Consider the following 69,233-nt stretch of genomic DNA (forward strand, 5'->3'; position numbering starts at 1 on the left):
AATGCCATTCTGGGAAAACTCTAGCTTGTAATTCTTGGTCTTAAAGACCTGGAAGGAAAAGCTTCAGGTTCCATAAGGCTGCCCTATAGATAAGATTAATATCTGCAATGACAACCTCTGATCAGACATAGTATTGCATCTATTTTAAAAAACCCAATATAGTTTCACATAAAAAATGAAACAGAGATAATCCACTTGGGCATCAGCAAAAATTATGTTATGACACCATAAAGGAAAGTTTTAGTTATACTAGAAGAAAGTGGTGGGGATTACTAGAAGAATGATAAGACAGGCAAAAAAAAAAAAAAAAGGCTAAAAAGAGGAAAAATTAGATAATCACAAGTAGTCCTGAGAAATGAGGTATCCCACCAGAGTGTTTCTTAAACATATTGTTTAATATATTAGTCAACTTTAGCTTGAAACGAAATCCAAGTATACACATGTTGATAGCAAGCATTAGGATACATGGGGGGATCAAGATGCAGATACAACGTAGAAATAACTGTATGACAATGATTAATTCCCTAGTTACAAGAGAAAAAAGAATAAAATTCAGACTGAGGAACAACTAAAAATGATACAAGACAACAGTGTGATATGAACGAATGTCAAGTCAAACACAAATCTACGACAGGATAGAAAGAGCACTGAAGCTCTCAAACAGATTTCTATAAGGAGCAATGGGGCAAAATTAGCCCAGATCATCTTAAGACAGAAGGTTATATGTTGCCTAAAATAGGAGGAGATAGAGTGTGCTGAAAGATCCCTTTCAGATCCTATATATTCTTGGTTAAAAAGAACAACACACCTTGCCACTATTTCTAGAAATATGATCTACAAACACAATAACACGCATTCAACAACTTCCTATTAAAATTTATTTTCTTGTTCCAGTTCTTCATGTTGAGAAGCTATCATTGCAAAACCTTTAAAGCATTCATGAAAAGAGTTTGAATACAGAAATCCAGGTTGTGATAGAAAGTTTTTAACCTGATGAGACAACAGTCAAACCAGAATGAATATAGGAAAGAAACATGGGCTTTGCCTTTGTAGGGAGACCATAAAGACTGAAGGATTTAGTGAAGCACAAGGTCATAAAGATAATTATTCTATGCAAAATTCAAAGTAATTTATATAGGCTTACCTGAAAGTCCCTGTAGCAAACCAGTAAGGTTTAAACAAATTTTAATATCAGTGTCGAAAATACTGGAGTTTTGCTGGATATATAATTTTTCTGTTGGCAAATCAAACATTGCTCATTATAAAACTACAGAAATTGTGAATGTTGTGTATGGACTTCGTAACTTGGAAATTTTTCAAGAAATATGCCTAGAAACTGAAATTCAAAACCAAGTAAAAACAAGTTTCAACACTGTCACTTGTGCTCTTAAAGACAGAAAACTAGTAAAAGGGAAAATTCCTTCTCTGTGTTTACTGTACTTCAGGATTCTAGTTGTCTTCTGAAGTGCAAATTTCAAGTTTTTCAATTAAGGGGATATTTCAAGTCACTCCATAAGTTTGCATTTGTTTTTATCCAAGAAGAAAAATATAACAAGCTTTATTTAAAGCTTCCTCAGAAAGTTATACTTTTCTGTTTTTTTCAATTCTTTGCTAGTTGTTTGAAGGTAGTTTTTAGAGGTCATTGGAATTGAAGGCCTCAATTCAGTGAAGTATATTACAAATTCCAAATTTCTTTAGGGCCATGAATATCTCAATTGAATGCATGAAGGACTCTACATAACATCAATATTAAAATTAGACCTGGGTTTTAAACATATATGAGTCAATATTATAAAGTTTTTTGCCTTAAAATCTGCTCAAAATGCATTTGGTTTTGAATATGGTATTATCAATTAGCAATATATCAAGTATCTAAACATGGACCTAAAGAATTCTCTTTAAATTGTCTGAATCTGTCAGATACTACTTATACAGTTATTACATACCTTAACAAAAAATACTCTTTGTGAATAAATTCTTTGGCCATTTCTAAGATTCATCAGAGATATGAGACATAAGATGAAATTTATGCTCCTAGAAAATGTTGCTAATGTCCTAATTTTTTTTGTGAGACCCTTTGTTCTCAATGAGAATGCCAGTGATCCTCTCTAGACCACAAAGATTCATTGGCAAACCTCTATTATTATGTCCATTTTGTCCATAAATGTACTCTTTTATTTCATCTTGTGCTCTCTTTTCAGAACAACTATCCTCTTCTGCAAGAGGAAAACCCTAATAGCACTTTCCTCCAGTGAATTCCAGTAAAAGGGGGCAAGCAATAATAGAAGTATGGATTCACAGGCATTAAAATGAAACCATATGGAAACATGGGCAGAGGATTTGAGCAGGAAACTGTTTAAAAATTAGTTTTTATGTCTTAATGTGGATTGTTAGGAACACTGCAAAAGTTCTGAAAACTCTTGATTCAATGCTGCTACAAAGCCAATATTCTGAAAAAGCTAATACAACATTTATGTTATCAGACTAGCTCCTCTTAGAATGACAGCCTGGAAAATATACTTTGTGACCTAAATCTGAAATAACAAAAGACTCTGAAGAAGACTTATTGTATCTGTCATTTTAGTCACAATTTCTGTGATCACTGGCATGTACATGTGTACAAGGAATGTATTACCCTCTTGTAATATTACTACCCTTCACTTCTTATGAAGAAAATAGAAAATGAGAAAGAGGAAGGGTCTCCACTATCTCACATGGCAAGTAAAGTACAAAGAAAGAAATATGAGAACATAGTAGTATTTAGCCTGTTGTTTATGAGATGGGGGGGGGGGGAAATTAACTTAAATCAGAGTATTAGTTTTCTGTCTGTTTTTCCACTGCACCTCAATGGTGTAAAATGGAAAATATATGAGAAAAGTAGTCTAAAAGAAGAGGTTTTTCAATTACACTTTCAAAATTGACATGAAAAATACACAGACAACAGGGATCACAAGTATTTTTGATGAAATCTCTCTCATTTAAATTTGTTTCCACTTTCTTCATGGAATGAGATAATTTTTCTGAAATGAATTTTTAAAAAAAAAAACACTCAAAGAAAGGTAATTGCTAATGTAAGGCTTAGAGGCCAGAAAAAAAATGTGGGAAGAAAAGCAAGGAAAGGAATAATAAATAAATACATAAAATTAGAAAAGGACCCAGATGAGGTAATTTCACAAGCCAGTTAATCTACTGAACACTTAGCTGGTTCACTTTAGATCAGGAAGAGAAAAAGTAATGATCCTACAGCCATTTGTATGAAAGAGCCTTGCTTTCACAACACAAGGATGAGCTAGATCCTCTTCAATTTAATCAAGGCAAAAGTATGAATGACTTTGCTATTTTTATTAGTTAAAATTAAACTCACCAGGAACAATGAACTGTGGGGCGGAAAAGACTCATTTGTGTCTAAAAGATTTGTTTCAGATGAAATACGAATTTATTTCTGTGGTTTTTCCTTGTGTTGCAATACAACTATCTTCAGTGAAAACCAAATCTGATATTAAATTAAAACCACAACAATTTAGTCAAGAAAATGTCACAGAAAATGGAATAAAAAGTGACCCCAAATTAAAAAAGGATTACATAAACTATTTTCTATTACAATTATATGCTTAGGGGATTGTTTGAATTTAAATTATTTATTGCAAAGTAATAGTTCATTTTCATTTGACAGGCAATTAATGTCACACTTGCTTTGCCACTTTCCTGTTGGATGTAAGTCATCTGTTCCTCAGTATGACAGTAGCCTGTCCTGCAGCTCAGTGGCTGATAGCGGCAAGCGTACTAATATGCTAAGCCTTTTAGTGGCAAAATCCCATTCTCACCAGATGTTTAAACAGGCCTACAAAAATTTTATCATTTCACTTTAAGACGCTAGTGTTTGACTAGGTGACACATCAAGCTATACTCTTCAAAATCAAGACCATAACTATTTCTTCTAAGTAGAAATTTTGTGGCATTTGTAGTCCTAATTTTATTTAATTAGGTGATGCAAATTAGTGAAATTACTAATTTACAGCACTGTTCAGACTTGTCAAGACAAAATGTGGTATGCAATAGAAATTGCATGACTACCAGAATGATAAACTTGTAATTAACTGTATACACTACTAGCGACAAAACAGAGCTCAGGTCTTTAGAACAAATCTATGCAAGCAGGCAATCTTTTTCAGAACTTCATTTTTTGTGATTAGTTTTACACAGGGTATAGTATCATAGCAAGCAGAAAAATTATTTGCATCACTGGTGTCACTGTGATTTAAGCAGTCAAAAAGAGTTTACACAAAGCCACTTAGACAAGAAAAGAGAGAAATATCGTCATAAGCAATCAGGTGACTTAATTCATAAAAATAATAGCACATTTGGTCAAATTGTGGTGGGCAAGGTAAAGCTACCATTGCCAAACAGCTGTATAAAAAAAAAAAAATTCCTACAGTACATCACCTGACTGGGGATTATTTTAGGGAGGGTATACTGTTCCTTCTCCAGTGTACTGAGTAAAATCAGCACTTTCTTTAGCATATTCTCTGGAATATTTTTCTGGATATTTTCTAAATATTCTTTCTAGAAAATATTCTGCCAATATATATTTCGCTAACTTACTTCCATGGAAACAGAATCATTAATCCTTAAGGAATTCCACCAACTGCTTTGCAGAAATCATATTCTTTTCCTGGCGTCACAATCCTTTTTGCAGAAACTAATTGTATCACCAAAATCAACATTCCTGGTGCAGTTAACATAGTGATGGTCACAATCAAAATTTAAAGTACTGTATGGCATACTGCATTATAGTAGAAGATTTTTATGTCTTTCATCCAAATACAGAAGGTTCAGAAATATATATATGGTCTCTTCCAGATCCAGCATGCCTGTGCATAAGGCAGACAGATACAAAACTTGTACTTCTTATACAAAGTAGTCAGAGCCGAAGCAAGTATAACCCAGCTGGGTTGTTACCTTCCTTTTTGCAATCTCTTGATTTCAGATTCCAGTTGTTATATCTTTCATTTCTATATGGACAGTTACAGACACTGCAGACTTTTTGGCAGCTCTTGTGAATCTTAGACTCTCAAGCTGTGCACTTAAGAGAAAACTTAATTTTCATTTTACAGTGAAGATCCAAAATAATGTACATGGTTATGTAGGATAATTTGAATATGAAAAGTGAGTAAACCAGAAAGGCACAAATGTCTGGAGGGAACCTATCTTTTTACTTTTATTTAACAAACTCATTACATTTAAGGCCCACTTCTCATTTCTGAACAGACTGATTTTCAATGTTAGGTATGTGACAAATGCATCTATCCTCACACAAGGTATAGATAGCATGGTCAGTCTTTTGACCCAGGGATTTCCATGGCAGGGGGATCCCGAAGCTGCACAGCACTGAATATATAATGCCCTTTCCCAGATGATGTTAGACAGGGGAGCTGGATGGGATATGGTAGTAGCATGAAAGCCTGCACACCAGCATGCTTGGAGCTACATGTGAACTCCTGAGAACAGCACAAAGACAGTTAGCAGTAGTGCTTTCTTCAGTCTGGTCAAGAAAACAGGTGCACAAGAGCAAATCATATACAGATTGCTGCACCCAGAAGAAAAAGAAAGAGCACTCTTTAAAATATCTTGCAAACTTTACGGCACAGCAGCTTGATCCCCAGTCTTGTCTGTGGTTCTGAACTGCAGACCTCTGGGGTCCAATCCTTGCTTCAGTTTGTATGGTGTGGAAACAAGCATTTGGCCTTAAAAGTCTTGTCTATAGAAAAGAGAGGTGGGGCTTATTCAGGACTTAGGACAATAGTTTAAAAAAATCCCACACAACATCTAACCAGCTTGTGGTTTTCACTACCACAGAGTATTATCAAGCTCATTCAAACGTTGAAAGTACTCTTTTGAGTAGGAGAAACTTTAATATTCAAGGATATTACTTCAGATAAGAACTTCGGTGTGGAAGACTGAATGTCATCCTTGCCTCCAGTGTCCTCAGAAGCATCTTGTAGTGGTAACTATGCTTTCATGCTAACATGAAAGGACCTCAACCTGATCTAGCGTTGCACTATTAATATATTTCTGTTCTATATTTCAGTTTTCATAAGGCTAAAGCAAATTCTTTTCAAATATATTTTACGGGATTACACCGTTGCTTCACTAACATACATTTTTATTACATACTTTCAATAATTTCCTGCTAATCTCTCTCAAAAAAATTAAGAAGCCTCTTCCTTCAATGAAACTGGAGTCATTCAGTATGTACCTGTAGCTGATGCCATTCATGGACGGATAAGAGAAGTGATAAAATTTGAAGTGATAAAATTTCTCGTAAAGAGCAGTGGTACTCTGCACACTGCCTCTTATGAAAACTGACTACAGAATGAGTTTATGAATCCAAATGAAATTCAGATCAGTGAGAGAAGAGCTTCAAATTGCACAGAGCAAAGAAAAGAAAATAAAGTCACAAATCACACAAAAAATGTTGGTTTCAAGACAATTCTATACCTTTAAATAAATTAATAATTAACCAAGCAACATTTCTCGGAATTTATTTTCATAAATTTTTAAATGTGTATATTTATTTTAACTTACCGATGATTCCTGTTTTATAAGGAATTAGGATTCTTTACCTATAAATGTAAATCTTATAGATATATGGGATATATAGAGTATAAACAGATACAAAACTAGATAGAATACAGAACTACAGTAAGCATATAGAGAATACATATTCCATAGATATAAATAAATCACTACTTTTTAGTGATATATCAAGAAAAATTTCTTAATTTTGAATGAAAGGGAAATAGAGTTCAGAAAACTGGTACTTCTACTGCACTACATCCTATTATATAATATAGTGTTTCCAGCAATATTACAGAATGGTGATTTTAAATTCTTTTATTCCATTTTAACTAGTTTAGGTGTTTGGGTTTTTTTATCCTAACTACCATGCATTATTTCACAAATCTCCTAAAATCTCATCATTTGAATTTAGGATTCAAAAACTACGCAAAATGTCTGTTGTAGACTTCTATAATGGTTGGTGACAGAGAAGTCTTTTACTTTTTGCAGCACGAACTGTAAGGCCAAGGACCAGCTGAAGTCTTACTCTGTCAACACTGGAGGGAAACATTTCCTGAAATCTTAATTTCCCAGGAACCTCAGGAAAAGCTAAGAAAGAAGAATGTCTATCATTATCAATCAAGGAGTGTCTGACCTGAACAGCTTAAAGGACTAGAATCTCTAAGAACTGTTGTCCTTTTATTATTCTAAGACTCTTCCACTAAGAACAACCTAGGATCTTTCAAAAATCGTATGAGAAAGCAGATGGCTATAAAAATTCAAAGACTACAATCTGCTTTACCTCCAGATTTGGTTTGGTTTTTTTTTTTTTTTTTTTTTTTTTTTTCCAAAAAAGAGAGAAAGAAGACATAGAAATTACCCTACAGATGTTAATAATTGTCTGGGGTGGGAGTCGGGGAACAGGGAGGCTGGCTTCTAAGTAAACAATGCAAAAAAAGAAAAAGAGGTCCCTGCTGATGTACAACAATAAAAGCAGTTTTCTCAGCAGTGTCAGCTTAGCAAGCCTGAGGGTCTGTATTTTAAATCCCAGTGGCCTGACGTCACTCACCCTGATGGTGTATGTGGAGGAAGCTCTCTCCACAGTGACCGACCTGAAAAGTGTTTTCAAAGCCCAGTGGGCTAATGTCACTCACACCAACGGTAGACGGTGGGATCTCTCAGGGTGGCAGCCTGGGGGAAGTGAGCTGCAACACCAGCAGCCGACCATCACTCACTCTGATGGCAGGGGGTCAGCTGGGATTCTTTGGTGGCCTCCCGGGCAATAGTTAAAAAGAAGATTTTGGTTCACATGTCAATGTCTAACTTGAAAGCAGTGAGTATAAAAAGTGATTTTTTTTTTTTTTTTAAATTGTGTTTCACCAGTGGCAGTAATGCAGCCAGGAAGGGGAGTTTCCCTGTGAGGGCGTTTGATTGCATGTGAAGCTTACAATGGGGCTGACTATGCCTGGTTTTAATTTTTTTCTCCTGTATGAGCTGAGATATTTTCTTCCCCCGTACCAAAGGGGGGGTGAGGGGTGGAAATTAAATCCAGACAGCTCCAACTGCACTTTACATCTCATACGCAATCAAACAGACTTTGAGAATACCTTCAACTACCTTACCAACCTGCCTGCCATATAGAGAATGTAAATAAATACTAAAATCCCAAAACATCATGTTCTTATGCTAACTCATCTTTTAATGCAGAAACTTACATTTGAGGAAAATTCTGCGATTAAATTTACTCTGACTCCTAAAGCATGGTAAGGTTTGCAAAGGACTACATAGGTCTCTGTCCCACTGCAAATACTAAAAAAAAAAACCTGCAAGCATAAGTGCAGCTGATATTTCATCAGTAAAATAAATTATTTTAAACAGAATGAAGCCAAAAGAATCACTACTTACAGAGGAAGCTCTTTACAAAGATAAACTTTTCAAAATAAAATTTGCAAACCAAAACACAGTATTTTAAAAACTCAATTTCCGTCCTATGAGAGTTATTTAATGTGAATTACTTAGTGTATGCGAAGTTGTCATGCTTGAATGTCCGAACAGTCAGAACCTGAGAGATATTCAACACTGAAATCATAGTTTCTGTATGTAAAATCAATGCAACCAGCAAGCAAAATGGAACTGGGAATACATACAGCTATAGCCAGTATAATCAACTCTCTTGTATGTTGTATCCCTTTTCTACCAGTTCTTCACCGCATTAGACTGTTGAGATCTTTGAGAGTGATGCTATTGTTTCCTACATAGTTCCTCTATGCCACCCAGAAGAAAACAAACTAATTCAAAGCAACAATACATTAAGGAATAGCTCTCAAGTTCTGCTTTTCATTGTTAACCATAGTTCATTTGAGACTGTGAATTTATTTGTACCAGAACTGATTTGCTTGGGCATGGAGTAAAGCTATGCAACTTCAGTCCTGCAGGAAAAAAGTAAAAGGTTAAATTTTCTTCTCTAATTCTCACATATCTGAAGAAAGACTATGATTCTAACTCTGCATAGTTAAGCTAATAAATATTCTCATAGAGTGAGACAATAGGAACTGTGAGCATACTGTACAGCACAATAAGTGTTGGCACATGAACTATTTCAGTCTTGAGGGACAGTGTTTCACAGTATATCAGTGACAGAAGATCAGCTTGCAGCCAGAATTATGAATGAAAAGTTTAAGCCTCTGTGAAAGTATTGACTTGGAATGATACTTCTGCAGTCACCTCAAAAATTGATGCATTGAATTATTTCGGGGAATATGGCATTTAACACTTCATTTTCTAAAACTGCTGTGCACACAAATTCATTAGTTTAACCTAAGACATGATGATTAAAAAAGGTGTTGTATTATATGGGTGAATACATTTACACAAATTTAAGCCAATCAGATAAAACAGTATACATTCGGCCTATGCAGGAGTATTTTACAGGTCTTCTTATTAACTCCTGGAAGTAGTGGGGGACAGAAAAATTCATGTCTCTCCCTTTCTCAGGCACCAGACTGCAAGGGACTGTTGGTGCATATTAATTTCACGGTAAACTGTGTGCTTGGAATTGTCACAAATGCTGTCCCTGGAGAGCTACGGTTATTTGTCTCGTAATAGTCTCTCATGATTTTGTGACTACTATACAATAATACTTCATCAACAAATGCTACGGTTACTTTTAAATTAGTAAACAAACACCGTAAGGATCCTTTTGTATATCCCTGATGCAGCTCAGCTTACGTGGCACCGCGCACATCCGTGGAGCTAAAGTCTTTCTCCTCTTCTTCCCTACTCCAAAAAAAACAACCTAAAACCCAGAATGGCCTCATCCACACGGCTTATTAGGAACAGTCCCAGGCCCACGCTTGTTCCCAGACTGTGCTCAGACATTGTTCGGGATGGTGCTAATTGGTCAGGGTCAAAGCGGTTCCAGGGACTGTGCTAGCAATTAGCAGCACATTCACTTGCACATACTCGAGCCCATAAGCTGTGATCTAGCACAGGACCATCCCGTCTCTGCTGCCAAAGGCAGCTCCTGAATTTGGCACCGTCCTTTGACACATTCAGTTAATAAGGTGGCATCTTCAAATTCCAGCTGCCTGGGCTACCTCTGCGCTTCCCCCACCCAGATAAGAGGTAGCAGGGAGAGTAGAAGTTAAAAGAACTGGGTCATGTGAAATATAGGAGCCTTCACGTGCTGCCCAAACCACTGACACCATCTCTGACAATGGAAGACAGACAGAAAGCTGGATCTACCCAAAAGATCTTCAACTGAGCTACGATAACCTGCCAGCTGATACAAAGCAGAAAGACACAGACAATTTACCTCTGTTTACAATGGAGCCCTCAAGGGCAATGAGCTTCACTAAACCACTGGTGCCTTTGAACAGCTATAAACTGTTCCTCTGCTTCCAGAAATTTCTCCTTGCTAAAGCACCACAAAAGAGAAAAGTTTGGATTAGATTAGTAAATCTGAGTTGGTGTGAATACTGTCATCAGTCACCTATTGGACAAAGGCTTTAGACAAGAGAGAAAAAATAATGAATTTTGTGAGATGCAGATATTCTCACTATGTCTTATCTGCATGTGACTGAAGTTCTAGTGTCAGATAACATGCATCTGATAACCAATACAGCTGGAAAAAAAAAATCACAGAAAACTTTGAGAAACAGTTTTTCAACTGTTTCTCTCAAACTCCCTGGAGAAAAACTGGTAAATTCAAAAGTTTGGAGCATTTGCCACCTGCATTTAACAAAAGACACCCCAATCCCATATAAGCCGTTTCAATTCATCATTGCTACAAGATTACTCCTGTTGTCTGTCTTACTACAGCTGACTTTGAACATATTCACTAATGATTGAAAAATTAATTTTAAATGGTCCTGCCTGTAAAACCCACCAAATTTGTAAATCACTGTCATTATTGGGTCTCCGTATTATGCTGTCCAGAAAGATTTTTCCCTTTTCTTCTTTTTCTGCAGCATTGTTGTTGTTTTGAAAGGGAAAAGAAGTATATACTTTCATTTTCCCATAATTCAGAAATATTAAATGGGAAGAAAGCATAGAAAATTACATATATAGAGTGGAAAGTTTGAATAGGATGACTTGCAGTTACCTAATAAAAAGACTATGAAGTAATGGCTCTAGGTCTGGCATTTCACTAGAATTACATAATACAAGGCTGTTGTTTGTTTGTTCTCATTGGAAACTAATGCTCTGTTGATTTGATACTGTCGAAGACATTTGCTGAAAGTTTGTTTAGCATTTCATTAGAACTATTTTTCCATTTCCCTTTATTTAGGGCACGAAAATACTGAATTTACTTGCTTGTGCAGAATTTTTGTATCTGACCCTGTCAAACCGTTCTGTCAAAACTGAGCGCAAGACTTGCTTCTCCTGGAGGAACACATAAACAGTTAGTCAAAACCAACAGGGTTTTCCTCCAGTTGGAATGACATCACTTTTTATCCTTTCTTTAACAAACTTCTAAATATTTTTTCAGTTTTTCAGTAAAATTGAAGCCGAAAATGTATCTAAGCTTTTTTTTGAAAATGTCATCAGATTTTTAAGATAAAGAGAATTAGAGTAATTTTGGGGATACCATCTTTTTTCACCTCCAGAACCAAAACCTTTTCAGTACTTCACAATGTTGCAGATCCTACTGTAACATCATGTGTTTTTGGAAACTCCACTTGAGCTTTTGGCACTGAACATAATCATACTTGACTCTTGATTTATAGTAACCTCTCTTCTTTAACCATGTCCACAGCACTGTAATTCTTTCAGGGCCTAAGTACTGTTATTTACTTGCTGTTCATGGTTAATGCTGTCTACTCTTTTATATGGTTCCAAATCATGGGTCATCTACCGCCACCACCTGCGACTCCTAGAACGCTTCCATCAACGCTGCCTCTGAACAATCCTAAACATCCACTGGTCAGATTATGTGACCAATACATCTGTTCTAGAGCAAGCAGCAGTCACAAGTATTTAGGCCATGTTACTGAAAACACAGCTGCGCTGGGCAGGGCACATCTCCAGGATGAAGGACCACCGCCTCCCTAAGATCTTGCTTTATGGTGAATTTGCCACCAGCTGCTGCATGAGAGGAGCCCTGAAAAGATACAAGGACTCCCTGAAACAACATCTCAGCCTTGGCCATATTGATCACCATAACTGGTCTACTCTGGCCTCCAATCGGGAGGCCTGGAGACACACCATCTATAACGCTGCTGTCTCCTTTGAGAAAGCACGCAGGATCACTCTTGAGGAGAAAAGACAACGCAGAAAGAATCGTGTCTTGCAGAATATACCACCTAAGGAATCTTTCTGCTGTGCCTTTTGCAATCGGACATGTCTATCTCATATTGGCCTCTTTAGCCACCAGCATGCTTGTAACAAATGTGGATAGAGCCTTTCCCGAACCTTTGTTCGCGAAGCCTAGCCATGAACAGAACACATGATGGTTAATGTATTAAAAATACAACTCTAAGAGACATGGGGTGTTGCTAGCCTTCCTTGCTTGAATAAAGGAAATAAGGCCAGAATTGTTTTCAAAACAGAACAGAGCTCCTAAAAGTATCACAGTATGTTAGAGACTAAGAAGTATGTTAAAAACAGGTGCAAGATAATGTACCAGTGTTTCCATGTCTTTGTACAGAGTGCACCATTTTGTCTGTGAAAAATAATGGGAAAGAATGGGGTGAGAAATACTTGTCTCTGCATCCCTCCCCCCCCCGTTCCCAGGCAGGAGATCTCCAGGCACTGGGGACACCCGTGCCCAGGAGTCACCAGCCAGCCCAGGCATCTGCCCTCCCTTGGGCTTGTCCCCCGCCACTGAGAATCATAGAATGATAGAATTAATTATTAAGGGGTTGGAATGGATGCTAAAGATCATCTAGTCCCAATCCCCATAGGATGGGCAGGGACATCTCCCACTAGACCAGACTGCTCAAGGCTTTATCCAACCTGGTCTTGAACAGCACCAGGGTTGGGGCATCCACAACTTCCCTGGGCAACCTGTTCCAGTGTCTCACCACCCTCACAGTAAAGAGTTTCTTCCTAACGTCTAACCTAAATTTCCCGTCTTTCAGTGTGTACCCATAAAGAAGATGGTGTCACAACCAAAGCTGCCACAAAATGTTTCTCTCACAAACGTGTGGCTGAGGAAAAGCGGCGTCTCTGCCCAAAACACGTGAACGGTTCCTCCCAGGGGCTCAGGGTATCAGGTCTGCCCTCCCTCCGTGCCAGCAGCCCTCGTCGCTCCTGCTTCTGCCCAGCCCTCTCTCCATGTCTCCCAGTCCCTGTCCCCGTCCCCTTCCCCGTTCGCCCCTCCCACCGCCTCTTTCCGGCCTCGCCTTCGCGTTTCCTGCCGGGGCGGAAGAGGTTTGTCCCTGCGGCGCCGCCGTCGCGCAGCGGCTCTGCTCAGCGTCATGGCGCCGTCTCTCTCAATGTCATCGGCCCTGAGGCGCCTCCTCGCCTGGAGCGGTGCGGCCGCGGCCCGCCCGCCGCCGCCCAGGTAACGGCAACGCGGCCGCCCCGCCGCCCACATGGCAGGCACTGCGGCGCCCCAGTACCCGCGGGGGCCGGAGGAGCCCGTCCCCGGCCTGGGGCTGCGCCGCGGCCGTGCCGGGCCGGGGAGGCTGCGCAGGGCCGGGCCGCGGGCGGGGGGCGGCCGGGCGGGCGAGGGGCAGAGTCTTCCTACGTGTCTGTCCGTGTCTGGCTTTGCGTGTCTGGGTCTGGCCGTTAGTGTCCTTGCCGCTTGGCTAGCGGTGACCGCCCGCCCAGTGTCCTTGCGGCGCCCGGAGGTCGAAAGCTGGTGACAGGGCCTCATTGCCGAGGAGCCTCCCCTCGACAGCAGCCCTTCTCCAAGATTTGCACCTCACTGTCCTGTTCTCTACCCTGTAGCCTTTCCTCTTTACCCCCTCCTCCAAATACGTTACCTCTTTATAGGGGTGCATAGCTGTTTCTTCACTCATCTCCTAAAAATAATGCTGGAAATAGTTGTATAGTTTTTGGTGGCTCATTGTTGTTTGTTTCTTTAATGCAGAGGTGTGTGTTAAAAGGCCAGTACATGACCTATCGTGCAGTCGAAGATGCATGCATATGTTTCCTGCTGTGCATCTCAAAGGACTTAGACTTCTGTAAGACTCCCTTCTGGCAGTGAGAAATAAAGTAGTTCAATGCCATTAACTGTGATTTAGAGGTTTTGCTTTTCAGTGCTACTCGGATCTCTACATATAAACACAAGTTAGTTTCAGTGATTTTATTTAAATCTGTGGGGGTCTTTATACATGTATGTATGTGTGTGTATATATAAACACAGAGAAAGCTATATATGCACACATAGAGAAAAAAGAAGTATAACCATATTATTTTTTGACATTTTTGTGCTCTCATTGTCCCATTAATTCCTTCTAGCTTCTCCTTTTTAAAATGGCACCTGTTTTATGGCATTGAAAGTTAGGTCTCAGTCTCCTAAATATACTCTCGAATCTGTGAGTATGAATTTTGTAATTCCTCTATGCTAATGCAGAAACTTGCTGTTGGTGTTCGACTGCTTGTTTCTGCCCATCTCTGTGGTTTTGACAGAACTGCTGCCTGTGCCATGTGGTAAATTGGGTCAGTCAAGTGATTCAGGTTAAAAATAATTCTGTTTGTTTGTTTTAAAGTTTTACCGCTCTGTGTTGAAGTAGTTATTTCAGAAAAGATAGTAGGTTGTAGCAGGGGTGGGTATGAACAGCATGGAAACGTGAGGTAGGAACTCCTAAGTAGGGATTTCTTTTTTGAAACAGTGCCTTAGGTTCCTTCCTTGCCACAGAGGGAGTAGAAGAATTAGTGTCCCTTAGTGCTTTTAGGAAGAGGGATGTTGAAAATACTCCAGGCCTGAGAGGGACTGGAACTTATGCTTCACATTCCATAGGAGAGTGACCTTATCATGAATCAGGGGGTTTCTTGGAGAAGTGGGAGAGAAGAACATTATGAGTTTGTCTTACTTCAAGTTTTACACAGCTTTGCAGTCATTGCTTATTGGAAGAGGGAGAATAAAGTTTTTTGTGGATTGAGGAAAAACTATTTCAAAGTTTTGGCACTATGAAGGAATGGTGGCTGCTGTCAGTCATTGCATAATTTTTGTAAAGTAATTATTTTCTTGATTAAGTAGGCGTGAAACTTAACATCTTTCCTCTTGTCCATTACTGTTTTGTATGAAAAGAATTCTCAACCAGCCTCTGTAGTCTCCCTCCTTGGGAGTGAGAATCAGCGTACATAATCACAGAAAAGGATTTAGTGCTCTACGTTATAAATTCAAGATGTCTTCCTTTACTCACAGTGAGGTAATAAAATTAGATGGAAGTGCATGGGAGAAAGCGCATATCTTGCTTTTGTGCTTTGTCTTACTTCTTGTAAGCCAACGTTGGGTTTGTTTTCCTTTGTTAGATACCATAACCTTTCTTAGGGAGCATGTAATCGCTTGTATTTTACCAGAAATCTAGATAAATTTCAGTGTACAAATAGATGCCTCAAAGTTTGGCAGTTTATAAGTCCCATTTACAGCTTTAGTGTCTCACATCTCCCAACCTCACACAGTTGAATCTTACTCTACAAACTACTTATTTTCCAGTTATAATGATCAGCAAGTGTCCAGAAGCTAGTGGTTTGCAGCATATCTTGCAACTGGATATATGGATCCTGAAATACAGGTTTCCTTTCAGAAAAGTGTTTTGACAGATACACTTTGGTACAAGTAGCTTCTTTGTTTCAGAGTATATTTAAAGTATTTGTCTGTCTAATTTATTATTGGAGTAATCTATGTATTTGTCAAATATTGTAGAAAGAATGTACTATACCAGTATGCTAGATGTAGGTCTTAAAGAAAATAAAGTAAATGAAGGCATTAGAATTACTAACAGTAAAAATGGTTGCTGTTCTTAGGACATGACTGAAGAAGATGCTGGAATTGTCAACTGTGAGGGCATTTGAATGATTCTTACATCGCTTCAACAGTTTGCTTTTGTTTACTTAGATTCAGAGTAAGGTTTGGTTGGTAAAACTTTGTTAAGTTACAGTTGCATGTTGTTTGCCTAAATTAAGTTATGAGGGGAATATAGCTTATTGTTTGAACATTGTAGGATTAAATTTTAAACCTTCAAGATATAGTTTTATTTGCAGTGGGTTTTTTTTTTTCTGATTTTTGCATGTGAAACTTCTCATACTTCTCCAGTTTTCAGAACTTCAATTAAATAATAATATATCTTACCTCTGATTTTGAAAAGAATTCCCAAGATCACTTTTCAAGAGTTACAAGAGGAATTCCGTTCTGATTTTCATGAGCAATATTTGGTTCTTAGAAATTTTATGACATCTTCTAATACTGATTTTTCAGTACGTGTTTAAGCACTTTAACATATGCATGCCCAAGCTGCCTGCTGATTATAAACTGGTGACTGGTAACACAACATGGGAATAAGTGTTCGGTCCAAAGTTAAGAGAACGTGCAGCAACATTCCTTGTATTTTTATGAAGTTCTGAGTGCCTGTTTTAAATCAGTTGTGCAGTGGTTACTGAGCCCCTCATTTTATCTGGTGGTGAGCCAAGTAGACATCAGCAGCTGGCTTGAGCTCATTCAGAAAGCAGAAGTGCATCCCTAGCTTAAGTCACATTTTTAAACTTTCATGTTCTAAGATCTGTCAAGGTTTCAGGAGCTTGCAATTATGTTGAACACGCTCTCTGGAGTTTAACCTAAAAACTGCAGTGTTTTCTTGTATTAGAAAATACAGACAGGTGAAGCTGGGAAAAGAAACTTCAAACAAATTTCTGCTGTCCTGAGAATCAGATGTTTCTTTCAAAACCACCAGTAGGTCAGAGAAGCCCTTTATATCACAATATAAAGCCCTTTATATCTGCAATCAGAATATGGAGATATTAGTTTCTGTTCCAGAAGCAGAATATTTTGTGTGTGCAGGTGTAATACCTGACAACATGCTCTCTACGTTTCATGATAATGGATTTTTCATGTCATTTTTCAGATGGTTCTCTAAAATGTGTTACCTTCCTCTTGTAATTCTGTTTAAAGACTCTGAGTATAATAGCAAATGTTTTGCTAGTTTATCATAAATAGATACCTGAGGTTATGAAAGCAAGTAATTATGGACACTTATGTATACAAAGCCTGTTATTCAATTCATACTCAAGAAACTGAGGAAACCTGGAATGCCATATAAGTCTCAGTTTTCAGTTAATGTCTATTTAAGCAAACTACCCCTGCAGTAAAAAAAGAGGAAGATATTTTTGTGGCAAAATAAAGGACTTATAAGACATAGCAAAAAAATGTAATTTTTTATCTTGTCCTTTCCTGAAAAGTATAGACAATGTTTATTAACATTTTAAAAAAACTTACTTCAAGATAATTAGCTTACTCTTTCGTGTTATTGTTTGGTTTGTTTTTTTTTTCCTTTCCTCAAATAATGTTGAGGTTTTTGTTGCATATCCTTACCAAGTCATGCATTAAAACAGAGCTTAGTAGACTTCCAGAGCTAGATCTGCATAGTACAGAGAGCTGTATGAAGATGAACAAACCTCTCACTGAACCTGGTTAATAGAAGCACAATTTGGCCAGTGTTGGTGCTAGCCAGTGTGAGATGTTTGTCAAGTTTGGAATAAGTAGCATGTTGCAGCAGTTGTATTACTTATTACTTCATCCACCTGTAATGCGTGTCTCTTACTTACATTATTCCACACAGTATATGAGAGTGTGTGTGGTGATGTTAGGTTCAGAAGTTTCACATCAGAAGTTTCAGTTTTCATTAATAAAAACCATAGTTCTGTAGAATTGAATGTTGTTAAAATTATTTCCAGTGAGACGTATCATCTGCATAGAGTGCTTGGAATAAAATTTGAAGATAACACCAGGTGAAGAAGTTTTTTGCAGTCTTGCTTTTGCTGTGTAAGTGGTGTTTATAGATAGTTTCATTTTGGTTATTCACAGAGGAAAAAGACCTTTTAAAATACGTATTTGGCTGGAATTTTACCATTTTATCTTGAATATCTGTTTTCTTTTTATTATATATCAGAGAAGCTACAGTGAATCACACTAGCTTACAACACAATAGCACAACTGAAATCTGGAATGAAATCCCAGGGTGTTTTTTGGACATGAAATTGTGGTGAAATGGAGAGTTGGAGCAGGCTCAAGATGAAAGATGTGGAGAGACAAATGGACACAGACAAGCGGAGAAAAAGATGAAATCCACTGCAGTTTGTACACTTAACAGGCATCAGTTTAAAAAACAAGACTCTAGGCAGCACTGAGTGTTTGTCTGATCTTATAGACACCCTCAAGCAGTGGTTTGGGAGTAGGTGTTTCGTATGTCTAAGTGTTTAATTCGTTTAAAATCCATTCCCTTTGACTCTGTCCACATGGTTCAAATAGTTATTTTATGGTAAAGAGAGAGTCTAGGAGCCAAATCTTGCATGTTCACAGTGGCTGAAAGCAGCGTCATTGGTTATGTATTGCAGTCACAGGTCCTTTGATGACAACCTGGTGTCTGGCTATTGTGAAGAAAGGCCCTCTTTCCTTATCAATTTTGCGTACTTTGAGGGAGAGAAGAGGATATTTCTGACAAGTAGGATGATTTGAGCCCTCTTGCAGTCCTTTATGTAGGATCTCAAAGTTGCTAATCTACCATTACTTGAATAGTTGCAACAGGACAACATACTGTCTTATTCTGGGCTTTTGTGTTGTTCATGGATATTCACTGTTATTAGGATGTCAGAGTGACTCTGGTGAACTGGAATGGTATCTTAGGTATCTTAGATTTCCTGCTTTTGCCTTCTCTGTTTGGCATTATAGGAAGCGGGGTGTAGGAGTGCTCCTTTGAAATAGAAAAAACAAGCTTTGAAAGGCCCCCATGAAGTCACAAGAATGTTGGATGTAATGGAACGTGGGAACAATAGGATGTTGCTGTCAATGTGAATTCTGTCACAATGAAAAAGTGAAATACTACGTATCGTAGTTTAGTAGTGAGCTCAGATCAAGATCATTCTGGTTCTTAAAGCTGTGTGGGATTCCTGTAGTGTTTGTGAAAGTTGAACTACTTTCAGTATTGGTCTCTGTGTTGAAGAGGACAGGTAGAAAGCTGTGCAAGTAAGAGGGGCAGAAAGGGAAAAGGATGGGACAGCCGAAGATTGAGAATGGGGGCAAGGAAGAGGTGCTGGGGGCAAGGAAGAGGTGCATTGTTCTGGAGATTGCCGTTTTTCTAATGTAATTATAGAGAAGTAAGTGGAGCAGGCATCATGACAGCAAGATGTTCCTGATAAAGCTTCTTAAATTGCTGTTAGTTACTGGGCATATAACTTTGAGTGCGTTATTTTAATTACATTCAGTTCCTTTACTTTTGGGATTAGAAACCCGAAGAGGGAGGAGTTACGGTCTTCAGCAAGTGAAGGTTTAACAGAGACAAACAGACAGATATTTAAGGTATATTTGTGTTGAAAGATAACAAGCAGTGGGCTTGCTTCTCCACTGAAACAGCTGTAAGTTCTTCTAACCAGCTCTGCGGCAACTAGTCATTGTGGGCTCAGAACTGTAGGTTGCTTACCTAAAGTTTGGCATACCTTTAAAAAGGCATTATTACATGCGATAACAATTCTTTTCAAAAATATACTGATTTGAGAACCTAATAATCTTCATTGTCCTTTGAAGATTTGAAGGGGAGTGGAGGTACAAATAAAACCCCAAAACTGCACCAAAACAAAAAACAAACAAAACCCAAAAAAAGCTATGGAGGGTAGTGGTGAAGTTTATTGCCAGTAGTATCCTAAAACAGGAGGACATAATACTTTCCTTCAGGGACTAAACTGTTTAAAATAGATTCTGATACTGCGTTTGAAAATGACACTTTGTTTTCAAGACAATCCACCAAACATTCTTTATGGAAAAGGCTTTCATGTTGGTATTTCCTAATGCCAAATATTTGATATCTTGAAGTTTGAGAAATATACTTGTAGAACTTGCTGCAGTGAGTCGAAGCACATTTTTTGTCAAATAAATAATTTAATAGTAAGGTTGTGAAATGTCACGTGAATACATGGGGAAGGGGAATTCAAATACCAGCTGTCAATAGATAGAATTTTAAATCTATGTTAGCAAAATAATAAAATTTGCTTTAGTGATGGAGGTTTAATATATACTGTTCGGCGGGTTTAACTCATCTGTATTTGACGAAAATTACTGTTTTAAGAGACTGAATTACTGAGAGGCTTATATAGTTAGCAGGGAAGCATGAGCCTGCTCCCAAATAGTTTTTAAGAAAAAACAAGTTTAAAACAAAGTCTTCTTTTATACTAATAATTTCAGTAATTTGTATAATCCTTAAGAGCTTAACGTTTTATATGTTTTACCCATGTTTTTGTCCTCATGGCGATACACTGGATTTGGATAAGCTTTTAAAATTATTTTGTAAGCATTTGATTATGAGCATGTTAAAAAGTATACCTCCAAACTGTCTTAAGATCACATCCTTTATTATTTGTCATAAAAGATACTGCTAAGCTAGCAAGAGGCAAGCTGAACAGTTAACATTGCCTTCTTTATAATGCGTATTTCCATATTTCCTAAGAAAGGAATGGTGTTATTTCTGCCTGACTTACAAAGTGTAGTTGTTCTCTCCTAGCAGTGTAACAGTGTATTTATGTACCATTTTGTCATTAGCCACTTCCTAACTGCAGTAGTTTCTGTGTGAATCTTCCCTTGACCCATGGATGATGTTGAGAAAGTAAATTAACTTTTGACTCAATAAGACAGACTGTAGGCAGCTCCAGAATGTGTGTGGGCAAACAATTCTTGCAGCTGCTTATTTTTGGAGTATTAACATGAAAGATTTCATAAACAGGTCCTATTCAGTTTTTTTTAAATCAGATTTCATGTATTTTTGGTAAGATATTTGAAGACCTGTCTTTTCTGAATTTATTCTATATGTGAATACTTCTGATAATGTCATTTGTAATAAGTCTATTGAAGCAATCGTCTACTAAATGTTAGCAATGCTATTTGTCTTGAAGTCCAGATTAAAATTTTGCTGCAGAGGATGGCTGTTTAATTTTTCATCTTTTCTATATCTTTCAGTAGTTTCAAAGGAAAAAAACAAGAAAGCTCTTCATGCAGTAGCTCTGATTGTTCTGTCACGCACTCGAAGAGTATTTGTATGTGCTGTGTAAGTTATAGGAAGGAAAATTCTGCAGCAGTGATGTTTTGTCATATGTCAGTGTTTGTGCCTACCAGAGAGAGAGAGAAATAATCTGAATGTTGTTGTCTGAACTGGAATTCAAGAATAACGTTTACATTTGAAACACCAGTGTTGTCTTAAGGGTTTACTCCACTTTAAAAAAGGGTGAGTAATACCAAGACTAGCAGTCTCCTTTCAGAGAGCTAACAGGTGCTTAGTAGTAAGAGTATTAAAAGAAAGAAAGAAAGAATAGAACTAGTGGAGGAGAGGATCAGTGTCTAGGTAAGAATACAAGGGAACACACAAATAGGATAGCTAATGAGGTTATTTTAATTCTCAAAGGTGAGTTCTCAAAAATGCTTTTAAGATGTGTTTACATTAATAAATAATGGTAAATGGAAAGAAAAGTTATTATTGAAAAACAGGGCACTCAAGTTTCTTTGAAAGTAGACTTAATTTATGTAACTTGGTAGTTTCATTATATTACTCTTGTAACACAAAATAATTTGTCCTTCAACAATTTAAAAAATTGTTGTCCTAAAATTGCAGATGCAGATACACTATGCAAAAGAAAGGACTTCTTTTTTTTAGCTGGTGCCACGTAGTTGTTGCTTGCACTTGTATGTAGAGTAGAAGTTAAAGTTTTGGTGTGATAATTTTTTTAAAAACTTCTGTTGGAAACACTTACATGGGTTGCTTACATTTCAGCCAACTATTTGTTTTCATCTCAAGATAGATGCATATTGTAGAAGGTATTTAACCACACTGGCACCCACAACTAAAAACCTGTGTAGTTAGTATGTTTTTAAAGTAAGATTTAAAATTAGTCATTATAGAGAGACTAGACAGAAATTAAGTCCTTTGCTTTGGTTGCAAAGTAACGAGGCTGAAAAACAAGTGCACCTTGCAATATTATATACACTGGGAAAAAAATCTGTATTTGATAGGAATTAATGTAGCAAAGTGTCAGGGAGCAGCAAGGGGTGTCTGCTCCTGCAGGTAAGGCAAGCTGGGAGCTGAAGGTGACCACAGCAAGGACAGTGCCCTTACTAACGAGCATAAGAGCCAGAGCCAGGCCTGCAGGTGGGTGCACTAATGATGTCACTTAGGCAAGGGCTGAAGACCCGAGGTGAGCTTTTAAATGGAACTCCAGGGCCAAAGACTGGGATCATGGAGGTCTGGTGTGAGGTCCTGTGTGAGGCCGGTCATGGCCATTGACACCTGTTAATGCCCTTAGGATCGTGATACATGGTCTGACAGAGTGTATCTTCAGGCTGCTAATGTTACAGCACTTGAAAACTCAAATTATGTTCTTGCACCTAAGGTGGCATGTAACTCTGGAGTCAAAAATGTATTGAAATGTCATGGGGGTTGTTTCCCTCAAGGGTGTGTGAAAAGGAAGTTGGAAATATGTCAGCAAAAGAGCAATGTGAACAGACTGGTCAAGTGATGTGATTAAGGTGTGTGGCATAATGGAGAGTAGCTAAGGTATGTGATAACTGCGGAATGGCAACGGTTCAAAGGGGAATTGAGGACGAAAGCCTGATGTCAGAAAGGAAGTTGAAGAGTAAGGTGGCTGAGACAAGGCGAAGTTCACAAATCAAGTGTGAAATAAAATCATACACAATAATATTAGCTACATTGTCCTATCCTCATCCAGAACAACTGGAGAGAGCATACAGTTCTGAAAAGTGACCCTCTGTATGTCGCGTTCCATTTGTGAACATTTGACTGTCTCTAAGTGGCTTGTACTACAAACATAAATTAATATATATCTCTTAAAACAGTTTGTCATAGCTGCCCAACAGCTGAGGCCTACTAACCAAACAGCTTATTTGACTTTTGTGAACCATTATAAACAAAGATGTAGTTTTCCAGTAACACTTTAAATGATTCTTTTTTGTGCTGTAGTTTACAGCTCAAATGTTTGAAAGCATTAAATAAGAAAGAAGTTGCCTTTGTATATATGCCATATTTTACAGACTTTGTATTATTAGAATAAGAATTAATTAAGCTTGTAAGTGCAGTCAAATGGAAAGGCTAAATCAGTAGGAAAGGATAGGGATGAAATACAGGAGGACCATGCTATGCCAGAAATCAGTTGGCAAACACAGAGGAATCTTTACTTTTTTTTTTGTTAATTTTACATGATTCAAAGGCTCTTTTTCAAAATGCACAAACTAAGACAGAGGTGGATTGTGGAACATTAGTTTCATTCCTCACAGTTTTGAAATTAAACCCTTTGACTTCTGTTGTTCTTTTTTATAAAGAGCACATTTTTTAGTTTTGTCAAGTTATATGGATGCCTGAATGTGTATTTGTGGGGAGTTTGACATTTAGAAAGCACAAACAGAGCAAATGTGTCACCTGTGTATTTTATCTTTAATCCCTATATAACTTTTCTCTCTTCCTTTTAACTTTATTAGGCTTTCTAACTAGAGAATGTAAAATTCAGTTGATAGTTGATATGGGCTGTGCAACATTTCTAGCATTATTTGTCTTCTGACTGACTTGTCTGTAAGAGGCTTCTGGTTCTTGGGGAGCCTGCTGCTCTCAGGTTGTGAACTGAGGTTAATTCCTAAGATTAGGTCTTCTGGTTTGGAGAGTAGCATGTAATGAAATGGTTTATCAGCAACTGTACAGATGGCAGTAGTTGAGAGCTCCTGTTACCTGAGAGCAGTTGGACAGCTTAGAAATTATGTATTCTATTGCTGTAAAAGTAGTACATCACATTTCCTTTCATAATGAGTTTTATGATTTCTACAAAAAAGCCCCACTTAAATTATTTTGGGTAATTTTATTCTTAACACTTTAAGGCCCTCTCTCAAAAGCATTTCTTGTCTGTTTGCTGTTATCTGTCAGAGGCCACTGGCATACTCGGAGTCAGGTGCATATGAGGGTCTAGGAGCATGACTTTTTCCAGATGTTTAGTTGTAAATAATGACTCAGTTTGTGTCCAAGCACATTGAGAAATGCTTTAATATCAGCCAGAGATTTGCAGAGAACTGTTTCAGGATGTGCAGCTGTCGCCACTGTGCTGACTTGAGCCCAAGCTAGCTCTGTGAGTTTTTGCCTGAACCGTTCCTCAGCTCAAACTGTTTTCATTGTGTGAATGCTTATACTCAAAGGCATGGTGGAGACACCTGTATAACTCTGCAGGAGTAGGTTGAGCCTGCCTTTGTGTACTGTCTGCCTGATGTGGAGCCTTCTGAAGGGCTGGTCTTTGTTGTGTGCTCAGTGGTGTCTGCTCAGTTAACTGGCTACTCAAATGGGCCCTGTCTGAGCTGGGGACAGTGCGGACTTGGTACTAAGCTAACCTTTCTTATTACTTCTTGACTGCAAGAAAGGTGGTTAAATGAGGAAAACCGATGGTGGGCAACTCAAGTCATGTCTTAACAAAGCTGACTTGTGTCCTGGGGGCTTAACTGGAGTTCAGAAGTGGCTACAGTGCTCTGGTCCTGCAGTAGTTCTGGAAGAACTATGTCTGTCTTTGCGTTGTAGCAGTGGGTCAGCTGATACCTTGTTTGAATATAGATAGGTCAGTAGCATTTTCCCAACTGTGGGATAATTGAAGTAGAATCTAAAATAACTAAAATTTGATTGTTTGCTACATAATGAAGGATTTACTAGTTGGAAATTTAACTAATTTCAAAGAAGCATAGAATATCCTGAGTTGGAAAAGACCCACAAGGATCCAGCTCCTGGCCCTGCACTGGACAACCCTAAGAATCCCACTATGTGCCTGAGGGCATTGTCCAAACACTTTTTGAACTCTGTCAGGCTTAGTGCTGTGACCACTTCCCTGGGGAGCCTGTTCCAGTACCCAACCACCCTCTGGGTGGTCTGAACCTCCCCTGACACAGTGTCAGGCCATTCCCTCAGGTCCTATCACTGGTCACCATCAACCCCTCATGAGGAAGTTGTAGACTGCAATGAGGTCTCCCCTCAGTCTTCTCCAAGTGGAACAGCTGCTCCACATACAGCTTCTCCTCCAGACCCTTCATCATCCTTGTTGCCCTCCTTTGGACACTCTCTAGTAGCTTAACGTCTTTTTTATATTGTGGTGCCCCAAACTGCACACAATATTCAAGGTGAGGCCGCACCGGCGCAGAGCAGAGCAGGACAATCCCCTCCCTCAACCGGCTGGCAATGCTATGCCTGATGCCCCCCAGGACACAGTTAGCCCTCGTGGCTGCCAGGGCACTGCTGACTCATATTCAACTTGCCATCGACCAGGATCCCCAGTTTCCTTTCTGCAGTGCTGCTCTTCAGCCTCTTCTTCATCAGTCTGTTTGTACATCCAGCGTTGCCCCTTCTAGGTGCAGAATCCAGCACTTGCCCTTGTTAAACTTCATTTGGTTGGTGATTGCCCATCCCTCTGTTTGTCAGGATCTCTTGGTGCAGCCTCTCTGTCTTTGAGGGAGTCAGCAGCTCCTCCCAGTTTAGTATCATTGTCAAACTTGCTTAGTACCCCTTCCAGTCCTGCATCCAGGTCATTTATGAAGATGTTGAAGAGCACAGAGCCTAAGATGGAGCCCTATGGAACCCCACTAGTGACAGGTCACCAGTCTGATGTCACTCCATTCACTATCACCCTCTGTGCCTGACCCATGAACCAGTTGCTCACCCACCACATGATGTGTTCATCCAGCTGTGTGCTGGACATTTTGTCCAGAAGGATCCTGTGAGAGACAGTATCAAAAGTTTTACTGAAATGCAAAAAGATTACATCAACTGGCTTCTCTTTATCAGCTGGTTAACTAGAGTTACCTGCCATAGAAGGAAATTGAGAAGCAGGACTGTTCCATTGTGAAGACGTGCTGGCTGTGACTGATGGCTGTGTTGTTGTTCAGGTGTTTTTCAGTAACTCTCAGAATAATCTTCTCCATAGTTTTACCAGGCACTAAAGTGAGACAGGCCTGTAGTTTAATGTTTATAAAGGCAGGTGAACTTAACATTTAGCTTTGAAGATGCACACTGTAAGTTCCAAATGAAAAGTCAAATGCTTATTTTCATGCTTATTCAGTACATTTATATAAGCATTGCTTCTTTTCAGAAGGCATGCCTAACAGAAAAGCATAGTCAGTTGTTGCCCTGTTTTCCAAACACACACCTGGGAAATAGGAAAAAAAAAATATTTCATATGAACTTTTTAGCAAGTAGAAGCAGTGTTTATATATTTGTATTTCCATTTTGGTCATTTTTACCACTTAAGACAGAAATGTTAGTAGTTTAGCTTAAATGGTATTGCTTTTATCCATTCAGAAACATAATTTACTGTGTTTATAATTTAACATTTTATAGACAAAGGAAAAAGTATGATTAGCCAATATTGTCAGAGTATGAAAGTATTTATTAATGAGGAACTTACTTTTCCTCCAACCACAAAAGTTACTCATGCAGTTCCAACTACAATATAGAACTACATGGTCTCCACAGGCAGTATTTGGCATTATATTCCAAATTTTGCTTCTGTTGGGATGTAGTAAGACTAGTAAATGAATCTGGGTAAAAATAAAATACTGTGGACTCTAAGTCATTATCACTTGAATTACGATAGTGAATTTAATACCAAGGAGGCATTATCCCACTGTATTTGAATTCATCTCTCACAAGTTCTACTTTACAAGCTGTTTTTATAAAAATGTATTATATTGGGATTGAATACTGTGATCTATCCTGTATTCAACATTGTATAACAGGCAGTCATTGATGCCTGTGTTTTGTGTGCAAGAACTTTATACTGATCTGGTTTTAGTCTGTTTAATCTCAGTGTATGACTAGATTGGAGGCTGTGGAAGTTGAGCAGGTAGTTTCTGTGTTCCTTTTGTTCAGAATTTAATGGTTTTAGGGTGGCTGTACATTGTGGAGCTTACATTATTCTTTATGAATGCAATAGTGTTAAAAAAGGCTGGTTTCATAAGAATTAATGTCTATTCAATGTATTGAATGATTCATCATGGCTTCTGTTTCTGGATATATGTATATTCACACCTCCTGGTCATTTAGTATCAGAATACTTAAAACACCATATAGTCACTTCTCAGTGACTATCTTGATCTTTCATGTGGCACATGGGGTTTTCTTCAAGACTTTGTTTCACCTATATGTTGTGATCTGATTACCTGTTTTGTGATACCTGTTTTTCTTTAACATATCTCCTACAGTTGACCAAAAGGGGGTGCTAATAGATCAAACAGTCAGATTTGTTGCATAAAGAGGTTAAGGAGATGTTTTTGTGCAATGGATCAAGTCCCAGCTACTGAATTATATCAGGTAAATACCAGTTTTCACATCTGGGTGTTGTGTTACATTCCGATCACAGCATTGCTCTCCATGGAAGGGAAATTCATGCCGTGTAAATATGGCAGCTTCTTACCATGTAGGGGTTAAGCATGGGTTACTTAGCAGATATTTAAGATGTTCAAATTTGTTGAATTTTAGAGATTGAATACAGGTACATAGAACTACCAGGTTATATGTTCAACTCAGATGCCTTAATATCCTTTATCCTGATATCACAAAAGACATCTGCTGTCCATTTTTTTATTGTTTGATTTCTCCTGTTCTACAGAACTGGTTAATGGCATCAGCAGAGCTGGAGCCTCTAAGGTAAGCAGGAAAAAGGAGACCTAAGTAGGTTTCCTGCAACGAGGAACTCTGTGTCCTTATCCCACTGTGGGAAAGGTGGTTGAGAGACCTGATACTGGTATGGATAGTTTAGTTCTCTTGCAGACTGGAGAACTTCCAGTGGTTTCTCACAGAACCTCTTCATTTGTGTAGCAGAGATGTAGAACCTGTTTGTGACTTGGCTGGAACAGCAGATGATGGCGGAAAGGGAGTACACACTCCTCGTGGAAGACGTGGTTAGGTGATCACAGCCATTTGTTTTTCCAGGACACATGATACCTACAGAAAGTTTTGAACTCTACAAATACCCATTTTCACTGGTAGTCCTCATTAATTCATTTCATGTTACTGAGCTGATGTAAGACTTTACAAGTATTTAATAAGAAGACTATGTAGTGTAGTCTTCGCCAAATTTCTATTCCTGTCTTCTCTACACAGTATAAAAGACATTTAAATTTATTGTGAGACTCTAAAATAACAAATGGCAACTGTAACTCATTCTAGATGCAACGTTCAGTTCTTTTATGCCACTATAAAGAACATTTTGGAAGAAAAAGTTACTTTAACCTTTTTAAAATTCCTAACTCTAAACCACAGAAATATTAAAGTATATTGTTTTGTAGCACATATAAAAACAGAGTTCATGCTGAACTGATCAGATTGATGGTAAAGACAAAATTTTGTTATACAACATTACTGTTTAAGTGAACTTTAAAAATTAGCATAATTAAATAATAATCTATGGAAAATATTAACTTATAATAGTATAAAATAATGGCACAGGATCATATAGATCAAGTTTAAGGAATTTATATGCCCGATACAGTAGCATGGGGTGGGCAGAAAATACTTTTGTAAGTACAAACTAAATGACAATTTGAATGATGGTCTCAGAAGGCAAAGGAGCTGCTATACTTTGGGAAAGTATATGCAAAATCATAAAGGACACAGGTGACTTCTTTTTGTAAACCCTTATTTTACTTTTGTCTTCTGTAATTTTCAAGGGTTCTTATTTTAAAAGGCTAGCTGTTCTAATAAACCCCGGCTTTTAAAATTAAAAGCTTGTTTGTTCATCACTAATGAGCTTGCTATCAGGAAAACATTTGGGCAGATCAACAACAGAGCTGTGGCCAGCTTAGTTTATTAGATAGTAACTATGAAAGAAGTTTGTTTGATATGTGTTTTGAATAGGGTATTAATGGGCCTAGAAGGTAGCAGTGTTTATTGTTGCTAGCTACATGTAAAACTCTCTTTATGGTTTCTGAATTTTAGAATTATTTTACCCCTCTATTTATGAATATTTGAAGTATTCTGTGTACAGTAATTTTAAATGAGAGTTGGATTAGTCTTTGAAGAGGGTAGAAATGGAAATTCCTGGTCTTAAGGCTTCATCACAAGATATTTCATCAGGGGGAAAAAAAAGGCATAAGCAGTCAAAAAGAGGCAAAATGGGGTAATGCGTACTCATGTTGCTTACAAAGAGAAAGGAAGAAAATAGCTTACCTTTCCAGAGGTCAGTAGCAGAAAAAAAGCAGTAGAACTTCATGAGAATGGAACTGTCAAATTGTGTTTTATACTTCTGCAAGTTTATCCATCACAAAAGGTATCTAAAAGTTGGCCTGAATTTGGGCAGAAGCAAATATTAATGGGAAATTTTGTGAGAATTACTGTATTGTTCAGGACATAATAAAAGGCTTAAATTGAGTTGTACTTTAATGATTTAGATTGCATATTCATTTAATTTGAAGGTAGAATAGGTGTTGTAAAGTTTATACAATTTCTAAGGGGAAACTTGAGCAATGAAATGATACTTGCCATTGTGGGAGTTTGAGATGAGAAGATTGTGTGAAAAAGGTCTGTTTCCTGGTTCTCTCCTCAGTTAAGTGCCTCACATTAGGGACAAACTTGAAATGAAACCTGCTGAAAATTAAACATTCTGGGAATCAAGAAACTCTTTCTAGTGACTTCCAAATAGTAGTATTTCAGTTAACATGGTATTTCAGAGATGCTGGTATTTTCTAAGCTCCAGATTACTTTCCTGTGGGAGATGCAACAAATGGAAGAATCAACAGCCTGTCATCTTTAAAGCAAAACTGGTATTTAATGTATTTTCACATGGGGGTCTCTCTTTCACTGACTTAAGATTCGCTTTCCTAGTCTAGTCCAAAAGCCAATTTTCAATCACTTTTCAATTAAGAAGTCCTGAAAGAAAATACGTGCTGTCCAACTCACTGCAGTCCAGGGATGGACAGAAGGCAACACATGTAAGAAATGTACAAGGTTTCAAATTCTGGCAACAATTGGGCATGTTCCAGAACCACGTAGTCAAGAGAAATGGCTTTGAAAGGTGATGAAGAGGAGTAGAAGATGACTTAGGTTAGTAAGCTGTCCATCTGTTTTTGAAGAAGAGCTGAAACATCATGGGGAGCTGCAAGGTGTGATGCCTTGCAAATTACCCTGGTTGACAGAGACACCTTGTGCAAAAAAATCAGCTACTCCTGTATAAAATGTGGAGGCATCTCAGAAAGAACTTCTGCCAACCTTTAATCTGGTGGGGGGTTTGCCCTGCTCTTCCCTATTAACTATAAAGGTGCTAGTAAAAACAATGTCAAATGACATAATGCTGAGTGGAAATAATTTTGGAAGGGCATGGCATTTATACTTCTCAAAGCTTTTCCAATTTAAAACAAAACAAGCAACCCCCCCCCCAACCATATTCAAACTGATGTGTGCTAAATTTTGTTCCAAATTGAACTTATATTACAAGAAAAAGTATGATTATGATCAACCTTATTACAATCCTTGTGTACCCAAATCTTTACATATTGATCAGACCTCTTCACAGAGCAAGGGTCAGAGAACTTCTTGATTCATAGTCTAGATTACTTTACAGAAGGGATTAATTAAATTGCATAATCCAATGTTGTTCTTTGGACGTATGTTAAGTAGTGTTGTGAACACTGTATCACGTAAAGTTCCAGAATACCTGCAGAATACTACTTTGATACTAAAGCTACTGAAGCAGGAAAGAAACTGATTTTCCTATTGCAATGTTTTTTTGCCTTATTTAAGATTGGACATTTTGTGGCTTCAGCTACTTAGGACTGGAACACAAGTGTAATGCTGTTCAGAATGCTCTTAGGATAACTTCTGTCTTGGTGTGTTATTGAATAAGAACCATATAACAAGCTTTTATCCTAGAACTCTGGTATCTGTCTATTCTGTTTTTATGCTATATTATTTTACATGTACAAATTAAAAAATAGTAGCTCTGTTGAGCCAGAAGCTCTCTGGTACAGAGGTTTTTGAGGTAATGGAGTAGATACCTTTGATATTTATTAAATTGTTTTCCTTCCTTGCACTTGAAAACTTCTGGTTCTTCAAACAAAGTAATCTTCCAAACAGATTTTGTCACTCTAAATTGTAATAGATGTGTCTGTCCATGTCAGAGTTGGTGATTCTATAAACGTTGTGCTTTGGAGAATTTTCAAATTCCATTGAATCCATTTGAATTTCCATTGGCACATGAAAGGTAAGTTAGTAGAGTGTAATCTGCATTAGAAGTAGAGTTGCAATATTACTGAACTTTGTTCAGTTGCTTAGCTTTGTAAGATTCTTCTGTTGTATAGACAACTCACTTCTTGCATTTTGCTTTCTCATTTGTTTAAGATGACCTTAATTAGATATGAAGCACACTATTGTCTACTTGGATTTCTCCAAGGATTTTGATATGGTTTCTCACAGCCTCCTTCCAGAAAAGTGGATGTGTTACAATCTAACAAAGTGGCCCTTGCAGTGGGTGGGGAACTGGTTGACAGGCAGCACCCAGAGGGTGGTGGAACAACGCTCCCTTTCATGCTGGCAACCTGTCACAAGTGGGGTCCCCAGGGATTAATACTGGGCCCAGCACTTTTTGATATCATCATAAGTGATTGGTGAGATCAAGTGTACCCTGATAAAGTCTGCTGATGATACCAAACTGAGTGGGGAAGTAGTCACTTTGTAAAGGAGACTCACCTTGCAGGAAGACCTAGAAGGCTGGAAGAGTGGGCTAACTTACGAAGTTCCACAAGGCCAAGTTGTTGTCCTTGCAGCCTGGGAAATCATAATCCAGGAGTGCAGAATAGTCTGGGTTCTGCGTGGCTGGGGACCAGCTCTGGGGAAAGGGACCTGGTGGTCCAGGAGGAAGGCAAGCTCCGTAGGAGTGATCTTTGCTACTCAGCAAAGAAAGGCAACAGACTGCGGGGTTGCATCAACGAGGGCATCACCACCCAGAGATGAAGAAATTATTATCCCACTCTTTTCAACACTTGTCAGGCCACACCTGGAATACTGTATGGACAGGCTAGAGAGGTCCAGAGAAGGGCCAGAAAGCTGACCAAAGGACCAGGAATCCTGCTGTATAGGGAAATGCTGAGAGAACTGAGTTTGTTCAGTCTTGAGAAGAGAAGGCTTACAGCAGACCTTGTCATCATGTTCCACTATTTAAAAGATCGTTACACAGAAGGTGGAGACTCCCTTTTTACAGGGAGTCATATGGAAAGGAAATTAATGATACAAGTTACTCCTGGGGAGATTTCGGTTAGACACAAGAGGAGAATTTTTTACAATGTAGTTGTAAACTACAGCCATTGGAACAGTCTCCCCAGGGAAGTGGTGGGTTCCCCAGTGTTGGACAGTTCAAAGATTCAGCTGGAGAGGGTGCTGGGCCATCTTGTCTAGACTGTGATTTTGCCAAGAAAGGTTGGAACAGATGGTCTTTGAGGTCCCCTTCCAACCTGGTATTCTATGATTAGCTCAGAGAATTAGGCTGCTTGGCTTGGTTCACCTGCTGTGACATTATTTTGCCAAAAGATGATTGGTACTCCAAGGGCTGAACCCTCATGTTAGTGACATAATGCAAGTTAAGGTCAGCTTTTACTCGTTAATTCAGTGATGTGGAATTGGGTTCTGTGTTTCCATGTGTACCCTACAGATTTAGCAATTATACAAGAAGATTAACCATATTTCTTGGAAATTAATAAGCTGACCCAAAATGATTTAGAAAGTAATAGTTGTGAGTTTTGCCCACTCAAAACCAGAAAATTGTGTTTGCAGTATCAGCTTAGGGTTTGTTTAGTAATTTTTTGTTTGGGTTTGGTTTTGTTTTTTTTTAATTGGTAATGTTCTGCTGTTAAAGGGTAGAATTGGAGCTTTACCATTACAAATAGATTTAGGATTTTTTTTCCTGTGATGCCATCATTTTCAGGATCAGAGTTCCAGAATGCTTGCAGCAGCCGTGTGTTTTTCTGTCTGTTCGTGACAAACCAGCTACTGTACATTCATATAGAGCAGTACAGTCCTTGCCACTGGCAGTCTCTCTGTGACAGAGAGCCTGTAGGCTGACATAAAGTGCAGCCTGTTGTGAACTACTAAGTGGGAGTCTGCCAAAAACTCAGCAGACAGAACTAATTGGGGAGAAAAAGGATTTTTGTGCCCTCATCTCTCCCTCTTCAATTTTTTTTACAAGACGGATATTGTTAAAGTAACTTGTTTATGTAAGATTTGTCTGCCTCTATTTTCTCATTGCATGAATCATTTTTTAACTTCAAGTCTTGCACCGCAGGTCACTGAGCACTTCCACATGGCGGCTGGCGCGGGACCAAACTCAAGACACGCAACTCATCACAGTTGATGAAAAATTGGTAAGAGTTTTCTACTGAATACTGCTATGATACAGCCTTCAGGGTTATTTCTGCACAATATGCATTCAGTATGGTATTCCGCGTTCTTCTAGGAAAACCATATAAATGTGAACTACAAAGCAACAGTCCCTCATACATTTTTAAAAGGGTAACATCAGTAAAACATAAGTATGTGATTGCTTAACACTTTGAATGCCATATTTCAATGTAAAATGATCAGTACGCCACTTATTATTTTTTATATTTTGGTCGAGGACCAGCGTGAGCTGTAATTAATAATTTATTCTTTTTGAAATTTGCATATATTTTCTGTGTAGTGAAATTACACAGAATTTTGCCAGCTTCCTAATATTTTCTTCATTAGGACTCATATTACTGAAGATACTGTGTAAGGAAACATCATGGAAGATTATTGTTACTATGCAATATACACTGTAGCTTTTGAATATGCATGAAGGTTAGATTACAGCTAGAAACAAATGCATAACATTCTTCTGCTAATCAGTAGCAGATCAGAAATTTGGCAGTCTTTTCTTGTAAGTTCTTCCATAATGTGTGGTCTGTTACTCTAGATGCAACCTGACACTTATGTTTACATTATTCAATAGTATAATTTTTGTAAGACTTCTGGGGGGAATGCATCACAGCAGAAGCATGCTTTTCATTGGGTTTCATATCACTTTTGAATCTTCAGGAAAAAAACATTCCTTTGTATGTTCCAGGCAGTTCACATTGTATGTACTTTTTTGTATTCCCTTAACTACTTAAGAAATATTTGGAATTTGTATTTATAAATTGTACATTTGCAGTGATAACTAGAAGTTGAGACAGCTGAAGTTTAACAGGCTACTGGAAAAACCCCCCACACCTACTTTAACAACTCTTTAGTACTTTTTTCTTGTATGTTTTATATATAGATGTAACAATAATAATCTACATACAGGTAAAAAAAGTTATTTCATAAACTTTCTGAATTTAAGAAGTAACAGTATAATTTTAGGTTCAGAAATTAAGGAAAAAATTAGTACTTAATTCTAGCAAACATGATTATCTTGCTAATCTAGTTGCATAACTAGGAATTCAGGAACTTTGTACAGAGTTCATGAGTCACTGTGTAAATAAGATTCAACAGACCGCATTTTCCTAAATGAATTTTAGATGCAGTGTTCTTTAACAGTACAAAAAAATGTATATCTAAACAGAGGTTTTATAGTGCCTGAATTTGCAGTATTGCATTTCCCTATTGTGGCCTCAGGTGATGGATGCATAGATCTGAAAGAGACAACAGCACAGACACACAAGATAAATTCTCTTCTGTCTTCCATTTTGTGTTTAAATGTACATTATCCAAAGTTAGGGTTGTACTATCTACAGCTATGAGAGTTTATGCTTCCAGTTGAGTAAAAGTGAAACTAATTTGAAATACAACTATTCACTTGCCGTAGTGTTATTGTAAAATGAATGTGAGTGAAGTGCTTATTTCTAGTGTAATTGTATGTTGTCATCAAGTTGAAGACTCTCTTATTATAGTTGCTGTGATTTTTTTGCAATCTCATAGTTGCAGCTTTTGAATATTTTTATTTTTATATATATAATTTATAGAAAGTATTACTTTATCTTTAGTTGTATGGAGTACTAGGTTAAATGTCTGACTGAATAGTATTTTCCTACAGTGCTGTGCATGTAGGTCCACATTCTAAATGCACAAACCTTTTTTTTCCAGATTATTGTAGGACCTGAAACAAAATGACAGAAAATAAGCATAATTTGTAGATTTAGTTAAATTTTTGGAGTAGTTTCCATAATGTCATAAAGTAACCAATAATTCATATTCTGTTAACTGGCAAAAATTATGTCCTGTTAACGGGTTTGATGTGGTTTTCAACTCTTTCAAGATTAGGAGAAGTTCTTTAGACATTTGTTAAACTTTATGGAAAAGTAGAATACCTTTTTAACTTATTGTAGGTTGCTGCAGTATTTTTCCTAATTTTAAGTAGGATTAATTAGAACCCATTAAAGCTAATTTAAGAATCTACATAAATTTTCTTTAATTAATGTTGCAAAGCATAACAAAACCATTATTTCCTTGCAAATTGTAATTAAACTGTATTCTGAAAGTTGATACTTAGTGTTTAATTTCAAAAGACCCCTTCTTTCATTTTACTGATTGTTAGAAATCCTTAAATCATATTTTGATGGATTTGTCATCCTGGTCATATATATTTATTTATTTCTTTATTTATTTTAAAGCTGAACATCACCTTATAGGTGCTTTTACATGCACATCAGAAGACAGAGCAAGAACAGGTGGAAAGTAAGGATATGGTTGTGCTTTTTTGCCTTGCTCCTCTTGAAGCTTATTTTGAAACTGAACTCTTCTGTGACTTGAGGTTTACAAGGCTAGTAGAGTAACGCTGTGGTTGTGGAAAACTTTCAACTGCATATTGTAGTGTAATTAATCTATTTCCAATGCTTTTGTAGACCTTGTGTTCATATATGTACATCCATATGCTAGACCTTGTCCAGCAGGAATTCCTTTGAATTACCTAGAGTCTGATTGGATTCTCTTTGTGTTGGCAAAAACAAATAGAAGGCGGATGAGCATCCTGACACTGAATAATTAAGTGGTAGTTGGTCACCTGCTTACTGCAGCCTAGAATGTGTTGAATACAATAGAAAAATGAGTTGTAATGAAATAGTAGAAAAAACAGTAGTTTAGACCACATTCATTTCACACTAGAAAAAAATCAGGACTCTTAAATGGGAAAGGATTTAAGTGCTCAGCTTGCATAGAACACATCCAAGAAATTATATCTTTGTCTCAGTTATCAGCTGTTTTCTGTGAATACTGAATAAAATAACTTTTAATGAACAGTAAAATTTGAAGAAAATAACATACAAAATTAACAAAGCTCAGCGGAAATACAGTTCTTGCATGACATTTTGAATCTCTGGCCACCAATTAGATTGTATTCCAAGAGTTTGGACAAATAGCTATGTGAAAAGTAGACTCTCAAGACCCTGCTTGCGTTAGGAAATTTGGGCTGTAGAGGGCAAAGGCCATCGGCAGCAAATCTCACGTAGTGTTCCAAATTATTTAACTGTTCGTGTGTATGTTATAACATAGCTTCCATCATTATTATAAAAAGTTGAAGTGGTTTTGCCTGAAATGGAGGCTTGAACTGTCCTAATTCCTGCAGTTTGTTCCAGTTATTGAGAGTAGGGTGCATCAATACTGTTTGTTGTAGCTAAGTGTCTTCCAGTTGAGCGTGAATGCTTTTGCAGACTTCCCAGACAGTGCTGGTAATGCTGCATTTTGAGTGTCTAGCTGGAGTTGGGCACTTTGGTGAGGGTTGCACCCTGCAGTTGAAAGGTATCAATAAAAGGACCTTTATGTTGGTTAAATGGTAACAGTATTTAAGATCCAAATTTCAAAATTAGAACTACTGCCAGAAATTATCCTTTGCATTGCTAAAGCAGAATATTCCACTGACAATATATATGCTGTAGCTCAAAGCAAAAATTATTGCAAGAGCAGTTATAGGAATCGGTCACTGGGGAGACACTAGAAGAGTTGTGGAACTGTGGTTAAGGATCAGTTGTAGTCATCTCACAGATGTTTTTATTCTGTACCAGACCAAGATAAAATAGGAGTTGCTACACAGAGTTAAGCATTCCAGACCAGTGCTATCAAGTGCAGTTGAAATGGTACTGAATTAGTTTTTGCAGCATTGTGCAAACATCTAGGGACAGACTTTATTATGAGTATGACAGGCTAAGTAGAATGATGGCATTTTGTCACCCGTCGTTTTGTTTGGTCTATAGTGTTAGCTAACCTTTTTTCAGTAGTGGTTCAGCAGTCTCAGTACTGAACCTCAGCAGAGGGCCATTTTCCTTTAGATCGTAGAGAAACTCTACGTAACTCACTGAAAGTGACTTATATACGCCAAACTGGGCACAGAAAATCTGAATCTTTATTTGAGGATGAGCAGTTCATACTTTTCGAAAGACATTAGAGATGAGCAGTAAATACCATATACTGCAGCAGCCTAGGCCAAAGCATGTAAGTAAATGCACATAGCAGATGAAGGAAAGGCCTACCTGGGCTTTAGTAAATGCTTTCCCGCAGCTTTCTCCTGGAAAAACTGCCTGCTCATGGCCTGGATGGGTGTACTTTTCACTCCTTGAAAGACTGTATGACTGGAAGGCCAAGCCCAAAGAGTAGTGTGAATGTAGTTAAATCCAGCTGACAGCTGGTGTTCCCCAGGGCTCAGTATCAGAGCCAGCCCTGTTTAATATCGTGATTGATGATCTGGGCAAGGGGATTGAGTGCACCCTCAGTCAGTTCACAAACGCTTCCAGTTTGAGCAGGAGGATCTGCTGGAGGACAGGAAGGTTCTGCAGAGAGGACGGGTTGGATCAGTGGGCTGGGGCCAGTGGTATGAGGTTCAATAAGACCCAGTTCTGGGTCCTGCCCTTGGATCACAACAACCTGGAGCAGTGCTGCAGGCTTGGGGCAGAGTGGCTGGAAAGCTGCCTGGTGGAAAAGGACTTGGGGGTTCTGGTTGACAGAAGCTGAACATGATCCAGCATGTGCCCAGGTGGCCAAGAAGGCCAGTGGCATCCTGGCTGGAACAGCTGTAGTGGGGGCAGCAGGACCAGGGCAGCCTGTACTGGCACAGGTGAGGCCAAACCTCAAATCCTGTGTCCAGTTCTGGGTGCCTCACTAGAAGAAAGAAAATGAGGAGCTGGAAGGTGTCCAGAGAAGGGTAACAGGGCTGGTGAAGAGTCTGGAGCGCAACTGTTACAAGGAGTGACTGAGGGAACTCAATCTGTTTAGCCTGGAGAAAAGGAGGTTCAGAACAGACTTTATCATTCCCTTCCAGTACTTGAAAGGAGGTTGTATCCAGGTGGGGGTCTTCTCCCAAGTCGCAAGTGATAGGACAAAAGGAAATGCTTTCAATATTAGGAAAAATTTCTTCATAGGAAGGATTCTCAAGCTTTAAAATAGGCTACCTGGGGAAGTGGTTGGGTTGCCATCCGTAGAGGTGCATAAAAGATGTGTAGATGTGGCACTTGAGGACATGTTTTAGTGGTGGATTTGGCCATGCTGGATTAACATTTGGACTTAAATGATCTTATGGGGCTTTCCAATTATTTCCTAAATGATTCTATGATTCTAATAACTATTCTAAAATCTGTGTCAAGAATCTCAGCAGCTACCTCTTGGCTGTCTAGAAGTAGAATTTAGTGTCTATTTTAAGTGTTTACTACTAGATAATCCTGGAGTAACAGTGTATTAATAGGATTCTCGGAATGTGAACCTTTTCAGCAAAAAAGTTGTGGAAGCATTCCAGGCCATTTTTTCTAGAAGACTGTGGTGTTAGCAAACATCAGTCGGTGTTTTCAGAATTAAGTCATAGTTTGTTCACTATTCAAACCCCAATTTTGGCTAGGATTAGAAATTACTGAAATTGTATAATCTTTGTTTGATTAAAGAAGCATAGACTTTACTGTAATAAGCAGTGATAATACTGCAGCTCAAAGTAAAATATACAAACAAGTGAAAAATAGTCTGGAATGATGAAACTTCTTCAAATGTCAATCTGATAGTCTATAGTGCTGTGAAACAAAGGTCACAGCAAATCAAGCTTTAACATGCATTTTAAAGTGTGATCATTGCTTCCCTAAAAACCGAGAGTATGTAGTATACTTTACTCTAAAAACAAAAGCAGTAAAATGTCATAAAGTTATGTGTGAGACAGTGTGACGTATTTGAAAATTGTGTAGAGGAGCTGTTTTTGCAACTCCGTGAAGAGAAACATTTGGCAAAGTATGCTTTTATTAAGGACAGGTTTACTAGATTTCCTTTTATTGAAGCTACTATTCAGCCACGAATTCTCTAAGCATTACCACTGTGTTAGATAATAAGGATATAGTGGATGTTCTGTGTTTTGGTTTTTCAAAATGCTGTTAACCCATTGTGGGTTATTACTTGATCGTGAGTTCAAGCCATTCCTAAAGTAACTTAATGGAATAAAAGAATTTGGAATAATCTTTTCTTCGTTTAATCTACTCTAGCTGCAATATTTATTCAAGTGGCTACCGTGAAGGATTCAATTCAGGACAGCGTTACTCTTTAGATGAGGAATGTAACTTAAAAGTTTTTCTGTGCTTTATATGTATGACTCTGTGATAGGGATTTGTCATATTCAGAGGGTACATGGTACCAGGATGGAAATCTTTTTGTGGGTTCAGACAGTTACCTATTCCTTCCCCTTAGCCTCGAATTTCCCTCTTGTGGGTTGTCTTCTTTGTATTTATTTTTTTCCGTAAGTTGGATCGGTGGCTTACATTTTGCTTCAGGATAGTGAAAAATGAATAAAAATTAATAAAGATGTTATGTAAAATGAGGTCTATAAAAGGTTTTCTCCCATCCTTTACTTGGCATATATGTTTTGAGAAACAGCTTCTAGCTTTGACCAAAGGGGCCTATATGTGAAGCCTGTGATTTGGAGAAGTACTTTCTTTGATCGCAGTTGTGTCAAGTAAGCTAGTGATCAGCTCGTTTGAACTGTGTTGTACTTGTGATTCAACCTTAAAACAAAGTTGTTTGCTGTTGATTTATAAAATATTTAATACAATGTGTCTTGGCTTCTCATTTTACCTCATATGCAACACTTTGTGTGGTGTTTGCATTTGGTCATCTGCAGTTGTGATGTTTGACTGCTCTGATGTTTGAATGATACTAGAGGCTGATTAAGGTGTAAAATCACATTCTAGAAGTGTTTCAAAATTAATTTAATTATTTTAATAAAAGTAAAGCATTCAGAAGAGAAGACTGTTAGCATGTAAAAATACTATGTATTTTTACAAATACATCTGCTTTAACCAAAGTGTCTAATTTAAGAGTGGATTTGTATAAAGTTAAATACTTAAAGGCCTTTACCCTGTGGTCACTAATAGTATATTTGTGAAATTGCTTTTTTACTGCAAAACATAATCTATTAAAAAGTTCTTTTTCTATTTCTTTGTTTTATCCTGCCCTCCACCCCCCAGGTGAAGATTAAGAAATAATGTTTTGGAGAGGAAAAAACCTTCTTGGATAACTTCAACAACCAGATAATGTGAAATTTAATATTTAAAGGTTTTAATAATTCTGGAGATGGTGATAATCTTTTTCTCTTAGGTACACCATGCTGGTCTGCCAGAGCATATATTTATTTCTAAACAGTGATTTTATTTTTTTGTTTTTAATTGAAATAATTTGACAGTTTCTTCTTCATAGTTATAGCTGATTGTTGCATTTAGTCTTAATTAAAGTACAAGCTCAGGTGTAGTTACCAGTTTATCAAATTACGTACACATTTTTCAGTACCGCAAGTTCACTATATTTTGCTGTTTGGCAGTTAAATCCCTCTTCAGTTGGAATATCCTGGCTCAATTCAGCCTATGGTACTTGCTACAACTTGTCATGAGCAGTTGTAGTTTGATGAAGCTTGCGGTGGTTTAGAAAACCCAGTTGGCTGATAAAGAGCTTTCTGTAAGAATGTCTGCAGGCAACAAGTTGCAACAAGTTTAGAAAACTGTGCATTTTGCAAGTAGCCCAGAACCTTGTATAAAGTGATGGATTGTTGTATCCAGAGAGCAATTGCCTTCTTATCCCTGTGTGGGTTTATTTTGTAGGCTGGGGTAAAGGATTTGGATTTCTTTGTCTGAGAATCTTTTTTTGGTGCATGGTAGTGCTATCTCTGCTGGATATTGGAAGGAGGAGTGTCTGTGATTGAGGTTATGCAACCTTCTAACATCTGAAGTGCCTGTTCATCTGGGCTTCCTTCATGCAGCATTCTTGTGCAAAAATTTCAAGGCTTCAGTCTGGAGCACTGGGTCAAAGAATGTCTCTTTGAAGGGTATGCAGGCAATTTTTTTTTTCATTTCATTCCACAGTGTTTAATTTTCTATCCAAGAATAAATGTTTTGAAGAGCTTGCTGTGATGGCTGCTCAGAACAAATTAAAGGAGTATCATTGTACCATGTTTAGTTTTTCTGGATTCCAGAGGGTTGTTCAGCATGCAAATACTTCCTTGGTTTTGGGGGTCTAAATATGCAAGCCATGTTTCTAATCTGCTAGAAAAAATAAAGTCATTAATACAGTCGAGGAATCAATAGGAATAAGAAGTAACTTCATTCTTTGAAGCTGTTTTGTTCAATAGTTTTGGTTTTTAAAGACCGGATAGTATTTTCATGTTCTCATTAAATGGTACCATTATCTGAACCTTTTTTAGAACACCTAAGGTAGTATCCCACATTACAAAGTATTTCTGTAGATGACATGAATTCTTTTTGTCTTGTCAGTGAATAAACAATTCCCTGTAGAGAGCTCGCTTTTCCATCCATTCAAATGTGTCTGTCTGCATTTCTGTAGTATATCTAAGTTGTAGATTTAAACTGCAAATCATAGCCTAACTAACAGAGTTCTGTGTACAGACTTGAAAGCTGTTTCTAGTTATGAAGTTCTATCTGAATTGTTTTATCAGTTCAGAAAGGAAAAGCTTTCCTTGTTTGGAAAGCCCAGTAATCTCATGGGAATCCTTGAACATCTTGGTCATGCTGCAGGAGAGCCTGGTGCTTCTTCAGTATTTCCTCTTTTTACTCAGATCATCAGTGATGAAATGGAATCAGATGCTTTTCAAGTTCTTGGTGGCATGTTTGTGAGGTATCTTTGAACTCCTTTCATAACTGTTTTCTCAAACTTGCAGAGTTAACGTGTGTTAAGCGGGGACAGGGACCATGGAGGGAGCAGCTGATGTTCAGATCCAGAGTTTTATATGCAATTTAGTTCTTGCATTCTGAAGCATAAACTGTAGGGAAATTGCTTAGTCTCTTATATATCTTTCTGGCATACTCAGTTCTACCCACTTGATAAAAAGTCCATTGACTTACTTTTTAGTGCAGAAGAAAGTCTGCTTGATGAGAAAATAACCTTTATCCTATTACCTCTTAGCCTGAAAACTGGGTTAAAAAGTAAGAAGAAGCTGAACTATAAGGAATTTCTATAAAGTGCTGATAAGACGTACCAAATGCGGTACTTTTTAAAGATGTTTTAATTGTGTTGCAGATGTTTTAAAAAAATTAAGACTACGGTTAGTAATTCTGATTAGAATTTCTGAAAAAGTTGATAGTTTTTCTTTACCAGTTCCTTTCCTAGATGTGTGTATAAATTCATATATAAAAATAAGTAACCATTTTTTTGTGTAGACCGACGTCAGTATAAATCATGTATTTTAAAGTTTTCACTGAGTAGCATGTTATCCAACCAGAAACTGTTTTAAGATAAATATTGTAATTTGCACTAGTATTTTATTTTTTAGTCTTCTGGCTTGTATTTTTTCTTAGGTGCATTTTCTTAGAACCAGATTTTGTTGCCATGTCAACTCTGTTTGGAAGCATTTTTGGGTCAGCTCATTCTGGTTCTCTAAGTCAGAAGTTGAATATCTTCTCTGTAATGTGTGGTTTCAATACAAATTCTTACTTTTCTATTGTCATTTAGTAAACATAATTGTATGTTGTAGTCTCCTTTGATTTTTTTCCCCACAGTGATAGAAACTGAAAGGAAACGTGTAGTGTATCAAGTTGAATTACTGAATTTAATTGATGATGGATTTCTCTCTATTGTGTTAGAAAGTATAAGACCATGATTTCTGTCCTATAAATAACCTTACAGGCCAAGCATATAAAGGCCAAAGCATTAATGACAGGAATGGACTTCTAGATAGACCAAGCTAAAACCAGTTTGTGAAGTAACACCACATTTTAGTTATGATTCAGCATTTTTAGAGAGAGATTTTTGAAACCATTTTAACTAATCATAAAGATAAATGTGAAGAAACCAGTGTTGTCCAATTGTATTAAGATGTGTATTGATAATGTTAAAACAGTCAAAGCCCCATCAACCCTTCCCATGCCCACCAGGGAGTACCACTGTGGTACTGTTAGAAAAGAACTTTCTAAAATGCATTTAAGGCTTAAAAGCTATATGCACTAATTAACTAAATGCAGTGAACATTTAAGCTGTTAATAGCCCCAACATCCCTGATGCATAAACCTTCAATATGCTAACACTGCATAACAGTTCTCTTTTGTGCATCTCTTTAATGAGGGTAACTGTGTCAGTTCTTTTCTTGCTTCACTACCTGCTGTGTATGGAAATTATGTACACTATTTAGCACTTTCTTTCAACCTTTAAAGTGCATGCATATTACATAGAAGCATTACATTTTAGGGTAAGGGACAGCTTTTAACAGGTCTGACTTCCTTATAGTTTCTTAAGTGCAACTTTTCTTCCTTTAAAAAGCACTCACCAACAGGAATTTTGCTCTAAATTTGCATTTCTTGATTGGGGATTTGCTTCTGTTTTTCTCACCGCTTGTAACTGTATGGGCAAAGTTCTGTTACAGCAATCACTTTCTCTATAAAGGACATGTGAAGAATAGAGAACATGCATGACAATGAAGGCAGACATTGGTTGGATTTCTTGATACTGTTCTTAGTAGCAGACCATACACTAGTGTGACAGTATTGTCAGGCTACACTTTAAACGGCTTTTTGCCGTTTTTTTTTTTTTTTAGCCTCACCTTTGATGGATGCCTTTTTTAATAAATAAAAGCCTTAAAAGTTTGTTAATTTTTAACCCTTAAAGTTAAATGCTGTTCCATAGCTACCATTCAGTTGGGAATTAATTACTTGGAAGTTGCAAGGTAAAAGGAAAAGAACACTAGACTACTTGATAATAGAATTTAAACTTTAGTATTCTTTGCTCTAAATTGCCAGCCCAGAGACATTGTTCGTTAGTTAAAACTGAATTCAGAATTAATGCTTCATACAATGTAGACATAATCAGTCTTATGATTTCATCACAGGAAATCTTACCAAAGCTATTGATTTTTAAGACTTTGCTGTACATCCAAATTTGTACTCAACAGCTCAGACTTTATTTGCTGTCCAGATTAGATTAGGAATTGGCCAAGGTGTTCCTGCTTCACAGCAGAAATTCCACTGCCTGTGTGTACGTAGTGTCCCAGTTCACTGCCAGGCTCTAAGTGTTTGCTCCCTTGGATGTTTTGCAGCTTGAATGGATAAGGGAGCTTTGAGAAAATGCACCTCAGCCACATATTTAACATCAATTGGACCCCTTTCCCTGCAAAGACTGAAGATTATGAAACAAGTGATACTCAAATTTGGGAACTCTACCTGGCTTTATTTGGAAAGCTTCTTAATTGGTACTTCAGAGGAAGCTTTGTAAGGTTTTCAGATGGACATAAAGCAGATCATAGCTTCCGATTTTCTTGTTCCTGACAGAATTCCTTAAAAACAGTAACTTTACAAAATTCACTTAAGTCATATGCTTATGGTTTATTTTGTAAATACACATAACTTTTAATGAATGTTAAAAGTAAGGACTTCATTAAAATTGCATCAGAAACACACAAAAAATACAGAGATTATTCCCAGTGCATAAGAATAGCCTGAATTTTGGCTTTCATTAAAGATACGAAGACCACATTCTGAACTGCTGATTAAGGCTTTGGGTATCTGTGATCAAAACTACATTTTATAGACTGTAAGCTCAAGAGTCATCAGTAATGATTAGCTCACCAAGGTATTACTGAAATACCATGTTAAGCTTTACAAGACAATCTGCTATTGTGACTTATGCTGGGAGTATAGTATAAATATCAGAACTGAAAAATTAATAAATTGTGTTTGAAAAATATACCACCATTGAACTACAATATACTGTTTATTTAATAGTATATACAAAATTGCCTAATTAGGGGAATTGGTACAAAGCTGTCTATTCTAGGTAGGCTCTAGCTGCTAGTACTTCTGTCTGTTTTCATTTAAAGCTCTTTTCTGATGGTTTTGTTTTCAAGCTAAGAAATAGTGTCTGTGAGAACAGTTGCTTATGGTAGTAAAGCAGTGAAGTGTTACCTTAACTGTAAATTATTCTAAGAGAAATAATATTTTTTCAGTTGTTTGGTTATCCTCTTTGTTTTTCTAAATTCAGGTAAACTAAAGCGGCCTCTTCTTTGATTTGGAAGTTTATAGGCTAAAAACATTGCTGTAGTCTTATTGATAACTAACTGATTTTCTTGCACATTCTTTAATCTGAGGATTGTGGAGTTCTTGTAGAGAGCTTGAAAGTTGTGCACTGTAGGAAACTGTATATTTAAAAAGCCTCAAAGAAGACCCAGCCACTGTGTGTGTGCAAGCAAAAGATTTGCTTACATATGCTTTGGATGAGTTCTAGAAAGTACACTTTCTCCAAATATTGTTGTGTTACAAGAAGAAGTAGTTTACAAGATCTGCTGTAGTTTATAAGATTGCTGTAATTCAGACTTTTTTTCCCACCTTAAGGTAAGCATGCTGTTTGTCATTTCTTCAATTAGAAGAATGTCACAACCACACTGAAGTATCTGATGAGTACTAGTAGCAACATCAATCTACTTTTATGAAATATATTCTTTGCCCCTGACTGCTCCAGCTTTCCTCTGTTTAATAATGGTTTCCTTATTTCAGTCATGTGGAGAAAAGTGTAAATCCAGATACTTGATATACTTGATTTCCCTTCTCTTTAACTTCATGCTATTTACCTAGACAAGATTGACATAATTAAGACATACCATTACAGAAAAAAAAGACAACACCAGTATTAATAAATAATAATTTTTTGTTGCTTTTGATTACTTCTTGGCAGAAAACCAATACTGAACATGAAATATTTATTTGTTGTGAAAGTGGACTTAGGTGTTTTGAATGTTTCATTGTTAAATTTCTGAAATGTCATTTACTTCTCCATCAGAATGCAGGCTAAATTATAGGGGGTTTTTTCACATGTACCAAGAAAAATGGCTCTCTGTTTTGAGGCTTGTCAGGGCAGTGAGAGATGCAAAATCAGAAGCTTTTGCCACAACTTGCCATTAATCACTTTTATAAATAGCATATTTATATGACTTTTGTAGGAGACAAAATCTGAGTACAAAATTTGGGGATGTAATGCAGACTTTAAGTAAAGTATCTTAAGGATATGAAAGAAGGGCTGCTATGGAGAAGGTTTTCTACTGACTAGTGTGGAGTCATGTTCCAATTGGTAGAGAGCAACTGGGATTTTTAGAATTCAAATTCTTATTCTTGTTTGCTCTTGTGTTTTCTCTGAACAAATCCAAATGACATTGGTTTAATGGTGTGTGGAATGTGTTGTACCATTACATTTGTAGTATCTTATGGAAGGAAAGCATGGAATAATACTAGGCATGTGAAATATTGGGAAAGTGGAGTGAACCTTTGCAGCAGGACAACAGGGAAGTTCTCAAGGAGTTTTTGCAACCACAGTGAATGCTCATCCATCATGATTGTTAGAGTACTATTTCCTCAGCTGTGAAATACAAACTGATGAATAGAGTTTGCTGAAGCTACCAGCGCTTGCAAGTGTTGGACTGTTTTGGATGGTGACATTTCCTCTGCATAATGGCAGTTGGCAGTCTAGAAAGTATTATAGTCGAATTAGGTTGATTCCAGTAATGTGATGGTTTCTGTTTCTGCTAGAGCCACTTTTTTTCATTTTCATTTTCTCTTTAGTTTTTTACCGTATGGAAAGATGTTTTCTTTAAATGGAAGCTTTCACAAAATCTTTATTATTGTCAAATCCTCTTTAAATGTTTGGTTTTCTTTATAAAAATATGATTATTTCACTGTTTTTTTCAACTTCTTTATTAATCATTCCGCTGGATGATTAGTTTGGGAGAACACATTATGGGTAACATCATGTTGTTCACAGTTTACTGTGATAACGCAGAATGATTGTGCAGCCTGAAAGAAAACTGTATCCTGTGTGATACAGAGTCTCCTAAGGGCAAATATGCTTTTTCCCCTTGTTTTGTCTGTGGCTGTTAGATAGATGTTGTCTGACCACATTTAGTTCATTCTGCTCCATTTTTCTACTTGCAATTTGCATAGTAGATTCTGTTCTCTTACATTTCCTTCAAAAATACTGTATTGAAATGTAGAAACATGTTCTCATCCTGACTTACAGTCTAAGCAGCTGAGCACATTAAATAAAAAACTCCTTTCACAGCAGCTATTTTGTGGGTATTATGCAAGATGTTCTGTGCTTTGATGCAACAACTTCTAAATAAAGTGAATTGCAACATGAATTTATAGCAAAACTTAATGCACTTAGTAAAACATGTTGGAGGTGGGGAAGAGAGCAAGCTGTTGTAAACTCCTATAAAGTACAGAAAACTTCTACTTTCCCTCCATTCTAACAAGTGTAAAACTATTGAGGTTAAGTAGGTGGGGCAACCGGAAGTAATTGCTAAGGCCAGTGGCATTTTTGTGGTTTAATAAAGGCAGAAGCTAATTATTCAGTTTTTATTTAAGTGAAATGATGCCAAAAAGGAGGTTCCTGCAGAGCAGCTGCACTCCTTCAATGTTACCCTAATTTACCACAGACACAACTGTCACAAACAGAACTTTTAAATTTGATATATAGCCACGAAAGTAAGGAGCCCTTTGTCTGGAATGCATGCAGAAGAACTCCTTTATACAAATCAACCGGCAGATGACGGACAATGATGAAAATTTGATTCTTTGAAGTCATAATGGTCATTGAAATGTGTGAAATTCTGGTATTGAAAAGAGAGCAGCTAGCAAGACTCTAAATCCTGGGTGGTTGCTGGAAGCTTGCTGGGAGGTTTTTCTGTGTTTTGACATCAACTTCCCATTGCTTGTTCCCTGTTTCCTTTATTAAAAAAAAAAAAAAAGAGGGGGGTGCTAAACTGTAGATAGTTAATAGTGGGTATGTACAGTTTCTGTCTATGTGGTGAAAGAAATGCCATAGAACAAACATGACACCTTTATGCACACCTCACCCATCTATTCAAAAAAACTTGTTTCAGAGATACTTTCCATCATTTTGTCTCTTTTCCGTTAATTAGAGAGTTCCATTTCTTTTCCCCTTTGGAATTTGTGCTATTAGTGGAGTACTTAAAAGAAGGAAATTCTCATTTCCTTTAAAAGTCATCTTCATGCTGAATAGTGCTTTCATTGACACTGCCTCTGTGAATCAGTTTTTCTCTCTGCTGTGTAGCACACTTATCATTTCTTATTACCCTTTTCAGATCAGTTTTAGCAGGCTTTCCACCGTGACAAATATTCTTAAATAGTGTAAGTTATAATAAACACAAACCCACCTATATTTGTAAGCAATTTTATGTGATTTCTACCGCTTAAAAAAAAAAGTGTTTTGTCCCTTTTAGCTAATTGCAAGAAGAGACAAAATGCCTCAAAGTGAGTGTTTAATTTTCTTGTATTGCAAAAAAAATTTCTTGAATTACAAAATTTTCTTGAATCACAAAAAAAATCAGTTTCCTGTTGAAACAACACTCACTTTATATATATACATTTATATATATTAAGAAAAACAGAATGTCAGAATGCACCTTTTATGTGATAGCCTGTTTTAAAAATGTGAATCAGGGTTATTAATTTTTAGTAAAGCAAAATACAGTTCAAATCTCAAGTCTTTTATATTGTCATCTAATATATTTAAGATTTTGAATGCTGAACACCTCCCTAGTATCTTAATATGCTAATATAGCAAAATTCATTAAGGAACACTTAAAGAAAAAAGATAGTAATGTGAAAACCAACCGTCAAAAATATCTTTGTTTTGGAAAGTTGGTTCACAGGTAGTTTCAATGAGAACTTGAACTCAGAACAAAGCACTGAAGACCCAGTAAAGAGTTCAACCCAGTGCTGCATAGTTCTTTTCAAGTATTATATTGTTTTAATGGCATCTTGGAGCGGGAGCTTTAGCCCATTGAAATGTCGCTTAAAGGACAGGTTCTTCTGTCACTAGCTGGAGCTGTGTGGATGAAATGATCACAATAGAGTGTTGTAATGCATTTTAAAAGTGTGAGAAATCAGTTTGTCTAGACTAAGAGTACGCCTACAGGGAATAGGAATTTTAGAGCTTCTGTGCTCTTTAGGTGTCAAGTATGTGATAGATGCCAAGCTTTTTTATTCCATATCTTTGGAAACAGCTCAGCTATGCTACAGTACCTTACATATATACAGCAAGCAAAATCAGTGATTTTATGTCAGGACAACTTCGGCTTCAGCAACCAGAAACTCGTTGTCCTAACAACTGTCTGTTCAATTGCCAGCTTTTAAAAAGGGGAAGATATCAATAAATGATTGCTAGATTCCCAGAAGGCATGGAAACTCTAGCTATAATGAATCTAAGTATGGAGAGCTAGCAACACCACATGGATATTTTAGTTTTGGGAAGCAGGCAGGTTTTAATTTTTATTTTGAAAAGATTTTTATGGGATGAATCCTGTATTATTACTGAAATAACCTTGATTTGGAGCCAACTGAATGCCTGAAAAAACATGGCTTGAAGGGTTTGTCTGGGATTTTGGTTTTAGTTTCATCCAGATGAACAAGTCTAGGCATTTCTTTACTATGGTTACCTCATAAATATAGCATTTGCTGGTTTTAACCCTCTCTTTAGATTGTGTTCTGTATGCACTAATATGTAGTACTTTTATGATTCTCTGGTGTGAAGGCTTCAAAAGAGGAGATTGTATGTGTCCATAATATTACTTAACAGAGTATCTTATTTTAGTAAATCAGATCATTCTGGAAGAACTGAAAAACCTCTAAATCTCAAGTATAAAGAAATTTATAATGGACTTTCAAGTTGCTGAGAATTATAATAGTAAAGAAAAAATAATTTTGAGATATATTGAAGTTTGCATATCTGAAAGTATTTGATAACAACCCCAGAATTTTTGCATGTAGCAGATTGTTTGAGAGGGGAAAAAGAAATGTTTTGTGAATAGTATTGTATATTCTCAATAGTCATGTTTGTTAAATACAGAAATAAAAGCTAATATTTTAGCCTATTCCTCTGTATAGGCAAGCTGAAGCATTGAATCCCTACCAAACTTGACTGCAGGTAAAAACCGCTTTTTGTTAAACAAAGCACTTTGCCAATTCAAATCAGAAAACTTTAAGCAGTTTCCTTCTAAACCTGTGGTTTAAGCTTAAGCAGTAAGAAATGCCAGTCTATCAGAAGGTATTTTACATATGTGTTGCAACATTCCTGTGGCTGGTAGTGCTTCTGTTTCATATCACTGCTAGACTTGGATTAAAAATAAGCATGACTTGGTTTTAATGAAAGTCTTTATAATGGAATTATTAAGATATTTTGACAGTTTCTTGTGGTAGTCAGGGTAGAAATGTCGGAAGCTGGAAAACCCATATGCATGCTTGTTTGTTGCCCCTACAGTTCTAATTGCAAATACAAGTCATATGCTTTAAACTTGCTCCCTTTTGTAGCTTTGAGGGACTGATCTCCCAAAATTCGTTTTCTGACATAAAATGGAAAAGGAGAACTGCCACATTTCAAAGGATGGTCTTGTGATCACATCAAGAAGTTTTTTAACTTTGCCACAAAACAAAATCCCATAAAGTTAGTAGGTACAGTTATGTAAAGTCACAGTGTTTTATTTAAACTTTTTTTTCCTTTTCATTCAAGTTATGGCAGTGCTGCCAAGATGAGTTCAATATGCCCAAAGTTGTGCTGCACTTTTCTGGACTTTTACCAGTTTACTGCTTGTTCCTGGAGAGAGAGAAGGAGAGGGGAGGGCTGGGAGGGAGACCGAGTAGCTCCTGCTGGCCTTTTAAGTATGTAAGGAAAAGGAGCAGTTCAGCTTCCTTAGAGATGGATTTGATGTTTGATTTCACCCTTTACTAGTGTGAACTGACAGGTTAATTTTATATAATTACTGTTTAGTTTTTAGCAAGAATGTTCACTTTAATTATATCAGATGCTGCTGAGGGTAATTTTTCACAGCAATTCTTGTGAGGCTTTTCCCTATCTTATTCTTTGTTAAAGTCAGTTAATATTTTTAGGCTGGTTTTGTGATGCTTCGATTTTTATCTTTATTAGGTTTATTTCTGGAGGCCCTCAACAAGGCTTATGCCTCTCTAATGGAGGGGAGCATCCTACTACTGCCTATATACAATGTTACAAGTCTCTTTTTTTTCTTTGAAGGTTGGAATCTCCTGAATCCTCTTGTCCTTCACAAAAATACTGAAGAATGTTATCAGTATCAAATGTTCCTCTCTTGATCTTGACCATCAGCAGAAGAACTGACTCTCAAAAGCTGATAGTCATAGCTTGAAACATGAAGAGGGGATCAATTTTCTGTAATAACTACTGTCTAAATAAGCGAGCTGAATTCTAGTACCTGCTCTGCAGTCTCAAACAATCAATAGACTGTTGTGTAAAAGATACTACCATCTGTCTCTTCCTTCATGCTAAGCACAGCTTCTTAAGTCAGCATGGATGTTGGTATTTCTTAATTATATACAGAGTTAAAGCCCAAGGGAAAGCACTTATACTGCAGCATCTGTTTGACTGACTAGTATTTTGGTGAATAGTCCTGTTCATATGAAGTTTAGGCTCCTAATGGTAATGTAAAATTTGGAATTTGTTGATGTTTCAGTCTGTGCTCTGAAATTTTCTTTAAGGAATAAATAAGAGTTTACACATATCTGCATTTGCTACAGCTCATGCAAGTTGAAGCAGGCCTGACCTTGCAGCTGTGGACGGAGAAGGATGTGGGGAAATGTCCTGTCCCTCCTCTGGCACTAGATGTTTTGTAGCTGGGAGATGAGCAGGTTCAGCTAACTTATCCATGCAAAGTCTAATTCAACCAGGGGATGTAGGATGATAGCAGCCTCAACATCTCTCAGCTTCACTTTTATTTAACTGAACTCATAATATACTTCTCTGCAACTTTTTTCTGTTTTTGTAACTTTATGTAAAAGGCATAAGGAATACTATTTTACAAGCCTCTTACGTAAACCATTTTTTAACAAGTCCCATTATGTTTTTCTTAGGATATCACTGCTTTAACTGGTGTTCCAGATGAGCACATCAAAACCAGAAAAGTTCACATTTTTGTTCCAGCACGTAATGCAATGCAGTCAGGACTTAACAATACAAAGAAATGGAAGATGGAATTTGATAACAGGGAGCGCTGGGAGAACCCTTTAATGGGCTGGGCGTCTACGTGAGTACTTACTGAATTTGAAAATACTTTTCTTTTGTATTCAGCTCTTACTAGTCACGTAAATTTGAAATCTTCTTTCTACCTGTAAATCTAATTATGTTTTTACAGTACTTACAGTAAGTGGTTTGAGTTTGTTGTATGATTAATCATCTGTTAGGTTTAAAAGCTGATTTTAGCTCACAACATCATCTGGAAGAGTTTAAAAAAGGTGTTAACAACCAAAAATTTCAGCAGTTACATTTGTGGTGATACCATGTGGCATCAGCAGGGCCAGAAGGTTATTAGTTACCTGAAGCAATAAATCATTCTCAGCTCTCAGTTGTATCTTTTAAAACATAAACAACAAAACTTAGCTTCTGGATTTATTTTTTTTTACGAAATTTTATAAATATCCTGAAGATCTAAAATGAGGAGTTGTAAATAATTTAAAAAAAACCCCAAATCCGGCAATTTAAAATATCACACTGTTTTTTTAAATATTGCTAATATTAGTATTAAAAACTCTTAAATACACAAAAAAATCTAGGAAAGTACTACTCTTAGCTCAGTATGCTGTAATGTGAAGATGTAAGTATAACTTGGATGCTTCTAATTTTTAATTCTTTTTTCCTTAAATAAACACACTACCTACATTTCACAGTGTGGTTAGAATTCCTGTAAACTGTGAGGACTATGCCAGCAATTCCTCTGACAATATTGTAATTTTGATTTGAAGCTGTCTTTTTTTGAGGCATATTCAGAATAGTTAATTATTATACATTGCCACTAGAGATTGTTTTTCAAACTTCAGAAAGGGTACAATGTGTATTGAAAATAACTAGCTACAATCATATTAGCACTTATGATCTAAGAATGTAAAATTCTGTGAAAAACTTAAACGCCTTAAGTATGAAATAACTTGAAGATGCATTTTTTTAAGATTTTTTAACATTCTAAATCCAATCACCGAATTTTGTTTTCCTTTTTATTTATAAAATAAATTTATCCGTAAATATTAGATCGAAATAACTGTGAAATCAAGTCTTCCTGTTACGTTGATTTCTCATAAAAATTTGAGGAGGCTCTACATGCGTTTTTATTTTGGAGTAGGGAAAGGAATTTCTCATGTGTAGGCAAGCTCCAGGTAGATAAAAGCATCGAGAATTGACACTACTAGGTTAAAGGTTTTGTAAATTAGTTTGTATCCATTCATTTCTAAGGCATTCTTGCAAAAACTGTTAGTGGATACTCTGATGTTACCATTCAACACCCAGAAATACCTAAGAAGAATTTCTTCTTTTGAGATTTAGTTTCTGCAAATAGCAATTCTTAGACACTTTTCCATTTACTTTTGAATAATATAATGGGATTAGTGGATTAGAGCCCTTTAGGGTCTAGAGATTAAAGCCCCCTTTCCACTAAACTCGATATACTTATTTACCTGTCTGTCTGCTATATTTCTGTCATGTTACAGTCTTCTTTGGGGTTTTTGTTGTATTTGTTGTTTCTTGGATACTGGGGCTTTTCTTGGTGAAAATTGTCCCGTTATATATCTTAGCATGGACCCATGGCATTTTTCCTTAATTGAGAGGTTTTGTTACAAGAATGCCTAGTTCTCAAGCACGCCTTTTAATATAAAGCTGTAAACAAAGAAACATGGGAAGTGCATGGTATCCATTGTACAAGATCTCATAAGAGAACAAAATATGGAATCCCAGTTTTTAATGCCTGATGGAACAACCTATGCCAGCGCATAGGAAATCCTGCAGCACTGGTACTGCTGACACTACTGGGACATCATGCCAGACGTCCTGAAATCCAGTTTGCTCATATGGATAGAGGAAATCAGAAATGCATTTAGATGGAATCAAAGATGATTTCACATGAAAAGAGAACAAATAATTTCTGCACTATTCTAATTTCCCAACTGCCTCTGTCCTGGAATTGCCAAATTTGCAGTCAAATTTGCAGAACAGGCACTGGTCCCTCACTACACTTGAAACTTCAAACTTCTTTGTTCCCACTTAGTAGTATTGAGAAGATTTTTCCAAAACCAGTCATGGAGGAGAATAACGATTAGCAAAAGTTGTCACAATCTTGCAATGTACTTGGGCCACTTGATTCTCCACTGATCATGTTATGAATGAATTCTTAGTTCATAGGGTTTTTTTCTGCCTTTATAAGAGAAATCTTTAAATGTCTTTAGGAGAGCCTATCACAGTGGCTTGCAAAAGTGTAATTTCTGCCTTTATTGTGTTTTGTTTATTTGTTTGTTGTAGGGTTTTGGGGGGAGGTTAGGGTTGGGTTTTTTTTGTTTTGATTTGTTTTTTGTTGTTGTTTGGGTTTTTTTGGTTTGGTTTTTTGGTTTTGTTTTTGTTTTTTGTTTTTGTTTTTGTTTTTTTTATTGGAGAATATATTGGATATGTAGTGAACTCCATTTTTCCATGTGAACATCAGATAAAATTGCACTGTTGTCTTTGCTGGAAGCTAGATTCCCCCCTCTTCCCCTCCCACTCCGCCAGTCACAGGCTTTGTCCTTTATTGTAGAGAGTTCAGTGTATCTTTGGTTGCTTTTTTTCTTCATTTATCCTTCTAGCTTCAAAGAAAAAACAGTTGAGAGGCAGGTCCTGCAATAGTTTGTTGCAATTTGGTCTTGTCGTCCCAGTTGTCTCTCAGGCTCATAGGCAGTGTTCTCTCAGGGAAGCTTTATCTAATCTTTGTGTTGCTACAACCAGTATTTCAATTTCTTATTTCTTTAAAAGTTAAAACCCTCTTTTTTCCCATCCTTTGTCATTGTTCTTAAATTGAGCTTTCATAGCAACAAAAAGGCAGTTTAGTGTTTTAACTGAGATTTTAATTTGTTTCAAAAAGCTTTTTGCTGTTTGATTCCTTTCAGAAGTGCAGATGAAGAATAGTTGGTCATCTAAAACTAACCACTGTGTATTTAGTTAACTAGCAGTTTGCATTTTGGAGCTTCATTTTTGATGGTGGCCTGCAATCTGCTTGCTGTACTGAAATAAATAATTTGTGGAGGTCACGTGAACTCAGCCAAAGCAGAACTCTTAATACTTTTTTGTGTATTTTTCATTCTCTGATTAGTTCCTGCTCTGCTCATTTCAGTATCTTACTCTTTTCTCTTTGAGATTATTCTTCCCCTAGCTGCTCTACAGACTCTTGGTCTGTTTGAAATGTTCAGAATTACCTTAAACCTCCTGATCTTCCACGAAGAGATTTAAAATTAAAAAGATTGTGTCAGAGCACTTATTATAACCACAGAAAGTCATTAGATATGTTTGTCTAACAAAAAAACTGATGAATTTTTGGAAATAGTTGTGGGGAATGTTCACCAGACTAAAGGAGTGAAACAATACTCTGCAGAAAGTAAGTGTTGATCCTGAAAATAATTAAAAATAAAAGTATTTTCAACGGTTTGTGAGGTGGTGTATTAGAGAGTTGTGCAATATAGCATTTGACTGACTTTTGAGGTACAGATATAATTATTTTCTATTTCAAATATGCCTAAAATTTGTCATCTGATTTCTTACAGAGCTGATCCTTTATCCAACATGGTTCTTACTTTCGCTACTAAAGAAGATGCCATTGCCTTTGCTGAAAAAAATGGTACGTATTATATGTACTGGATATGAAGGATTCATCTTTCCATAGGCAGTCTTGATCTCTAAGTATTGACAACAGAAAAAGTACAGGATAAAGTACCTTAATCCTCTACTCCACAGGATTTGTAGACCACTAGTGTTCTGCATGAGGAGGAGGAAAACATGGGGGCATATTTCCAAGGGTGCTGAAGGCATTCCACTTTCTGGAAAGGTGTTCCAACCTCTTAGGGAAACTTGTGAATGTTTGGTAATCAGAAAAACTAAAATTAGATGACTACCAAGTAAGCATGTTGGACTTCAATTTTGGCTGAATTGTAGCATAAATTTAGGAACATGTCAGGATTATGCTGCTCCTCACAGGACTATGTAAAGGTAAACCATATGACTAAGAGCATTGTCCAGATGTGCCCTGAACTCTGACAGGCTGGGTGTCCTGGTCACTTTCCTGGGGAGCCTGTTCCAATGGCCCGCCACTGTTTAAGTGAATAATCTTTTCCTGATGTTGAGTCTGAATTTCCCCAGATGCAGCTTCATTCCATTCTTCATGTCCTGTTGCTGGTCACCAGAGAAAGATCAGCACACTCCCTCTGCTGCTACCCATGAGGAAGTTGTAGATTGGGGATGTTTTGCCTAACTCTTCCCAGCACTACAGTCTAAACACTTGCACTTAATGATTGTTCATATTTGAGAAGAAGAGCCAGTATTGTTGCTTAATATTTTTTAAGCTAATGATGTATCAGAACTAATGTATCTGAAACTTATTTAGTTATTTAGGCTTGTATTTTCTCACAGAATGGTAGTACCACAAGCAGTATTCATAATCTCAGCCTTTTGAATATTCAGCAGTCCTTTTTTGTGTTGGCGTGAATTTTATGCTCTTTTTTTCTTTTTTTTTCCTTTTTCTTTTTTTTTTTTTAGTTTTGTTGTTGCTGTTGGTTTGGTTTGGTTTTTGGTTTTTAAATCAATTCCATTTTCCTTAAAGAGTTAGTCTTGATGCTTAGTGCCTGTGGGTGTGAAGAAAATTAATTACACTGAGTTAAAGCCAGGAATAATGCACATGAAGGGTAAGCTTCTTCAAAAGTCTTCTCTGTGGTCTCCAGCTTTCAACTATGTTTAGTCTGGGGTAAATAGTAAAGTTTCTTGGTTAGACAAAATTATGCAGAATTATTAGATGGCTGGTGTACACCCAAAAACATGGTAAGTCCATTAACTTATACATGTAAGAAACTAGGACATTTAATGTGCAATTTATTTGCACTTTTTAATGGTAAAGGCTAGTAAGGCTAGTATTTAATCTGTCAATTCCTCTTTGAATTGATTTCTTGGGTGGGGCTTAATAATCTTAATTTTATTGAAAAATAATTTGTATTCAAAAAGAAATTAATAGGGCTATCATATTTGCATTAGATATACAAATTACAGTGGAATTTTATTAGTATTTTGTATTGTTTTATGAACAAATATGAATTTTAGGAGAATTTGGTATTGCTTCATTAATGCTGCTGTATTGTTCATGTTATTTCTTGAGCAATTCAGCCTGTAAGAGAAAAAAATAATATAATGAGCTGCTTATGCCATCTCTTTGCAGGTGTTATATTTTTTCCTTTCAAAATGCAGATTGTAAAATTCATTTGTTCCATATAGAAAGTTTATGCTTTCACTGAGTTAGAAATTACTCCATTGTGTATGAAACCTACAAAAAAATTCTACCAACTATACCAAGGTTATGACTTGGTGTTAATATTAGTAGTTAATTAATCACTTAGCTTGCACTCTTAATTTTACCATAATTGAGATGGACTTTTCTGTAGATATTGGCTTGCCTAAATTATGAATTTAAAATTATTTTAAATTATGGTTTTATTAGATACTGGCTTGCCTAAATTATGATCTTATTTTGATTTATGCATATGATGTGAGCATAATATTTTCTGTAGTGATAGCTTCAATATCAGATGTATCTGGAAATACAAATTTTACAATATTTAGTTCTGCTTTTAGAAAGAAATTAGAAATTCAGGCATGCTTTTACACTGGAACTTAGCTTCTTAACTGAGTTATTATTGAAACAAATCTAAGCCTAGGAACACAGATACTTACCTCTCTCTCGTTCCTGCATGAACCACCCAAATTTTCCATTACAAAATTCCTTAAGAACCCTAAGTTTAATTTCTGCAAATTCTAGATATTGCAGGTTCTTTTGATAGATTGGTAAACTTAAAAGTTCCTTCTCACCTAAGAACTTCAGGAGCATAAAGCAGGCTATCTTTCTGCCTGCCCCATCTGACACATTTTCTAATGTTGATATAACAGCACTGGTTGCAGTAACAGAGATCACTGTCCAAAAATTACAGCTGAGGATGGTCTAAGGTCAAGGCAAGGAGATAACACTTTTAACTGGATGAAATTAAAAGTTTTGCCTCTTGACCTAAATTCTTTTTTGTCCTTTCTGACGTCACTGAGGCAGCAGTTTAAAAACATACAACTTAAGTAACAAGGATGAAGAGTTTTCCTACTGTGCAATAACCTTTAGTCAAGTGGTGAGGGTGTTCTTCCGGAGACTATGAAATCTGCTTTCTGTCTACTTGGCTTGTGTGGCAGGGTTCTGGGCAAGAATAGCTTCCCCCACCATTATGGTATTTTTATAAAAGCGACCTCTGCACTCGGTCACGAGCAATTCAAGGTGCCTGACTGAAGGAGTCTGTTCCCAAGTGTGAAACCTAATCACGTATGGTGGCCCCTTGGAATCATTAGTTAGATGTAACTACCCTTACGCATTTTGGATAACTGTGTCGGTCCAAGTTGTTGTGCTGGCAGTTGTGAATCTCTTCTAGAGGCACTTGGCCCCTCTCCATCTAGTGTATAAAAAGATGAAGCAATACCTTGGGGCTGTAGATTCCATTCCAGCAGCCAAGTGCCTCAGTGTTAGGTGTTATAATGCTGAATGTTGCAATACTGAAGTCTGTCTCTGGATCTAGTTCTGGCTGTTTACTCAAGCTTATATTTTTAATGAGAACAGGAGACAAAAACCAGTGTTCTCAGAGATGGAAAGAATATGCTTTTAAATTCTCTCTTCAGTACTTCTTATGGAGAATAGTTAAGTTGAAAATTAACATTGATTGAGACTAATAAACAGGAAGAAAATGTTTGTGTAACGTTTGTGGATATATAAAATTGAGGCAGTGACATGACAACTTGTGTATCTTACAGAACATTTTGATGTTTAGGTGTACCTTGAGTGTTTTCTGTGATCACCTTACATAGAAAAATTCAGATATATGTTAAACATTTTAGGACTTAAAGTTTTGGGTTTAAAACTAAGGAAGAAAAGTACTATATTATGAGTATCACTTAAAACTGCATATTTAACCACTTCTGTCTTCAACTCAAGTATCTCTACTTTGAGTGAAATATTGCACCTAAAGAGACCAAACTTTGGAATACTGAGTGCTGCCCTGGCAACTTTCCAGGCACCTGGAGGCTGCAACCAATTTGCATTTTGATTTACATAAACACTAATGTCTCCACCTCCTCTTTTCTGACATTTTTAAGCATTTCTCTTGCTTAACTATCACATAATTTACTTGTCTTCTATCACTTCATTCTCTTTTCTTTATTCCTGATTTTTTATGTTCTTACAAAAATGTTAAGTATTAAACTCCTTTCTAAAGTTGAAGTTTTTTTTCCACTCTTCTTTTTTTTTTTAGTCTTCTCACCTTTCTTTTTTTTCTAGCTTTCCAAGATCTTCATTCTCTCCCAGCCTTTGGGGTTGATCTTCTACATGTTATTTTTTGTCCATTTTTATATTTTTCATTTCCTGTGCCAACATACACAGAGCCTTATTGCTTCTGTGATGCTATAGAGCTGTGGAGCTATAAACTTGCAGGACAGTCTGTGTTCTCTGTTGAGCTTTTCACTGATGACTGTCAAGTTTTTTGCATTTCACTGTAGTATGGTGAAGTCTTATCAACCGAGAGAGTAGGCATTTGCCACGTGTATGGCATTTCAGTATTCTCTTCTGCCAACTAGAAAGGAATAGATTAGTGGATGTCTATGTGGAGAAAAAGATATTAAAGTTAAAAGCTTTAAGTTGCATTTGCTCTGTATTGTATGCTAAGAATATTTATAATTCTAATTGTTTCTTATCTCCTCCTGCTACACCCTTGTAACATCCAGGCTGGAGTTATGATGTTGAAGAGAAGAAGATTCCAAAACCTAAATCCAAGTCTTATGGTGCAAACTTTTCTTGGAACAAAAGAACAAGAGTGTCTACAAAATAGGTTGGCATTGGCTGTATGACTGTGAATAAAGTCAGCTGTGCTATATTTATAGTCCATGTATAATACATCTCTTAATCTCCTAATAAATTTGACCTTTAAACTACAGATGCATCTTCTGATGTCTATTTAAAATGTTTTTGATGTCTCCAATTGAACCTGTTACAAACTTCCCTATAAATAGAGGAGATTTGGAGTGTTCATACTTCTAAAAAATTACTGTACTAGGAATCTGTCAAAAGAAATGTTTGAAATCAGCTGCAACTTTAGAGATTATGGTTGATCTTTGATGGTAATTTTTGTCCACTATCCTGTTTAAACTTCTGAAGTGTAATAAGTTTAATAAGCTTTACATATACAAGTTCTTTCAAGAGAAGTGAGGGTTTTTTCTCTCTGTACATGACAATTTTGTCAGTTGAATAACAAAGAATGGGTATAGAAGATGGATAATTCTGTATAAATGTATATGATAGAACCTCCTTTCTGCTCAAATTAATACTGTCAACATTCCAGAAGGATTCATGGCTGGAATAGAAAACATAGGGTTTTAGTTTCAATATGGGGGAGGTTTAGTCCGAAAGATTGAGATTGCAGTTGTTTCTCTGTGATGTTCTTGAAAAGTGCAACTAAGCCAGTTAAACATTCTCAGATGGAGTCAGAAGTCAGAATAGTGTCAGGTGCCTCATACAGTATCAGCATATACTAATTACATAATTATAGTTCTGGGTTTTTTATTGCTTGTTACATGTTTATCTGCATTGAGGTTTCCTGTTGCTTAACAGAAGATGTGGTGATAGCATCTCAGCCTTAACATCAAGTATATATTCTAAGCTCGGTTTGTCTTACATGACATTAAATTAATAATTTTTTAAAGTACAGTGTTACGTTTGGAATTCTTGGTTACGTATCTATGACTGTTGCTCTATTCATTTAACAAATTACTGGTATTGACTCATGATCAGTGAAATATGTTACAAATTGGGGGAGGAAACATAGTTTTCCTATGCAGCTGAGAGTTTTATCTCAACTGTCACCACAGATACAGTTGAGACAGGCCTTTCCACATAGGCCTATAAAACAGTGTGAGGGCTGTGCACTGAATTTTGGCTAAAAGAAGGCATAAAATTATGTTGTGTTGCCCAGATTATATTATATTATATTATATTATATAATATGTAACATCTGTTCTTGTTTAATTTTTAACCAGCTACCTTATATGCTGGTTAACATTAGTTTAAACCATTGATTTTGAGCCAGTTTCAAGGTAATCAACCAGTTGAATGAAGTTGCTATTTTCCTATCACAAACAAGAACTGTAATTCCAATTCAGCTTCTATTGAATTTTGAATGTTGCATTGTGCAATGGAGCCTGAAGTCCTCCAGGAACACCCAAGTGCACCAAAATGGAATCTTAACAGGCCAGAATGTACTGCATCTTTATGTATTCCAGTTAAGCTTAATACACTGATCCTACTAAGGAGACACTAATAAGAAAAGCCTTTTTTTTTTTTTTGTCTTCCATCTTTTCCAAGTAAAGAGCAGCAAGATCTTAATTTAATGGTCTTCAAACTTTATCAGATTGTCAAAATGAGAAGTCCATAGACATCTAATGCAGCAGAGACATAGCTTGGTTTTTGAAATTATGAAGTCCAGGGAAATGAGTGATAAATGTTAGACACCTAACATTATCTTTGGACACCTAACACATGAAATTGCTTTCTAAGTAAGAAAGTTCTTTATGTGGGTTTTTTTTTTTTAGATGTGTAAGTTCATTATGATTCTGTATTGTGCATACCACTTTAAAGTCTTCAAGTTGTGTTTGAGCCCAGACGTTCTTTTCCTTTGATCATTTTCCTAGGACTTGAATTTTTTTGATCCTGTTGGATGTTTTCTTAAGGATGACCATGGTAACAGTGGAATAGAGTTGATTATTGTCACTACAAACTATTGTCTTCAAACCCTAGAAGTGATACTGAGGGCAAGAGCTTGGAGAGGACCAGTGCCAGCAGGAATATATTTTAGAGATAAAAAAATCTAAAAACCTAAACTTCCTTACCCTTTCAGTAATTTACCAAATTATTAAAACTGTAGACAGGGACTGAAATTTTACAAGACTATCTGACCATCTTTAGTTAAGTACCTTCAGAAGTGAATGTTTTATAGGTGAACTCCATCTTCTGTGTACTCTGCAATGTGTTGTGACAGGTAAAATTGCTCCTGAATCTCGAATGTGTCAAAACAAAAGGCACAACAGGTAAACTACCATAATTGGTCGGTTGTGATGAGTGAAGTTAGAAATTCATCTTGGTAGTAGATGTAATTGTGTTGTTTCCAACTAATCCAGGCTTTTCACAGAAGTAATATTTGAAACCTGTAACAAAATCATTACTGGGTAAAGAAAAAGTGTAAAGCTCCCAAATAAACAGAATATATTCTTTACCCAGTGGGATTTGCTTATACCTCAGGTGTCTTTCCACCTTACATGGCAATAACAATGCAAAGAGTATTAAATTTGCATGCCGACATTGCAGAATAATGTACCATAGATGTTAGATTTACATTCCTGCATTGAGCTGCGTAGAATTTAGATGTTTTCTTTACAATCTTGTAGTTTCCATTGCTGTGGAAAGCCCTGTGCAAAAATGGGCTGATGTGAAGTAGTTTATGCTTGAAATACTGTGTGAAGTACTGGAGGCAGAACTGCGCTGCTGGACACAGTCCCTTCCCGGTTCTAGCAAATTAGTCCACAGAATCCCCAGTTTTTGGAGAAGGCTTATTATCTGTTGTTGCTGTCTCAGCCAGCTACATGTCATAATGAGTTTTGAATTATTTCTGTCAAGGCTTTGTGCAAGTTCCTTCTTTTAAGAAAGAAGCAGCAGCATAATATTTTTCCTCCCATATATACTACTTTTACTGCCATTAACTTTACAAGGTATGTGGCATATAGTTTTTCTTTCTTAAAATCTCTCTTGTCTACTTGAAATTGTCGTACATGAGTTTTGAAAGGTTGGCCACTCCCAGTATTTCTGTATAAAACCAAGAACATTTTGGTGAAATTTTAACTTACTAATAAACTGCAGTTTCTTTATTTTACCCAACATTTGCATTTCCACCTTCTTGGCACTTTTTCTACAAGTTCCTTGCAAAGAATTCTGTTCTGTTAAATATACACCTGTTTACATCAATTCAGTGATGAGCCACAGCAACACAAAACCAAAACCAACCCTGTTTAGCTGTCTTCTGAATGCTCTGAATGGTCCTAATCTTTATGGCATGTCTTTTAGCTCAGTCAAATTGTAATACTAAAAGTAAATCCTCTCTGTTCTATTGCTGACTACAGATAACAATACTTACACTACAGTATAAGACTCCCTACAAAATATGGGTGCATAACTGCAAGTACTTTGATATATTTTACTTAGTTCTGCTGTAATAGAATGACGTTTGCAGGATGCCTAATTATTTTAAAGATTGGCAGCATTCATAATTCCAGTGAACTAACTATATTTTTATTATAACAAAGGCCCTACAATTCTTAAGTTCTTAAAATCATGATGTTGTAATGGAACCTAAAGACTGTCAGGAATCTAAAAGCACGGTTTCAGATTTCTAGCAGACTATTCCTTAACTTTGCAGTTTGTTGCATAATATAAAACAAATTAGACTGTTAATGGATACTATGAAGTGGCAAATTTAATCATCCATATCTGCAGAGTTTGCTATGTGGTAGGAAATGAGAAGCTAACTTGGACTGTTTTTAGCTTTTGCCTGTAATTTCACACCAGGAACTTGTGTAGTTTTCTTTTGCCAGATAGGGTTATCTGACTATGTTTGGTTACTGGGGACGCCAACATACCTTGTTATTCCAAAAAGAAAAAAAGGTGCAAATAAAGAAACCTGAAACAACCTAAGAACATAATTTTAAACAGCTAAGTTATTGTGTGTCTGGTAAGGCAACTTGCTTTGATAAGTCCTTTTTCTCATTCCTGCATTCTGAGAGGGATTTATATTTAATTGGTGCTTGATTAATGCTGGAGTATATCACCAACATCACAAGATGGTGAATACAGCAACTTAATATAAAAAAAAAAAAAAGAGGCGAATAATTTTGACATTATATCAAAATGTGGGTTTCAGTGGATGTAAAATACTGATTCTTCATATCCACGTTCATCATGAAGGAAGGTAGAAAGGCCCCTGTCATGAATGCTTCCTGCACAGAAAATGTGAATTAGCACCTTTTTGGACAAGTTGCTTAGAATAAGTGCAAAAGTCAGACAGTAGTCTTGTCAGAGTCATGAAAGAATTAAAATTTGAAACTGTGTAACTATTATTTGTGGCATAAGCATTTTGCTTAAAACCCTCTCATCTGAATATGAGGTGACAGGTTTTCATTTTTTGGTTTAGTGGGTTTTCTGTCATTTCTCCCCACACCTCCAAGATCTCTCTAAATAGTGCTGTGAACAGGTAAGATATAAAAACCATGTATCAATTTGGCTATTTTAGATGGTACTTATTTTCACATTCTTCATAGGAGTTGGTGATTATGGGGACAGGGTGATTCAAGTAGTCCACTTGGATTTACAGAGGGTTTTCAAAAAGGTCTCTCATGAACTTACATAGAAAGGCAACAGCACACCTAAAGACATAGATAACTTCAGATTGAGGAGCAAATCTGTAGTGTGGAGGAGAGAGAATGGAGGATTAGTATGGGTGGCCTCTGAAATTATAAGTAATCCAGACAATAGTGTGTAATTGTTCAGTTTTTTAAATAAGCAGATTAACAAACTCATGAGAATGCAGTTTAAAAACAAATCAGTATATTTTCACACAACAGATTTTGAAATTCATTGGCAACATTTTGACTACCAAAATAACTTTGCACTAGCTCAAATTCAACACAAGAAATGCAGGCAATTAAAGTTTGCATTAAATATAAAATAGTATTGTGTTTAGAAAAATCCCTGAACTAAAGGCTGCTGACAGCTGGGAAAGGGTATCCTTGGAGTATCCCTGATTTTATGTTCTTTCTTTGTCAGTCACTATCAACCACTGCCAAAGCTGGGTTTGTTCAGGTGGATATCCTGATCTGCCACAGAATGGCTGCTCTTTGTACTATATGCCAGTATGGCATTCCAACATTGCATGCTATTGTGTTTTGTCAGTGTTTTCTGAAAATTAAATACATCGTTCATAGTGAAGAAATGACCACAAACAATTTCCACCTTGAAGCTGAAGGGGATTTACTGCTGACCATCATTATCTTCAGTGATCATCAGGTTTTTTAAAACAGGTTATCATACTCAGATTCGTACATGTGTGCAAATTCCACAGTTTCAAAATTATTATGAAAGACTTCAGAAATATTTTAATGGAGGTATGTGTACAGTTTACCTTGTAAAACATCCTGGTAAAACAGCAGCTTGACTAGATAAATAACTACAATTTTTCTTAAAAAGAAATCACTAAGAAGAAATGAAGAAAACTGTTCTGGTATTGTGCCTGTAAATACTGGAAGATATTTTAATTTCTCTGTTATTAGGTGGAGAATATGAGAAAATTCTTATCATGTCTATCAAGTAAAGCAGTTGTCTTTTGGCATGCCTTGGTTGTCTGTTACAGGAATATGTATGCAAAGTTGTAGTCAGCCTACTGAGATGATTTTTCTAATTGAATGCAAGCTTGTCATTGCTGCTTGTTTCTTAACCAGCTAAGGGAAGTAAAACATCAAACTGAGAAGTACTGTAAATTTAAAACCAGGACACACTGCTTATGGCAAACAGCCCCTAATAAATTCCCTGCTTATTAACAGCACCTTTTTTGGTCAGTTCTTGGATTCTTCACTATTTTTGTTTACATACAATCCACAGTTGTTGCCAGATAGATGTTTTGTCAAAATTACAAGCTGCTTATAAGTGAAATTAATTTTTTGCTTTCTTACCCTTTCCCCCTCCTGACCACTCTTATTGCTTCACATGGAATGTCTGCACAATGCTTGAGAAAATATTTTTGACTAACACACAACTGGGAAAATGCTGCAGTTACAGTGTCCTTTATGTTGCACACTATCTTATTCATTACTCTGTTGCATGGGTCATTCAGGTTTTAGCTGTCTGATGGTGCATTTTTTTCTCTCTTTCTGGCAAGACAGATTTCCAGTTTATTATTATGGTACTGATAACAAAGTTCCTTTACCAGTCAAGACCTTAATGTATAGCCTTCAGATATATAAAGTATCCAATTACTGGAACAGACATAAAATCTCATTTATAACAAACAAAGGAGCTATACGGAGACATTGTGAAATAAACTACTAAATAAGTTATTTTTAATTTCCACTTTCATGACTCTTAGTTTGCAACTGCTCTTTGCAATTATGAATAAAACAGAATTTTGGAGCAAAAGGTACGTTTGCCTCAACAGTACAGAACCACAGCAGTGAGAATGCGCAGTAAATAGATTTCACAGGCTACACTTGTGAAGGCGTAATAACTATGTAAGTAAAATTATTTAAAATTACTTTAAATAACTAGGCTATAAAAAAGAAAAACCTACCATTGTGAATATAATCCAAATTTTAAAAATAATGGTACATTTGAAACAACTGTGCTGCAGCCCATCACTGTAACTTGGAGTAAGACTACCAATGGCAGCATCTTACACTATCTTTTTTAAAATGAGGTGATGTGAAAATTGCCCATCTGTCCACAGTAGGGTTCCTTTAGTAGCTGGTAGATTCCGATTAATTTAGCCAGTGTAGAAATCTGAAGAGGTGAGATGCACAGAACTTTAGGAATACCTTTTTGTCTATTGCCATGGATGTGATGTGAATGAATCCTAAAAGTGCATATCTCAGAGCCTAAACAAGTTATTGGAGGACAAAATATCTTGAGGGTTATTAAATACATAACAGCCACCTTCAGCATAGAATTCCCTAAAGTGCAAATATCTGAAGGCTGTTGGAAGGAACACCACTCAGCAGGCATCCCTACAAAGCTAGACAGCTGTCTGCATTTGCTCCCTTTCAGAAACAGGACCTGAGCTAGACAGAGCCACCATAACCACCTTATGTTCTTACAACCTGTTACATGCCTGTAAACAGAGACCAGTTAAACAACTGCCATCCTGTAAACACCTGAAGTTCAATCATCAATACCACTCTTCATTCTGAGAGGTAATGAATTTCTGATGAATTAAATATCATCTGAGTGATGATGAAACCGTTGGGTTTATATCTGTGTATCTGAAGCTCCTTGCTTTGCACAGCTTAAGATTGAATTACATACATATTTTTATTTTCTGTATTATCTCAGGTTCCTTCAGGTTTTTATCCTGCCTGCTTTAGAAATGGTGGCCGAAGCACTTGGCTGTTACATCCACTGCTGTTACAAAGAATGGCTAAGAAATGCTTTTTTTACCTTTTTGTTCCCCTCCAAACGAGTAGTTTGGTTCAGTATCAAAGTCCTGCCTATGTCTCAAGACTCCATATGCATTCTGAAGGAGGCATAGATGCTACCAGTGAGTGCAACAGAGGAGCGGAGAGAGTTAGGTATACTCAGTTCTCTTGATGTGACCTCAAAAATAGCATCCTCACATCAGTGCCTGTCTTTGGATTAAGAAGCACAGGAGAGAGAAATTGAAGACCCTATGTTTGAAATTAAACCTTTATTTTCCTGAAGAGATCCGGAAGACCATGGAAGATAATACAGGAATTTCATTTCAGGAAGGACAGATGACTTTATGACTTTACTACCCGATATATTTTGAAAGAAAGAGCTGAGATCATTTTTAGATTCCCCCCTGCCTGCTTTCTATACACGGGAAGGCAGGTTATGAGGGAAAGCGGGAAACAAATACAATTACCACTTCTTTTGCTGATTTTTACATGTTAGAACAGGGTAGAAAATAATCAGCACCTGGCTCCGCCACCCACCAATCACAGAATGCACCTTAGGAAATTGTCTCAATACCAGGTTTCACTTCTTGCCTCCTTTTCCCACACTACATGATGGCTTATCTTCAAAGCATTCCCAGTTCACTATCTTCAGACAATTCTGTTTTGCAGGTGGAAAGCAGCTTTTTGTTTTTCTTCAACTTTGATCATTACCATATGGTCTTTCATACGTGCACAGGGTCTCTTTCCAGGATCACGATTCATTTTTCTCTTGCTGGACAATTTTTCTGACCAGTTCTCTATACAAAAAAGCAACTCAAACACAAAGTGATGTGGTTCTTGGAAGTATTTTGGATTCCAGATAGAAACAGTTGTATGGTGCCAGGGACACAGATCCATGGCCTGGCCTGGGGATGAATGTTATCAAACAGGAGGTCTTATCTCAGAGGAATGTTAACGTAAGACGCAAATATCCATAATAGAAAACAAATGGTGTCACAGAAACAAAAATCCATTTCTTACTGGCGCCTGTTGGGCCTTTTATTCTTTTCCATAGACATTGCCTTAAAGATTCACAGTCAGTCTTTGAGTGATGTGGTTGTGTGCGCTCCATCCTGGTGCTACATTTTCTGGAGTTTGGAATTTCTTTTTTGGCCAGTAGGTTCAGCATTCCACATCTGTGCACTTAAATGACCTTCACCATCTCCTGAGGGCGTAAAATGGCAGAGTGTAGCC

At 36.9% G+C, this 69,233-nt stretch overlaps 1 protein-coding gene and 1 long non-coding RNA gene across 2 annotated transcripts; both read left to right on the forward strand.

Moving 5' to 3' along the window:
• The first annotated feature begins 13,448 nt into the window (after positions 1-13,448).
• Positions 13,449-60,712, forward strand: NDUFS4 (NADH:ubiquinone oxidoreductase subunit S4). The gene is made up of 5 exons (XM_027716376.2): positions 13,449-13,564; positions 33,505-33,583; positions 52,559-52,731; positions 56,258-56,331; positions 60,504-60,712. Exons 1-5 carry the CDS (start codon positions 13,479-13,481, stop codon positions 60,605-60,607), a joined length of 516 nt encoding a protein of 171 aa, XP_027572177.1. The 5' UTR covers positions 13,449-13,478; the 3' UTR covers positions 60,608-60,712.
• On the forward strand, positions 17,414-33,498 carry LOC120325079. The gene is made up of 3 exons (XR_005566887.1): positions 17,414-19,320; positions 27,437-27,545; positions 27,844-33,498. It is a non-coding gene; the product is annotated as an uncharacterized LOC120325079 (long non-coding RNA).
• Positions 60,713-69,233: the final 8,521 nt, after the last annotated feature.

The sequence above is a fragment of the Pipra filicauda genome, unplaced genomic scaffold (assembly GCF_003945595.2).
Source record: "Pipra filicauda isolate LSUMZ 115617 unplaced genomic scaffold, ASM394559v2 scaffold81_size6448238_pilon, whole genome shotgun sequence".
In the NCBI taxonomy this organism is placed as follows: domain Eukaryota; kingdom Metazoa; phylum Chordata; class Aves; order Passeriformes; family Pipridae; genus Pipra; species Pipra filicauda.

Bases quoted from the DNA above. Each gene is read 5' to 3' on its own strand.
- NDUFS4 (XM_027716376.2), top strand. From the start codon at position 13,479: ATGGCGCCGTCTCTCTCAATGTCATCGGCCCTGAGGCGCCTCCTCGCC. The intron at 13,565-33,504 runs GTAACGGCAACG...CTTGCACCGCAG, and splicing joins GCCCGCCCGCCGCCGCCCAG to GTCACTGAGCACTTCCACAT. The intron at 56,332-60,503 runs GTACGTATTATA...TGTAACATCCAG, and splicing joins TGCCTTTGCTGAAAAAAATG to GCTGGAGTTATGATGTTGAA.